Source organism: Pipistrellus kuhlii, unplaced genomic scaffold (genome assembly GCF_014108245.1).
Source record: "Pipistrellus kuhlii isolate mPipKuh1 unplaced genomic scaffold, mPipKuh1.p scaffold_m20_p_10, whole genome shotgun sequence".
Classification (NCBI taxonomy): domain Eukaryota; kingdom Metazoa; phylum Chordata; class Mammalia; order Chiroptera; family Vespertilionidae; genus Pipistrellus; species Pipistrellus kuhlii.
In genome coordinates this window covers 2,787,447-2,859,535 of record NW_023425405.1, presented here as the reverse complement: position 1 = coordinate 2,859,535, position 72,089 = coordinate 2,787,447, and the positions used below count along the sequence as shown (strand labels likewise).

Genomic DNA, 72,089 nt, shown 5'->3' with positions numbered 1-72,089 from the left:
ATTCTTTTGAATTTGGCTCTCCAATTTTTCTAGCACCATTTCTACTACTCACAGCATAGTACTCTGACCAAAATAATAAATGGTATCAAAAAAAGATATAAGCACCCTAGCCAGTTTTGCTCAGTGATTGGAACATTGGCCCATGAACTGAAGGGTCCCTGATTCAATTCTGGTTAAGGGCATGTACCTTGATTGCAGGTTCCTCGGTCCTGGCTGGGGTGCATACAGGAGGCAATCAATAGATGTGTCTCTCTCACGTTGATGTTTCTCTCTGTCTCTCTCTCTCCTTTCCACTGTCTCTAAAAAAATCAATGGAAAAAATATCCTCAGGTGAGGATTGGAAGAAAGGAAGGAAAGAAGGAAGGGAGGGAAGGATGGATGGAGGGAGAGAGGGAGAGAGGGAGGGAGAGAGAGAGAGAGAGTAAGGAAGGGAGGAAGGAAGGAAGGAAGGAAGGAAGGAAGGAAGGAAGGAAGGAAGGAAGGAAGGAAGGGAGGAAGGAAGGAAGGGAGGGAGGGAGAAAGGAAGGGAGAAAGAAAGGAAGAGAGGGAGAAAGAAAAAGATACAGGCATTCAGATCCTAAAGAAAATAGAAATCTGTGATCATATATGGCCTGCTTAAGTCTGAGGAAACAGAATAAAAATGTTATCAAATAATGTGACTCTGCCATCTATGGCAAACAGTGGAAAAATAGTTAATTGATTGTTCACCTATGATTACATGGAATGGCAGCCTTTAGGAACAACCACTGATTGGGAACAGTGGGATATACATGAGAAATACAAAGATTGTGGGTTAGACTGGTTACTTGTAAGGGTACTGGAAAATTTGTAGAAATTAAACAACATGCCCAACATCCAAAATCCTTGTCTTGATGCATTCAAGAGCAGATTATTTCCTTGATCATATAAAACGATCTTTTAAAATGTTTGGTGTGGAAAGTTGTCTTTGAAAATAAAATTGAAACTTTTATCCTGAGACTTACCAAATTACAAATATATTTTAACTTGTAGTCTGTTCTCATGTGAAAGTTAGGGCACTTCTTGGATAAGATGGAGAAGTATGTATTTATGTAGAGCTAAATGAGAGGAATCAGATTATGAGCGTATATAAACTCCCAGGTTCCGCAGACTCTCCTCTGTCAGCAGAAACCCATTTTTCTTCTTTCTGTCGGGCGCTTTCCCGGCGTGCTTGGAGACCTGTAACACTCTTGCCTCAGACAGTGGTCTCGCAAAGGAACCTGCTTTTCTTCAAGTCTGCCTGCACAGCCTCTCCCTGACATCAGTATAACTCAAGTCATATATCAGTATGTTCCAGGGGGCAACTTCCAAATAAAACAGGGATTAGAAAGTTTATGTACCAGATAATTACACATATTTTATGAGACTTCTGGTCAAGAGGGCAAAATAGTAAAACCACATCAGTTTTCCAACTAAACTAGAGAACCATGTGGAGAGGAACTGAAGAGAACTCCTATAAAAAAGTCACTTGAAGACTAGCAGGAGGGGAGGAGGCTAAAATGGGTTAGGCTGGTCCCACACCCACATGGGTGGTTAAGAGTCTAGAGGGATATTTCAGCTGGAGAGGTCACCCTGAAGAGGAAAAGGGTCCCAGCCCCACCCTGGGCTGCCCAACCTTGAGCCTAGGGCCAGGAAGAGGAGTCCCCATAACACCTGCTGTGAAAATCAGCAGGGATTTCAATCCAGTGAGAGAGAGGGCTGCTGTAAACACATGCTCCTTCACAGGCCTGAGCACAGACTCCCTCCCTCACTCACAAGCCCTTTTCCTCAGCTCCTGGGAAGGGACAATGGCTTGAAATGCACTGGGAACATGTTGAGAGGAAGTAAATTAAGTGGCTTCAGGATGCGGCCTGGTGGGGCAGCTCTCTTAAGACATAAGTGCCTGTAGGCACCTCTGTTCCTTTGTTGAGCTCTGACCCCATCTACCATGCAGGCACAGAGCAGGCCCCAAATCTGAGTCTCCACCCATCTGGCTAAGATGCTCTTCTCCCGTGGTGATTCCATGGAACCCTGACCCTACTGACTCAACCACGAGCCCAAACCCTTTTCAGCAGCTGTTCTGCAAAAGTGGCCAGCCTCAGCGGCACTCAGGACTTTCCTAAAATCTCTCCAAGGTCCTCAAACCCCACACAAGCACTGTTGCTGGACTTGGCATGTCCTGTGCCACTTGCTAAGCAGCCCCAAGTCCAACAGTAGGGTCAGGCAGCCTTGGTTTATAACAAAGCATCTCCCAGGAGCCTCCAAGCTCAGAGCAGGCAGCTACCAACTTCAGGTCACTTTGTAGCTCCAACAGGCGGCCCTGGGATAAGCACAGGCGATGGCTGAGCTTAAGGCTTTTACTGGATCCCCTTGAAGGAGGCCCCAGATGCAACAGAGCTGAAAGCTGGCTTCAGACTATACCAGAGTGCCAGCGTTACCTCCACAAAGACATATCAAAAGAGTAAACACAGTGGGCAGCAGAGTCCTGATACAGAGTCCTGCTCTGTTGTGTCAAACCCTGCACAACAGCTCATTTGCTGTGGTCATGTTGTCTTTTTTTTTTTTTTTTTTTTAATTTTATTTCAGAGAGAAGGGAGAGGGAAAGAAAGAGATAGAAACATCAAAGATGAGAGAGAATCATTGACCGACTGCCTCCTGCACACCCCACACTGGGGATCGAGCCCACAACCTGGAGATGTGCCCTTGACTGGGATCAACCCAGGACCCTTCAGTCCACAGGCTGATGCTCTATCCACTGAGCCAAACTAGCTAGGGCCATATCCAGTCTTCATATCCACTGAGTTAGAGGTCAATCCTGCCCACTGTCATACCGACAGCAATCCGGTCTCAACTATAACAGGAGGGCATATACAGCCCACACCAGGGACACTCTTAAACACCTGTTTTAGGTGACATGGGGGATTGCACCACTGGGCCCTGCAGGACACCTTACTGTATAAGGTAATTCTGCCAAGACTGGGAGACATAGCAGATCTATGTCATATATAGAAACAAACACAGGGAAGCAGCAAAAAATGAGAAAACAAAGAAACATGTTATAAATCAAAGAACAGGATAAAACTTCTAAAAAAGAGCTAAGTTAAATGGAGGCAAGCAATTTACCAGATCAGAGTTCAAAATACCGGTTATAAAGATGCTCCATGAGCTAAGGAAAAAAATAGATGGACTCAGTGTGAACTAACCCCAAGAAATAGAAACCATAACAAATTCAGAAATAAAGAATGTAATAACTGAATTAAAGAACACATTAGAGCAATCAACAAGATAAGAGGAAGCAGAAGATCTAATCTGTGATTTGGAATACAAGGTAACAGAAGACACTTAATGAGAATAGCAAAGAAAAAGAAAAAAACTATCCCTCCAAAATGAGAATAGTTTAAAAGGTCTTTAGGACAATATCAAGCATACCAATATTTGCATCATAGGGTTATCAGAAGAAGAGAAAAAGCAAGGAACTAAAAATGTATTTGAAAAAATAATGGAAATCTCCTATAATCTGATGAAGGAAATAGACATGCAAACCAAGAAAGTGCAAAGAATATCAAATAAGGTGAGTCCAGAGAATCTCACACTAAGAAATACCATGTCTAAAATGCCAAAATTAGCCAAGACGGGTTTGGCTCAATGGATAGAGCGTTGGCTTGGGGACTGAAGGGTCCCGGGTTCAATTCCGGTCAAAGGCATGTGCCTTGGTTGCGGGCATATCCCCGGTGGGGGGTGTGCAAGAGGCAGCTGATCGATGACTCTCTCTCATCGATGTTTCTAACTCTCTATCTCTCTCCCTTCCTCTCTGTACAAAACCAATAAAATATATTTTAAATAAATAAATAATAAATAAATAAATAAATAAATAAATAAATAAAATGCCAAAATTAAAGATAAAAAAGATAATCTTAAAAGCGGCAAAAGAAAAGCAGTTAGTTACGTACAAGGGAGTAAGACTTCCAGGAGATTTCTTAACAGAAACTTTGCAGGCCAGAAGAGATTGGCACAAAATATTCAGGAACAAAAGCAAGAACCGACAACCAAGATTACTCTACAGAGTAAATCTATCATTTAGAATCCAAGGAAAGATAAAGAGTTTTCCAGAGAAAAAAAGCTAAAGAAGTTCATCACCACCAAACCAGTACTACAAGAAATATTAAATGGACTTCTTTAAGAAAAAGAAATCTTAAAAACTAAAAACATAAATAATAAAATAATACTTACATATACCTATTAATAATTACTTTATATGTAAGTAGATTAAATACCCTAATCAAAAGACATAACATCAGTGAAAGAATAAGAAAACAAGACTCATACATACGCTACCTAAAAGAGACTCACTTCAGATTGAAAGACGCATACAGACTAAAAGCAAATAAATGGAAAAGGTTATTTCATGTAGGTAAAAAACAAACAACAACAAAAAAGCTGCAGTAGCAATACTTATAACAGACAACATGGACTTTAAAAATTTTTTATATTTAGCCGAAACCAGTTTGGCTCAGTGGATAGAGCGTCGGCCTGCTGACTGAAAGGTCCCAGGTTCGATTCCGGTCAAAGGCATGTATGTACCTTGGTTGCAGGCACATCCCCAGTAGGGGTGTGCAAGAGGCAGCTGATTGATGATTCTCTGTTATCAATGTTTCTGACTCTCTATCCCTCTCCCTCTCTGTGAAAAATCAATAAAATACATATTTTAAAAAATGTTAATTTATATTTATTGTTGAAAGTATTACAAATGTCCACTTTGTTTGTTTGTTTTCCCCATTGACCCCCTCCACCTCATACCCACCCGTCCCAGGCCTTCACCACACTGTGGTCTTTGTCCATGAGCTATGCACAGGTGCATAACGTTCCTGGTTAATCACTCCTGGCCTTCCCCCTGGAATTTGTCAGTCTGTTCCATGCTTCCCTATCTCCAGTTCTACAGTGTTCATTACTTTATTTTGTTCCACATGTGAGTGAGATCATGTGATACTTACCTTTCTCTGCCAGGCTTAGTTCACTTAGCATGATACTCTCCGGGACTTATCATTTGCAACAATATGTATGGACTTAAGAGTGTATTATGCTAAGTGAAATGAGTCAGACAGAGGAAAATACCTTCAATTTCACTTATATGTGGAATATAGAAAATCAAAATAAATGAACAAACAAAACAAGCCTATGCATACAGAAAACAAACTGATGACTGCCAGAGGGGAGGGAGTTGGGGGCTGGGTGAAGAAGTGAAGGGTTTAAGAAGTACAAATCGGTGGTTATAAAATATTCATGGGAAGGTAAAGTACAGCATAGAGAATATAGTCACAACTATGTATGGTGCCCGGGGGATACTAGACTTATCGGAGGGATTACTCTGTAAATTATATAAATGTGTAACTACTGAAATCAACATAATATTGAATGTCAACTGTAATTGAAAAAAATTAAGAAAGAATTTAGTAATTTTTGTTGGCAAAAATTTGGGGTTATATGTGGGAATGAATTCTGAAGGAGGCTGGGAGGGTGGTAGTTTCATGTGTGCTCATTTTGCAAAAATCTATTGTGCTGTTCATTTATCACATATCCCCTTTTATTCATATTTTATCATAATACATTTTTAAACATCAATAAATCTGCATGTTCAATAAAATCAGAATATGATGCTAACCCAACTAACGCTTTGTCTTGCTTTCTGCAAATTGCTCTTCAGTGACTTTTGAGCATACCTTTTATACATCTATGAATCATTTATAACAAGCATTCATTACATTTATTTTCTGTTTTACGTGGCATTTTTAATAATGAAAACAAAACAGTTCTTTCTATGATTTGAGCAGAAAGGGGTTCCAAAAGGGCTCCAGATGCATATGCAGCCTCTGACTCTCACCCTGGTCTTTCTCCCTCATGGGAGTCTGACACATGATGTCACTGTTAAATCCCAACGTTTTTCTTTCTTTTTTTAAAAAATATATTTTTATTGATTTTTTACAGAGAGGAAGGGAGAGAGATAGAGAGCTAGAAACCTCGATGAGAGAGAAACACCGACCAGCTGCCTCCTGCACACCCCCCACCAGGGATGTGCCCGCAACCAAGATACATGCCCCTGACCGAAATCGAACATGGGACCTTTCAGTCCACAGTCCGACGCTCTACCACTGAGCCAAACCGGTTTCGGCACATCCCAACTTTTTACCACCTGGCCCCCGCACACAAATGCCCTCTCAGTTTCCTCTACTTAAAAAAAAAATAAATAAATAAATAAATAAATTAAGATAGACTGATATTTTAAAAGTATTGTAAATTCTAATAAATAGGAATAAAGAAGTACAAATAGAAATCTAAAAATATAAATAAATAAATAAATAAATAAATAAATAAATAAATAAAATTAAGCCTGCATTGAAATAGTTGGTTTTCCAGTAGAGATCTCATCCTGCCATAACTACCCTACTCCCCACTCCATTTCTCCTATTTTCCTACTATTTTATACAGGGAAGGGTAGGTAGGAGCTAACTTTAGTATTTAATCCATAGCTCACAAAATATCCACAGGATCATGATGGAACTAGAGGGGAGATGAATATTTCTGAGGAATCCTAACTTGGAATCAATTGTATAATAGTACCTAATGAGATTTTATTGTCTCATTTACCATAGAGTAAGAGTGCTTTATTTAATAATAGTGGCATAATGTTGGGTAGAAAATAGCATTTTGGAAGTTTAAATAAAGAGGGATAAGTGTTGACTTTGGGCAGCTATGGATAGTTCATGGACATGCCTCATATTAGTGGCTGAACTATATATTTTTTAATAGACTCCTATACTTTAGGAAGCCATAACTGTATTTCCCAGTTTCTTTTGCATTTAAGATTTAGGCATATGATTCAATCACATGCATCCATACAAGTAATTAGGTGAACTAACAGCATCACTTTAAGGCAAAAAATATAAATATGAATCTTTTATTCCCTCATGAAATACACTGGTTCTGATCTGAGAGTGTGGTCTCAACCTGGGATCTTTATAAACCAAAAGATAGGTGTGGTGCTAGCTAGGAGGGAAGGAAGCTAAATTTTATCAATTTCTGAAGCTGCACCAACTCATGAAAACATTTATATAGACATGAATTGTGTTTTATCTATCTCCCCTATAACACTATTTTATAGGTATTAGAGGTTCAGTGAGGATTATATATTAATATATTATTATTTTAAAATCACTCAAGTATATTGGGAGGTACTCCATATAAATGCTAATTTTTTTATTTTATTGATTTTTTACAGAGAGGAAGGGAGAGGGATAGAGAGCCAGAAACATCGATGAGAGAGAGTCATCAACCAGCAGCCTCTTGCACACCCCCACTGGCGATGTGTCTGCAACCAAGGTACATGCCCTTGACTGGAATCGAACCTGGGACCCTTCAGTCCACAGGCTGATGCTCTATCCACTGAGCCAAACTGGTTTCAGCATCAATGCTAATTTAGCAGGATATATGCTACACCAATATGTACTAAGGGATTTAGCAGCATTTGTGGTTTTAATTCCATTATGGTGGGGTCAAGGGAGGGAATGTAGGGGGAAAGAAAACATCCCACCCTGAAGCTGGGAAATATTTTGAATCTGACATCACAATTAATATGAGGGGAAAATGAAAATTTCCTAAAGCGTGAATTCAAAATTCCACAGTTCCTGCCAGGCACGGGGCGGGCCTTGGTCCTGCTACAGTAGTTGTGTTAAAGCCAAACTCTGAGATAGGAGCGATAGGAGCAATACAGGCACCAAACACGCTAGTTAGAGAAAGTGGAGGCTTTTTATTTTTTTAGTGCTCACCCGCAGGCTAATGCTCTATCCACTGAGCTAAACCAGCTAGGGCTGGAATAATTTTTAATATTTTCTAGCATCAGATTTTTTGTTCATTGGGGAAATTATCCAAGATAATTCTATGAAATACCGGTATATATTCATTTAGTATTAAAAATATAAATAAAAGCCTGTACTTAAATTTTCATGGCTTAAATTTTATTTTTTACTCCAAGCACAAAAGGAACAAATGATCTCTGAGTGTCAAGGAAAATCTGACAACTGAAACCATAGAATCTTACTCAAAAGTGTTCTTATTTTCTTAGATTTCATGTGAAAGCTCCCCTCGTCTAAAGATTCCTCATCATGGCCTTCAGCACGACTCCCTGGCTTCCCTCACTTTTAGTTTTCATACGTGCCTTTGGCTCACTGTGGCTTTGTTTCCATTTTGAGGTCTCTATGATCTTGCTGTGAGCGCTTCATTGTTACCTGACACAGGTGAGGCTCAGGGCTGAATGTCTAACATTGCACATTCTGATTGGCCCAGTTTGAGGCACTTTTCCACTCCTGGTATAATCAGTTATTGTCATGATCCATGTGATAATGAAGCTGCAGTCTTTGGGGGCTTGTAATTGGGAGGATTTTTTTTTTTTTCCTAAAAAAAAGGATATGAATGAAAAAGAAATAATTGGTGTTTTTAGCACTATAGCTTTGAAATAGTATGGCTTTGAAAAGCCCAACTTTATTGGAGGGAGCGGTGGCTTGAAGAAAGTTGGAGACAGCTTGTGAGAGTAAATCAGAAGAGCAAGAGATATGGGTAAATAAGAAGAGCAAGGGAAAGTACTGTGAAGAGAGAGAAAACATCACAAGGTAATTTAAATATAATATAAAACTCAAAGGAGAAATACTTTGAGGCAAAAGAGAATAATGTTGTTTTATAGCAAAACGAGGGCAACAGCCACAGAGAATGAAAGTGTAGCATCACTCAGGGTCAGGTGGGAATTCTGCACCAAGTGATAAAACCCAGCTCAGATTTTGGGTAGAACTGAAAATTCAACAAGTTCTTTTGGCCCAAATCCAATTTAATATAATTTTATCTTTTTTAAGTCTTTGAGACCAACTCAGAAATGTGATTTTTAGAGAGTCTTTCGCTTTTTCTTTGTTCACTTCATTCCATTGCTATTTTAAACCTTCTAGGTATCAGGGAGTTTGTCAAGAGAAAGGAATAGATCTATACCACTGGACTGTTGGTAGCTCAAGAAGTGGGTGTTACTTAACTTGGTGTTCTTAGCAACAAGCACAGCAACCTGCATGCTTATGGCTTCTAACAGTTGCTCATAAATATTTGCTAAATGATTCAGACTTGAATCATAACACCACTCCCCACCCCCCAGGTTGCCAGGTGTCTTGTTAGCAGTCACAGGTCAGATGAAGGACAGTGGTGATTGGGCAATTGTAGCAGGCAGTGAGAAAGAATTACAGAATAATAAAATTCAACTGGCCCTAACCGGTTTGGCTCAGTGGATAGAGTGTTGGCCTGCAGACTGAAGGGTCCCAGTTTTGATTCCAGTCAAGGTCATGTACCTTGGTTGCAGGCACATCCCCAGTCGGGGGTGTACAGAGGCAGCTGATCGATGTTTCTTTCTCATCGATGTTTCTGGCTCTCTATCCCTCTCCCTTCCTCTCTATAATATCAATAAAATATATTAAAGAATAAAAATCAACTGCAAACATTTGGCATTGCTGAACACATAATAGCAAGGCCCAAACTGGGACTAGATAGACTACCATGCTTGGGTCTAACCTTAAACAACTAATGGAGCAAAATTGTTTAAACCTTTTTAGAAAAGTCTGAAAATAGAGTTGATGATCACACAGTGCACTCACCATTTAAGCAATTGACTCCCACACACCCATTACTGAGCACCTAAGAAGCATCCTTTGATAGGTGAGGAGCGATGGACAGCAACAGCTTACTTTTTCCAACACTCTTGCCAGATAACTGAATCATAGCTATCCTAAAGAGATTGCATGGGCCACGTAGAGATAATGGAGTTTTTAACCAAATTTCTTGAATCCAATAAAATATACTATTGAACAGAAACCTTGTCTGCCAATTCATATCAACTAGGAGGCAAGTACCACCCTTTGATCTGTGGAAAAGTCTAAATATATGGGGAAGGTAGATTTCTTTTCAGAGACTTTTACTAACTAAACTCATTTAAAATACATGAAAATGTGGGTAAGGGAAGTGAGGAAGTCCCGAAGCCACTCATTCTCAGTCCCCACATTGTTTACTTTCACTTAAATTGATATAATAGTCCCCTTAACGTTATCTCAAACACCACCATTTCCCTCCATCTATGCTGACAAGAGCAAAATTGTTCTTCACAAAAATATTAGAAATGAGTATATATACTTTAAGTCTGATATTCACATATATTTAATTCAAGCATAAAACAATTTAAATGGAAAAGTGTCTAATTTTCTGATTGAGAAATCTTGTTTAGTGGCTTACTAGGAAGGACAAATGCTTTGAATAACTTGTGATCTTTTACTGCACGGAGTCACATGAGACTTCACAATTTATCGAAGTGCCTAATGTCATTCTAATAATGAATATGACTTCTCAGGCACCTCACAGTCTTCCTTAAACAAGCCTCCTTTTGCCCTGGTTGGGTGACTTAATGGGTTGGAGCATCATCCTGTACACCGAAAGGTGGTAGGTTCAGGTTCAATTCCAGTCAGGGCTCATAACTAGGTTGCAGGCTCCATCACTGATGGGGGCACATAAGAGAAGCAACCAATTGATGTTTCTTGCTCACATCATTTTTTTTTTCCTCTCTCTCTCTCCATTCCTCTGGCTCTAAATATCAATAAACATAACCTCATGAAGGGTCCATGGTGAAGGACACATGCCCAGGTTGTGGGCTCAATCCCCAGTAGGGGGCGTGCAGGAAGCAGCTGGTCAATGATTCTCTCTCATCATTGATGTTTTTTATCTCCCTCTCCCTCTCTCATCCTCTCTGAAATCAAAAAACAAAATTTAAAAACAATTTTATTCCAGCTGGTTCTATTTATTTACTAATGTATAAACTGCTTAAGTTGCTCAATGTTTCTAAGCCTCCATTTTCTCATCTGCAGAGTAGGGATAAAAATATTATCTGTATAATAAGACTAGAGGCCCGATGCACAAAATTCTTTCAAGAGTAGGCCTTCCTTCCCCTGGCTGCTGGCACTGGCTTCCCTCTGGGCACCTAGGACTCAGGCTTCATTTAAGGTGAAGCTCCTCCCTTTCCTCAGAGAGGGGCAATTAACCTCACACAGCCTCTCTCTGTAAGAGTCTCTGCATCTCCAGGCAATTCTCCTGAGAAGGGGCCCTTTAAAACTTCCTGGGTCTACTCTCTCCAGGGAACTACTTGGCTCTTGTCACACATCCTTGCCCTACTCCTTGGAAAGTGTAGTTTGTGCCCAATGTTCCCATTTCCTTTTCTGAAGAAAAAGAAGCAACTCCAACCATAGCAATCTCTAAGGGAGCCTCAGACACCATTTCATCCAAAGGATCTACTAACGAATATTCCAATATTACTCTCTCACAGCTGTTCTCACCTGACTGAGAGGGAAGGGGTGGGGGATTGTGGGGACACACCAGGATCTAACAACTTCTCTAGCATCTTTATCCATCAAAGTGGGGTTACTTGGCTTGATGTAAGGGGACACAAATGAGTCTCCTCTTTAGATTTTTCACCTTCATTCTTTAGTCACTGAAGGTGTGTGATCACTAGGGAGCCATCCATCGTGTGTGGGGCCTGAAGTTGATACAGCTTTGTGGGGGTGTTAGCAAATAGAACACAAAAAAAAACAAATGCAAAATTAGGAATGAATGTGAATATTTATTAAGAGGATGAAGAGAAATCAGAACTAATTAAAAAAAATTTAAAGCTTACAAGTACCCTAAATCTCACAAAATTAAAAAATAACAATATTTTTAAAAAATTAACTGATTGATACACCTTTAAAATACCCCTTTCCCTATGTTTTTGGTTGCATATTTTTTGATATCTTCTTCATATACCAGTGATTTAGAAATACCATTTTAATAGATATATTAGGAAAGTATTTTAATTTTGCTCTTGCATGGTTAATTAAATTTTGTTTTTTACTATTAGTTTAAAAGTCTCTTCCACCTTTACCCTCTTTACTGAATCTGCCATGTAAGTTTTTGAAATTCTTGTAAAATTTTGGGAAACCACTAGAAAGTTTCTTTCATATATGAGCTGTAGGAATCAGGGTGCTCCCAAGTTTCTGGTGCAGCAACTAAATCTCCTTTTCATGGAATGGGTGGAGCCTGTGTAAATTAATTTGCTGTTAATCCACTGTGAACTGCTGATATTGAAAAATGTGGTTTTATAATGTATTGGCATATATCCTCGAGGCCAGCAATCTTCAACTCTTTCCATCTTATGGCACACATTAACTAATTACTAAAATTCTGCAGCACACCAAAAAATATATATTTTTGCTTATTGCACACAAATTAATAGGTGAATTTTGATTCATTCACACTGGATGGCTATTGTTGTGTTGGCTGATGTCATTCTTTTTTACTTTGACAATATAAGGGAAAATAGGTCAGTGCCCCTTACTACATAGTCAGGTATTGCATGTTTTAAAAATGTTGTGGCACCCTGGTTAAAAATCGCTGACCTAGTTCATCCAGTCTCTTGACTTGGAACGTGAGGACTCAGCACCTAATCTATTGTTCTTAGCCTTCAGGACTTGGATTGAGATAGACTTTAAATGATATTACATAATAATATATAATATCTGTATGTGAGGATTGTGTTAGTTTTAAAAAACTAAATCAATCTCTCTATCCTATAGACAGAAAATATATACCCCACTTTTCAAGCCATGCAGCTTTTAAGATATTGTTGTAAGGGTTAGTCTTATAAAGGCAGTAAACCTAGAAATTCATTATATAGGGATATTAGAAAAATTCAACTGTTTTAATGGGGTTTGAAGAAAGTATCAAAAGATTCAAGAAAACAAATTTTAAGAATCATATAATTGTATAACGATTATTCTGTTGTTTGTTCTAACCTTTCTAGTTATACTTTGATGTGAATGGTAAGTGATGATTTCTTTAAGTTTACTTCTACCCTGTTCTCAGTTTCTGTTACATAACAGATTATTAGATGATAGTAAGTTTTATAGCTCATCTCATAAAAATCTGCTCATTTTACAGAAAGAAAGAAAAAGAATTAGACATAAAAAGTGGCTTGTACTGGATGCAAACTGGAACATGGATTCTGACCTCCTTGTTGGTTGACTTCCACTCCTACATGCCATACCAACCAGGTCTTCCATTTGCCACTAGTACTCAAGATTTTGTTTTTGTTTTCCTTCTTAAATTAGTTTCTTCATCTGATGATTCCTTAGATCTGGAGTCCTAAATCCCACCCCTTGAGGAGCCAAGTACATTGAATAAAATGATGGCCTTGAACTGATTGGCCAAACCTACTCTTACCCAAAGTCCCAAGATGAGTGGCTTTGTTGGGTTTCAGTCCTACTGTTTTGCAGGAGCTCAGCATCACCTCAGCTATTTCCAAACAAATCTAACGTTTCAATCCAGGGAATGGCTGGGTCTTCTGGGCATGTTTCTGTGTGCACCGATTGTTCTTTGCAAAGACGTCTCCATGAGTTGCTGGAATGTGAAGACTGCTTTCCTCTGAAGAAACCACTGGCCTACATAATTCTATTTTTTTTTTTAACTGTTACAAAGGGCATTGCTGTAACAAGCAAACAACTGTTTTCTAGTTTTCTTTCTGCTTGAGTGAAAATCAAAATAAAAGTTGGATATACTTTCCGATGGGTGGTTTTCCTGGTACAGATTCACCATGAAGCTGTACTTTTCCTACCAAAACTACGGATATTTTTTATAGAAAATAATTTGTCTTTCCGCCACAAATTGCCAGTAACCCTAGTGAGAAGAAACTGCATCCCAATTAGAGGGTGAGTTAAATGCTAACGGCAGCCCAGTGTGGATGCCCTGGAACACTGTGTGCAGAGGGGCTCATGGGACGTGCTGTGATATCGCATCTGCTTCTTCCTGGGGTGATGAGCAAGGCCCCAGTGGCAGAGCCTCCTCAGAGGGCAGCCAGAGGCTGTGTGATCCACACAGCAGGGCGCCCACTCCTGCCGCTCTGCACAGACAGGACGCAGCAGCCAGTGACTCCTGTTCACTTCAGCAACCAGCTCCTCAGTTCCTGCTGCCCATTGTGGACAAGAGCCCTGCTCTACAAATCACCACAGACTTGGTGGCTTAAAAACCATGGGAATGTATTTTCTTGTAATTCAGGAGGCCAAAAGACTGAAATCAAGATGTTAGGACATTGATGACATATGAAAATATTTCCCAGATATCCAGGCATTAGGAATTGCCTGGATAATAACATATATATATATATATATATATATATATATATATGCAACCTTTATGACTGAATGACCAGAACAACCAGATGACTGGCTAGTAGCTATAATAGGCACTAGCCCAGACCTTGCTGCTGGGGCCCTGACAGCCCTGAATCTGTTTCACTCATACCCTGGACCCAGACAAGTGGGATGAGGGAGCCCAATTCCTCATGGAATCTGCCATTGGTTAGCTTGCTGCCGAGGCCAACCTCCCACAGTCCCTTCCCCCAGCAGGCCAGCCCTCCTGATCGGTCACAATCACTGGCCAGGCTGAGGGACCCACCCATGCACAAATTCATGCACTGGGCCTCTAGTAATAACATAAAAGTCAAGATAAGGCTAAGTGGGGGGGGGGAAAGAATGCCACAAAAGAACATACACTGTATAATTCCATTTATGTAAAGTACAGATTCATTTATGGTGTTGGTGGCAGGAGAGTGGTGGCCTTTAGGCGGCTATAGACTAGAAGAGGGTTCTGAGTTACTGGTGATGTTTTCTATCTTGATTGAGGACTGATGGCCCACCTATGACGTGAAAATGCATTGCAATGTTCATTAATGATACTAAACTTTTCTATATGTGTATTTTCTTCAACTCAATTTAACAAAGCATAATTGGCCATTGATGTCCCTCCCTACTGGTCAGGGAGTGGTGCTGAAAGTTCCAACACTCTAATCACATGGCTGGTTCCTCTGGCAAATTCAGGTATGGTTGAAAGGGCCTTATTCTGAATAACTGAAGACACCTCTCTCTCATCACTTAGGAAATCCCAGGGTTGTAGAAGCTCTGTGCCAAACACTCAGGGTAGAATATGTCACTTACAGTCCTGTTAACCACCAGTTCAAATGTTGCCTTCCTCCCTAAAGTCAGCTCTGTTCTCCTCATCTCTACTCCCTCCCTGCACCCTTCCGCTGAAGGCTTACCACGTGTAGGAGAGTCACTGTTTGCCTGTCTTCCTCTCTCCCCACATAGGGAGCTTCTTGAGCCCCTGAGCTCCTGATACATCCCATAAACATCACAACTTTGGGAAACTCTAAGATTGTTGAATAATAGAAAGAACACATGACATTTTCTATATGCTGAGGAGACCATCATCTGGTAAACTTGCTGACATCAGCTATGCCTAGTGACCATATCAGATTACAGTTACTGAAGGGACTTTTGCATCAAGTCTTAATGGTAAGTATTCAAAATAGATCATTTTCCATCACCTTTTCTCACAGCACTGACCTATATTTGGAACTATATTTTATAGGGTATGTGAGATAAGTAACTTGATTTGTTTCTTTGAATATTAATCAAAATTAGTGTCTTAATTTGTTTTGCCAGATAAGTGGATCCAAGATGGCTGCGCCCAGGTGAACACCTAGCCGCAGCCGCACACAACAATTTCAATAAAATACAACTAAAATATAAAACGGACATTGCCCAGAACTACAGGAAGGTTGACTGACTGAAATTCTACAGTGAGAAGCAAGGAGAAAACCAGAAGGAGGAGGGGAGGAGCTGGAAAAGCCCAAGGTACGGAGACGCAGCGCGTGGAGAGGACGGAGCCGGAGAGGAGGGAGGCGGAGTGCCTGGCGGGCGTTCCCTAGCGGAAAGGAGATAAAACTCTGACTGTGCTGGGCCCCCGACTGCTCTGAACCCCAGTTCTAGGCCAGACCCCGGGGACTCAGGCTCAGCCATAGGGAGCCGGGCTGTAAGGCGGAGCCCCGGGGAGCAGTGAAAGGAGGTCCCGGCGGCGCGCACACTGCGCGCAGAGAAGGGACGGTCGGCTGTGCCGCGGGATTGCCCTGACGGGAAGGAGACTGGGGCTCCAGACTGCTCTGAACGCCACCTCCAACTCCACTTCCAACTGAACTGAACCCCAATACCGGGCTCATTGTGGGAGAGCATAGACTGTTTGGCAGCAGGCAAAATCGAGGGCACCTTTCTCTCAGAGGCGCCGGCAGTGAGCACAGAAGGACCCGCATAGGGCGGGGCTGACGGAAGCCAAAGCTGCAGGCTCCACCCTGAAACCCCGTCCCATCTGTAACTGCGAAATGCGACTACAAAATAGATCACAAACGAAAGAAATGGAGGACAAAAAGCATCTGGATATAGAGTTCAAATCTACGCTTATAAGGTTTTTCAAGAATTTCCTAGAAAAGATGGATAAGACCTATGAGGACATGAAAAGAGATCAACTAGAATTAATAAGGAGTCAACAAGAAATAAAGAATATATTGTCTGAAATAAAAAATATTTTACAGAGTCCTAAAAACAGAAGGGAAGATCACAAGAATCAAGTCAAAGATTTGGAACATAAAGAGCCAGAAGACACTCCTCCACAGAAGCTAGAAGGCAAGAGAATCCAGAAAATTGAAGATAATGTAAGAAACCTCTGGGACAACTTCAAGCGAACCAACATCAGAATTATGGGGGTCCCAGAAGATGAGAGAGAGCAAGATATCGAAAACATACTGAAAGAAATAGTGACAGAAAACTTCCCCCACCTGGTCAAAGAATTAGACTTGCAAGTCCAGGAAGTGCACAGAACTCCAAACAAAAGGAATCCAAAGAGGACCACACCGAGACACATCATTATTAAAATTCCAAGAGCAAAAGACAAAGAGAGAATATTAAAAGAAGCAAGAGCAAAGAAGGTAGTAACCTATAAAGGAGCACCTATACGATTGTCAGCTGATTTCTCAACAGAAACCATGCAGGCCAGAAGGGAATGGCAAGAAATATTCAAGGTGATGAATAGCAAGAACCTACAGCCAAAAATAATCTACCCTGCAAAGCTATCACTCAGAATTGAAGGCCAGATAAAGAGCTTCACTAATAAAAAAAAGCTAAAGGAGTTCATCACCACCAAACCAGAATTATATGAATTGCTGAAGGGGGTTCTTTCAGAAGAGAAAGTAAACAAAGATAAAAATTATGAACAACAAATACGTAACTATCAACAAGTGAATCTAAAAAACAAGGAAATTTAAAAAATCTGATGAACAATATTAACTGTTGAATATAATAGAATCAGAGGTATGGAAGGGGAGTGAACTGACGATTCTTGGGGAAAAGGGGAGAGGGGGGCGTGGGAAGAGACTGAACATAAACTGTGCACCTATGGATGAGGACAATGGGGAGAGGGGAAAGGGCAGAGGGTGGGGTGGCAACCTGGTGGAGGAGAGCAATGGTGGGGGGGGGGGAAGGAACATTTGTAATAATATGAACAATAAAAACTTATTAAAAAAATAAAATTAAAAAAAAAAAAAAAAAAAAAAAATTAGTGTCTTAATTTGTTTTGCCAGATAAGTGCCTGTGATTGATAAGAAAGCTTATTTTCTTCCACTTATCCTATCTAATAAAAGAGTAATATGCAAATTAACCATCACTCTGCTACACCCACAAGCCATGTCCACCAGCCAATCAGAGCGAGTATGCAAATTAATTCCAGCCAAGATGGCTGCAGCCACAGAGAGCAGGAGGGAGGCTTGGGTTTCCCTGGCAATGGAAGAAGCCAAGCTTTCCACACACCCTGGCCAGCCAAGGCCTCCACTCAAGGGTACAAAGTTTCAATTATAGAAGGTAAAAATATTCCAACAGAATTGGCAGCAGTGGCAAAGCTGGAAGAGCAGGAGGCTAGGGTTGCCCCAGGTGATGGAGGAAGCCAAGCTTCTGCAGCCCTGGCCAGCTCAGGCCTTCACTCCAGGCTACAAAGTTTCAACTGTAGAAGATAAATAAATTCCAAATACCAGGGCCTCCACACTGGAGGGTGTGGTCAGTCTGCAAATCACCATAGGCCTCTCATCCAGGCCACCCCATACGCCAAGGGAACCCCTACTCTGATCTGGGACACCCTTCAGGGCAAACCAGCTTGTCCCCACCCATGCACCAGGTCTCTATCCTATATAAAAGGATAATATGCAGATTGATCATCACTCCAATACACAAGATGGCTACCCCCATGTGGTCAAAGAATCTGCCCCCATGTGGACACAAGATGGCAACATAAGATGGCCAGCAGAGGAGGGCAGTTGAGAGGGACCAGGCCTGCAAGGGAGGGCAGTTGGGGGCAAATGGGCTGGCAGGGGAGCAGTTAGGCATCAATCAGGCTGGCATAGGAGTGGTTAGGGGATGATCAGGCTGGCAGGTAGAAGTGGTTAGGGGCAATCAAGAAGGCAGGCAGACGAGCAGTTGGGAGCCCGCAGTTCTGGATTGTGAGAGGGTGCAGGCTGGGCTGAGGGACAATCACCCCCACACACACACCCCCCTGTGCACAAATTCAATGCACCAGGCCTCTAGTTGTAAATAAATGAAGAAACATGGTGGGAAACAGTTTTTTCACATCTGTTCTGAATTTTTTTAAATCCTGACCAATGATTTTTTATTTTTTATTTGAGAGAGAGAGAGAGAGAGAGAGAGAGAGAGAGAGAGAGAGAGAGAGAGTCTATTGCCTACTGTATGCATCCTCACCAGGGATCAAACACGCAGCCTAGGTATATTCCCTGACCAGAATCAAACCCACCACCTTTTGCTGCGAGCCACTCAGCCAGGGCTGTTCTGACTTTTACAAACACGTCTGTCTTACATACAATGTTCTTCACAGAATTGTGTATTCTCAACCGCACATAGTTCCACTTCAGCTCACCAAAGTTGGGACTGTTCTTATTTCCCAAACAGAAAAGCTGGGTCCTTTAAAAGGGTCATGAAACAGACTCTTTCCGGAGGCCCAGGAGTCTGGCCTGGGCGACTGACCACACGCACCTTGGCTCCCGCGGCTTCAGAGACCACGTGATGGGAGTCACTTTTCCATCGCAGGAGGGTCACGGTGGTTTTCCTGATTGCACTCCAGTTTCTGGAGAAGGCGCATGAAGTCAGATGTTGAACTAAACTCTAGATTTCTGTCTTCTGTTTCAAGTACATTCCATACGGATGACGGCACCAGTGTAGGTTATACCCCTCGGCCTCCCTGCACACTGTGACTCACACGGAAACCCCTTTTGTCGGCTGCCAACACGTCAAGAGCTTGGGAGAGCGGGGTTGGAGGGCGTGTGCTCAGCGGCCTGGGCTGGGCCCGAACGCGCTGCGCATTCCGCGTGGACAAGAGCGCACCGTTCACCACCGCCAGGCAAGGTGGAGCTGCCGGTGCTGAAAAGGAGTCCAGGAGACTGTCAATACTTAGCCAATGAGGGCAAATCCTTAGGAAATGAGGGGGAAAGGAAAGAAGGTGATCATTCTCTCCTTCTCTCTTTCTCTTTCTTTCGCTCTCTGTCTCGTGACTGTATTTTCAGAGCTGAGACGTTAAGTGTAACTTTTCCAAAGTCCCTCACTCTCTAAGTGACAGGCCAGCCTCAGTTATACTTAGCTCTTTCTGCAGCTCCACGCCACCCATCCCTAAGATCACTAAACTCGTAATGCTGAAGAATGTGCTCCTTTGCATCAGCATTACCATACAAGGCAGCTTTGAATTCCTCCGGTTAACCTTTTCTTCCTCTTTTCAAGTTTCCCAGGCATTGCCAAACATCTTGAACTTTTGCGGGGATGATGATAAAACAGTTGTAAACACACATCTCTGATTCCACTTGGAAACCTGCCAGAGAATGCCAAAACCATCAGTAACAATGTCCACTTCCAATCAAAGCCCTGGGATACCATTGTGTGGGGATCGTTGGGCGATTGACAAATGGGCATTGAAACAGCATTGCTGGTTTTCAAGATTATACAGCCCAGAAACAATGCTTGGCCCGCAAGGCTGGCCTGTGTGTCTGGCTTGTTGGCAAATGCCTCGTATATTTAGAAAGCTGCCCCTTGAAAGCCTCCAAAATATTTGTTAGAGACACTTCATAATGTAAGTATGTTTCCTTTGGCATCTCAGCAGGGCAGTGCTTATTTTCAGCGAAATATGAAAGATTTGGTTGGGGAACAGAACGGGTTTTGTCTTTAACAGGCTGTGCGGAGCTGCTGCTGGTTGCAAGGCCCAGAATCAGTGCGATGGGACCACTCCCTAACAGGGAGGGCCTTTCCTGAGCGCTGACATGACGCTGTTGGGGGCTGCACAGGTGCATGGGAGACTGTCTGTGGGAGACCACACCAGCAAAGGAAAGCTACTTCCATGTGGCTCTGACATGGTTTATACGGAAAGGAAGGGACACATGCACAGTATGGCAGTACAGTGAAATAAATACGAATCCAGACCTTCGGGTCTATTACCACAGTTAAATTATGGTTCTTACGCATCCTCAGTGGCTTTAATCAAATTATATAACTGTCCTCAGTTTCCTTATCTATAAAATGACATAATAAAAGTATTTACCTTCAGCCCTCGCTGGTTTGGTTCAGTGGATGCAGCGTTGGCCTGCAGACTGAAGGGTTCCAGGTTTGATTCCCATTAGGGGCATGTGCCTGGGTTGTGGGCTCCATCCCCAGTGGGGGATATACAGGAGACAGCTGATTGATGAGTCTCTCTCATTGATGTTTCTGTCTCTCCCCCTCCCTTTCTCTTTGAAATCGATGAAAATATATATTTTTTAAAGTATTTACCTTCAGTGTTGCTATGAGGATTGATTGTATATGTATAGAGCATTTAGAACACTGACTAGCTCAGCTCTTCAAAAAGGATATTAGGGCAATTTTTATCAGAAAAGAGTGGCTAAGAATAAATTTTGTTTTTAAAAAAATGTTTCAGCCAAAATTTTCTCTCACATGATAATGCTTGCCCTAACACATACACATACAAGAAAGGTCATTGTAAAGCTATTAACTCTTCCTTGGGTAAAATCCATATTAAGTATTCTGATAAATAAATGTTCTGTGATTATCCCCCAAAGGTCTTCTGGCTGGAGATAAGTAATGGAAATTCCCATGTTCATTTTATAAGTAAAAAAAAAGCAGGAATTATTCTCAGCCTTTGATGGGAATGTTGAGCCCTCCCCCGGGGAGGCACCCCTGGCCGCAGGGCCTCCCCTGCCTCTCGCTCAGTCTCATGCTGCCATAGGCGTGGGCAGAGAGGAGCCCTTAGCAAACATTCCCTGGTGAGCGTGATTTCACAATAGTGCCTTACAGTTAGCTCTTAGATTTTGCAAAACTCTCCAGGGCACTTCTTGAGATCGGAAAACACTGAGTACAGTGCTATTTGGCGGGCAACCAATTCAGAATGAAAGTATTGTAAGCCACCATGGTCCTCTGCTGTCCTCCAGCTTCTCTTCCCCCCGTTTCCAGGCCCATTTCGAGCCCTTTAGCAGAACCTCATTTGGAGCAGGGGAAAGATCATGTGTGTGGATAAAAATCATGTACTATAAGCCTTTGTCAATCAGGGCTGCCAAAGCTCTCATTGCTCCCTTGCTGTTTGCTTTCACATACACTCTTAAGTACTTTGAAGGGTATGGTCCCTAAGTTATATAAATTACAATTCAAAGGAAGTAATTCATTTTTCAATTTCAATTTTTTTTTTTCAAGAAATAGGGTAAATCACTGGTTTGTCGAATGAAACAATTCAAAAATCGAAGACTCTGCATGGAAATACAAGCCTCCTGCTTGCTCTCAGATCATGGACCTATAGCCTGGAATGTACTGTGATGAAATAGTTAACTCACCAGGTTTTCTGAGTCTGGGTTATTATGTGTTTATAAACTCCACAGAACAACACTTAGTAGCATGCAGAATAAATTCACATTTTTTCAGGAATTCTCCTATATGTATTGAATAATTTTGCCCAACAGAGGTAGCAGATAACATGGCTGCATAGCAAATTACCCCAAATTATGTGAAAGAAGGTGACCCTTCCTGTGAGTTTATGGAATCTATGGCTCAGGAATTTGGACAGGACTGAGTGGTTCAACTCGTCTCTGCTGATGTCAGGGCCTTCATTTGAAAGAAGCAAGTCAGGGGAGTGGGATCATTTGAAGAATCATTTAGTCACGTTGATGCTTGGAGCCTCCGTTCCTCTTCGTGTGGACCTCTCCACACGAGATAAGTAATGGAAATTCCCATGTTCATTTTATAAGTTAAAAAAAAGCAGGAATTATTCTCAGCCTTTGATGGGAATGTTGAGCCCTGTCCCGGCTTCCTCACAGGGCGGTAATGGTTTCATCCCTGAGACCGAGCCTGGGGAAGTCCTGCCACTCGGTGTGACCTAGGCTAGGAAGGCGAGCACCCACTTTCTGTACGTCCAGGGAGTCTCAAAGTCCCTCTCAGGCTCAAGGAGAGGGAAGACAGGTGATGAGTGACAAGGCTCTGGAACAGCATGTGGGACCAGAAATATTACTATGACTTTTTTGAAAATGCAAGCTGCCACTTAGGAATTTATATTCCCATTTTATAGATGAGAAATGAAGACAGAGAAATTTCATGGTTGTTCAGAACATGCAATGTCTAGTGACTGTTTATTTCTTCAGAAAAAAAAAGTAAATGTATGGAACTTGGCTTAATTTTACCTGGAGAAAAATAGAGTAACACGAAAAACACTTCAAAACTATCATTGACATATAGTCACATTTGATAAGAAGAATGGGACCCTTTTTGTAAGTTAATATAAGATGTTAACATAACTTTTATCCACTCACTTCTTCATCTTCTTCTCCAACCAGAGGTTTGCTTGTGTGTGTGTGTGTGTGTGTGTGTGTGTGTGTGTGTGTGTGTGTTTGTGTGTGTGTGTTTTCTTTCGATCCAAATTTCAAGTTCCAAACCATAACCCTCCACTTGACTCAAGTTCAACAAATTCCAAAGCAAACTCATCATTTTTTTCTCAAGAGAGAACAATTACCTGTGATTTGAAAATGGGTCAGATCAGAATGAAATGGTGAGGGGAGCAAGCCAAGCATCCTCCAGAACCAGTCCCCTCAGGCACTTCCTCATGTGTCTTGCACTGACTCCATACCACCCCTGGCTAGGTGAGAGACCCCCTGACTAAGGAAGATGTCCCCAAATGAAGCTCATTTCCTCTCTCCAGCCCACAGAAACCCAAGCTTCGGAACTAAACAGCTGCCTGGCAATCCCTTATCTTCCAGCTGAATTCTAAATAATTATATATCATAGTGCTCCCTGTCCTTTGCCAATTCAATAGTCATTTCCCTTCTTCCTAGGTCAGAAAATTATTGTTCTGGGTAGCTCCGTGTCCAGCCCTCAGAGCATGAATTATGATTGGGTAAGTCAACCATGGCTAGTATTTTTCTTTTCCTCTGAGCATGTGACCTGTTTCTAGCACATGAAATGGAACACTAGCTAAGTCTGGTAGGGGCTCCAGAGAAAGGTTTTCCTTCTTGCTAAGAGAGCAAAATACTCCGTTTCCCTCTCTCTGCTTTGTACTTTGGGTGCTATTATGTGCAGGAGTGGTGCTTGAATAAAAAGACAATCCTGAGAACGGAACACATAGAGGATGCATGGCAGAGAGATTAAAAGAAAGCTTCTGAGAAGCCAAATTTGTGCTAGGCTATGCTGGTCTTTAAAGCACTCTTAGTTTTTAGTTACTTATTGCCAAAAGCATTCCTAAGTGATGACTCATCCCTCCCTAGCAAACTGTCAGAACTAACCTTGGTATGCAACTCAGCCTGTTTACGTTAGGCATCTATATTTTTTGGCCTCATTTGGGAACCTGCTATCCATTCTGCTTTGTAAATCCCCTAATCTGGCCCTATCCTTCCTTTACTCCCTAATATGACATCGTAGGGTGTCCGCCTTCTGTGGACTGCAAGCTCACTTGTACTCTCAACCTCTTCATCTCTGCTCCACCTGATGACCAGTCACCCAGCGAAGTCTCTGTCCTTGTGTGGTGCTTCAAGCAGAGACCAGTTATTTTTCTCCATATGGGCATTGCCTAGTGCTTATGAGGTAGGTGTCTTACTTATTTGCCATTGTTATTTCCACAAATTTCTTTTTTTCTTCTTCTTCCAAATAATCAGAGCTCTTTGAAGTAGAGTAAATGACCTCAGACTTAACCACTCATTTCTACCCTTAGTTGACATTTATCAAATTCCAGGACATTCTGTGTTTTTGATAACTTTAGCCTCTAAATCACTCTTCTCCCCACTATTTTCCTTGTTGTTACTCTTGGTGACTTCAACATATTCACAGATTTCCACCCGCATCTGGGCCTGTTATTTCCCAAATTCCTCAAATCTAACAATCTTGTCCTCTATCCTCTATCTTACTTAGCTGTAACTCTGAGGAGAGGAAGAATCAATGGGACTTGGCCAGGTCTCTGAACTCCTAAGCATAGCCCTCCTTTTTTAACTATGCCATATGCCTTCACAATCACTATTTCTGGTGATATCAACTCAAATGTCTCTCTCTGCATTTGATAATGGCTGACTCTGCTGAAGATAACTAGGTATAAAGATTTTATTTTTTGTTTGTTTTTTAATGTGTGTGGATGTGTGTTATTGTCTGAAGGTCAAGATATCCTAGAGAAGCCTGGCCAGCATGGCTCAGTGTTGATCTATGAACCAGGAGATCATGGTTTGATTCCTGATAGGGGCACATGCCCAGATTGTGGGCTTAATCCCCAGTGTAGGGCATGCCGGAGGCAGCCAATCAATGATTCTCTCTCATCATTGATGTTTCTATCTCTCTCTCCCTCTCCCTTCCCCTCTGAAATCAATAAAAAGATAGATTTTTAAAAAAGATATCCTGGGGAAAATTATTATTGAATAAAAATCAATAGTAGCCTTCAAAAATGTGAGCATGAAATGCAATTCAAAACAGGCATGAAAGTTGATATCTTGTTTTGAGTATTTAAAAATACATTATCAGATCAAATAGAAGTTACAATGGCATGTTATTTCCCAGGAAGAGAAAAAAAAATGGCTAAGCTAAATATAATTTTGCTAATGGTACATATATGAAAAATGCACCCATGTACCCAACACAATGATTCCTTTTCACACATGAGAGTATTCAGTATAATCATGAAAGTTGACATTAAACACTTAAACCAGGAGAGGTCAAAGAGGGGCAGAGAGAAGCTAGTAAGAATTCGTGGTAAAGTGCTATTAAATGGAGACAGCATAGGAGTCATAAGTTTTCTGAGAAAGTAAGTGAACTCATAGAAAACAAGTTCAGATCTGCTAGGGCAGATCTTGAGACAAAGGCTTAATACAGATCTTGGGTGGTGGTGTCTACTTCGTAACCATGGTGAAGTTGGGTGAGCTTAAACACAATGTTGGAAATTCCTTAAGAGTGAGTCAATAATACATCGTTTGCCTTTGATGAAATTGGGCTGAAATATTTCAAAGTCAGATTTTGAAATTTATGCTTAAAGACTTCAGAGTCAGAGAAGTTTCGCCTATCTTTGATTAAAGAAAAATAAGTCTTAGCTCCCCATTTCCAAAAAAATAAAAAAATATACCTTACAACAAATATGAAAGCCAGTGAGTCTCTTGAGCAACTGGTATTTCTTAATGGAATTAAATAACCCAATCCACTGATTTCTCAAAACTATAACTGCAATCCAAGTGTTACAAGAAAGATTTCTTCTGCTTAGGGGTGAATAGGATATGTGAATGAGTTCCTGATCTATTATTCTAATGGTATGTTCCAATAAGATAGTAAATGTATTACCTTAATATACTTAAGCAACAATTAATGTGTCAAAATCTTTTTTTGAACTTCCTGGGTCTAAGGAAAGAAATTTCTCTCCTCTTTTTTTCTCATGTAACCCCTCTGTTCTCAAGAACCTACTACTGATTAGGGGATAAGAGAATCAGAATTCCTCATTATGTCTTCTCTAGGATCCAAGATAGTGGCTTCTGCCAAAGAAAAAAGCGTAGCTCTTTTCTTATTCTCTAAAGTACCCTTATCATGGTTCATATTTTGCTATTTTCTCCCTTCCAATCTAATCCCTTTCAGGGTGAGGGTCTCTCTATGCTAACTACACAAATGTGGTTGTTAAATGCCTGCTATATTAAGTGCAAAAAACGATAAGCTATATCTTAGAACTTACATGGCATTTGGATGATAGAAACTTTCATTTATTGACCAATAGGAAATAAGTAGAACAAAAGATTATTCACTATCTACCTTGGGAAAAAAAAGAAAAGAAAAAAAAAAGCATGAATCTAGATAAAACTTTTATTACTTCCTTATTTTTTCCTCACTGCAAGAGGATTTAACTAATCTGTTAACTAACTTGTTCTTTTGTGAAGTGTTCTGTAGGACAGTGTATTTGAAACAATTCCTTTTTACCTGGTTAACACTTTAAAGTGGCAGGAAACTTTAAAACCTCTCATATAGAGAGTTCATTCTCTTCTAAGGCCAAACTAAAAACATAAATCAGGACAAAGAATCAAATCTAGTGATTCTGTATCTCCCAGGCAAAGTAGTTTATTGCTCTAGAAAATTCCTAATATGAATGCAGTTACCATCTTTTGTAGTGAATTGTGGCTTTGGTCAAATTTCTTGGGTCTTTACATCCCACAACCAGTCTGTTTTTACCTCAAACTCAAAAGAGTGGAGGCTAGGCAGGCAGCCATATGGAGAATGGTTATGTTAATATGCAGGAAAATTGTTTCAATTTATTCCCATTTAGCCATGTCTTGGGGGAATGAGGGGGGGTTAATTTAAGGAGAAGCAATATCAATCAAACAAACAGAAACTGAAAAAAATCAAATTATTCTGGGTTTTTGCCAGAGTAAGCTGCTATTCCCACTTTACAGAAATACTTCACACCGAGGAAAGAAACATTCATGATTTGCTAATCTGAAGAAGAATGATTCTACTACTATTCCACATTTGTTTCCTTTTCACAATAGGTCGCCATGAAAAAATTCTTAGAAAACCAAATAGAGCTGCAATTTGAGCATCAGAGTAATCCTTGTTAGACTTTCCTCAAGATAAGAGAATTTTTCCCTTTTCCTAAAAAAAAAAAAAAAAAAAAAAAAAAAAACCCACAAAAAACTCCTACATGAATTGAAAACTAACAACTTAAATGCCTTGATTTATTTTATTTTAACGTTTCATAAAACTTATTCCTTTATTATAATGAAAAGTCTAAGTTTCTGTTTTGTCAGAAACAGCCCTCAGGTCATGTTTAATCCTTGGAGACAGCTCCCCCTGCTGTGATTAGTGCTTAATTGCAGAAGGATATTTTTATTTACTTGTTTATTTTTTTGCTTTCCAATGAAAAGGAGCAAAGATTGATGCACTCTAACAGGAGGCTGAGTGCCCTTGTTCCACAGACTGAATTTACAGCTAAAATTCTGCACAGCCTGCTTGAGAAAACAAGGGAAGTCTAGCTGTTTGGACTATATTTTCTCTAAGGAGCACTGAAGAAACAAGTAGAGACTGGTAAACGAGGGGGAGTTGCAGAAAGGGGGAGCTTCCCGCCCCCCCCCCCCCCCCCCATAGTGCTCAACTGAGAGGCCCGACGGATAGTAGCTGCAAAGCTCCCTTGCTTTGGGAGTGTGGACTAGCATCCAACGCAAGGCGCTGAGCGACAGAGATGGAAGGAGCCCGCGAAGCGTTGGGCAGAGGATCCCCGGGGAACAGTCCGCCTGGGAAGCAGGGTCTGTGCCTTCCCAGGGAAAGAGCATACGGTACCTAATGTCAGCAGGAGAGCAGGAGAGATTCAGCAGGGTGTGTGGCTCCAGAATAGAGAGCAGCCTGTGGGTTGCAACCAGCAGTGACCTAAAGGGACCCTCTGCTTTCCTGAAAGGCATGGCACAGAGCCCCAGCAAGCATCTAGAATCAGGCGTCTTCAAACTACGGCCCGCGGGCCACATGCGGCCCGCAGAGGAGTCTGATCCGGCCCGCCAGGTTTTTTGGGCAGTGAGCGCAGCCGAGGTGTTACAGTAGGAATTAGTAGTTCATATAGTCCGGCCCTCCAGCTCTCTGAGGGACCGTGATCTGGCCCCCACTTTAAAAAGTTTGAGGACGCCTGAATTGTGTGGCAGGGAGAAGGGAAAGAGGGGCCTCCCACCTCCAGAGGGAGACTGAGCTGCAACTGCAGCTGCCAGCAGGGCAAAGCAGGGATTTAAAACTTTATGTATTTTTACTGATTTCAGAGATGGAGAGAGAGGGAGGGAAACATCAGTGATGAAAGAGAATCATTGATTGGCTGCCTCCTGCACACCCCACACTGGGGACGGAGCCCTCCACCTGGGCATGTCCCCCCACGGGGAATTGAACCATGGCCTCCTGGTTCATAGGTTGACACTCAACCACTAAGCTATGCAGGTTGGGCAGAGAACAGAGATACTTGACCCACACTATAGAAAGCTGGGGATTTCGGCCTCAGCTTTACTGAGATCAAGAACCTGCATGGGGCTGACTTTGTAACCCCTTTTCCTTGATGGGAGTGCAAGGACGATTGAGTCCTTGCAAAGCAGGTTTTCTGCTTGCTTGTGTGTGTGTGTGTGTGTGTGTGTGTGTGTGTTGTATGGCACCCCATGACATTTACTGGAAAGTCTTCTATTGAGGAGAAGGACCAACAAGAGCCAGGCTTCTGTCTGCATGGTGGTAAGGCTGACCCAAACGCCCTGAGTTCAGCCAGAGGTTGCTGGGAAAGGCGGGTGGAGTACATCTACCTCTCCCATAGGCTAGGAGCACCTCCCCCAAGAGGAAAGGGGCTGGATTAGCTCTCTGAAGCCCCAGATACTCCCACTGGGCAAAGTTTGCTGGGGAAAGGGAGACCAGCTCAGAGGACATTCCAAGTGTAAGACTCTCATGGGCTATTGTTTGGGACCGGGAGGAAAAGCTCAGCACCCCTCTGGGGCTGGGAAGGCAATGTGCTCACTGGAGACTCTCTTGATCAATCCTACTGAGCCCAGGACTGCTGGAACTGCCAGTGCAGAAAAGGCAGAAGGCTGATCCAAACAGCACCCGCATCAGGCCATTTTAGGGGAAACTAAGGTTAGAGCACAGGGTACAGACTGGATAGTTGGCTTCAAAGCACAGACTAATCTCCCCTCGGTGAGTGCCTGATGGCGAAACCTCTCAGGAATGGGCTCTCTAGCCCTAGTTATGAAGCCTGCCTCCACCCTGAAGACTCCTCGAGAGACACCGGAGAAAGACCAGGCAGCTACAGGGGGGAAGCGGAGTAGCTGGCAGATGGAGGTAGTCCTCAGCCTCCAACTGACCAGCTACAAATGGCCACCAAGAGCCACACTTGGACAGCCTCTCCACTGGCTGACAGAAAGGCCCTCTCAGGCCTGGAATCAGCATACAAAACAGTGAGCAATGCAAGACAAACTTCACTTGGCTTACTCAAAAAAAGTTTTGTTTTGTGTTTTTGTTCTATTTTAAATATTTTCTGCTTTATTGCTTTGGTGTTATTATAAATTTTTGCTTTTCTCTCTTTTATTTCATATTTCTTATTGGCTTCCTTACTTCCTTTTTCTTTTCCACCTTCTTTTGCTTTATATCTCTTACCTTTGCATAAAATTATTTTTTCTTTCTCATCTTTTTTACTGTTTTCATTTTCCTCTCAACTCTTTTTTGCTTTCTTTCGAATCTTTTTTTCTGCCCAGTAACCTCTTTTACTTATTTATTTACTATTAGCAATATCCTTTTCAGTCTTTTTTTATTGTCTTAGTATTTGTCTTCTCTTTTCTCTTTCCTAATTATCTTTGGTTGGTTTAATCATGGTTATAGGGATATTTTGTATGTCCTGTTGGTATTGTTTTGCCCTGTCATCACCTGTACAACAGTTCACAGTGTGGTTGTGGCTGAGCCCCACAGTTAGCCAGCCTGAGAGGACAGCTCTCTGACAAATAGGACAACAACAATCTAGACCCAATCACAACATGAGGACCCAAATAACACACAAAAGGGACACACATACAGGTAAGTAGTACAAGGAAAACACACCACTGATCCTACAGGACATTTACTACAAAAGCCCACCCCACAAGACTGGGAGTCATAACGAATATATATTAAAGCATGCAACCGACTGATGTACTTCAATGGGAAGAGATTAACCAAAGTACTTATAAGCTTATGTGTATAGCCAATGGTCAAACAATAGTGAGGGGAAGGTCTGGGGAGGGGGCCGGAGAGGGTGGAGGGATCAACAGTGGAATAAATGGGGGTATTTATATTTTTAATAAAATTTTTGAAAAAAGAATATGAAGAATAAAGATACAATTTATTAAAGTAAAAGAAATTTTATTTTGAATAATATACATATCATTGATTTTATTTTTCATAGTGCATAGTATATATAAGTATGCAAGGAAAAATAAACATTAGGGATGCCCACGAATGAAGTATGTGGGTGAAGACTTTCGATATATGGCTTAGCATCACAGGACAGTATCCATTAGAAAAAAATAAAAACCATGCAAAAATATATTCAAATCATGGTAAGTGCTGTCAGTACAAATTATAGTTTCTTGGGTATAAAAAGTATATATGTTCTTTGGATTGAAAAAATAATATATAAATATGTGGCATGGATTTTAAGTTCAAGCTGAATATCATCTAAAGTAAAAAGTGTGGATGCCACATGTGACAATAAAATATTAAAGGCCACATATGGAGGTCACCAGCTTAACAAAGAGGTAGAGAAAAAATTTTTAATAAGAAATGCAATGAAACTACCTCTGCCTAAATTAGAAAACTGAATGCACTGGCATTAAAATGATCCCAGCTTCCCATACTATGCTGCATCTCTTCCTCTGTCAGGAAAATTCACTGGGTATCACTACAAAGCTAGTGAATATGATGAGGTAATAAATGTAGAGCTTTGGCATTAGGGGAAGTTTAATATTTTTCATTTTACACTAGAGGAAAACAAGAATATAGAACTATATAGAAATGCTCACCTCTCCATTCGGCACACTACCTTGTAAGTATTTCAGATTTACTGTTTGGCACAAGGAGAACAGAGATATAAAGATATAAACCCAACCTTCCAAATCAAAGGTTTTACATCTAGAAAGCTAAAGAAAGATAACATCCTTTACCGTTTTAAAACTATATGCTCAAAGTAGGTTTTAAGTGTTGAGATGATAAAAAAGGTGAGAGAAAAACAGCAAAGAGAGATACTTAAAATCTTCTGGTTTCCTTTACAGTTTCTTTTTTGTTCCATTTATTTTTCTAAATTGCATTTTACAGTAGGAATGCAGACCACTTTGGATAGCTGTGGCTCAATACTGCTTGATGCTCTCCTCTTAATGCATCATCTTCTTACACTCCACGGAACAGAAAACCATCCCCTCCACCGGCATGAACTTCTGCCCAATGAGACACTTGCTGCAGCAGGAGCACAGGAAGCACTCCGTGGACGCATGCCAGCTGAAATTGTTGTAGGTCACTCGCTGCACTTCGGGATCAATGGCATTGTGGCATCCCTGACACACCTGTTAAGTTAATGATACAAAAAAAAAAAAAGAAGAGATGAGATTGACCTTTCAATTAATCTTTCTAGCCAACAACTGCTAATGGGGTTTATATGCTGAGCACCGTGAGAAGTAACAGGTGAAGGCCAAGCAGGTGATTTGGTGCTTGCAAAATATCTCCATGGTATTCAAGGCAGAAAGTCTTGATGAGAAGTTACAAAGCTTTGCATCTGGTTCAAGGGCATTCCATTATAGCTGCACATTAGTAATTACAAAAAGGTTTATGATTTTCCTACAACACCAAATTCGAGGGAGGGCGGGGAGCAGCAGGAACTCTGTCATTGCTGGTGAAGTGCAAAATAAGGCCACCAGGCAGTTTCTCAACTACACATACTTTTATCACACAATCCAATAATCGTGTTCTTTGGTATTTACCCAGAGAAGTTAATAACTTATGTCTACTCAAAATCCTGCACCTGGAGGCTGCCCTACTCATCACTGCCAAAACTTAGAAGCCATCAAGATTTCCTTTATTAGGTGAATGGATAAATGGTGGTATATCCAGACAATGAAATATTATTCAGTGGTAAAAGGAAATGAGCTATCAAGTCAGATGCAAATTATAAAGGGAAAGAAGCTCATCTGAAAAGGCTACATAGTGTATGATTCCAACTATGATATTCTACAATAGCAAAGGCAAAATTATGGATACAATAAAAAGATGAGTGGTTGTCAGAAGTGGAATGTGTGGTAGGGAGTTGGGAGAGACAAAGAAATAGAGCACAGAAAATACTCTTTATGACAATATAATGATGTGTGTAGGTATATATATATATGTATTTTTTAAATATAAATATGTAAATATCCTGTATAATAAAGAGGTAATATGTAAATTGATCGTCACACCCTCACAAGATGGCTGCCTACGCTCAGGACAGCAGGGGGGTTAGTGAGGGACGACCAAATGACTGAACAAGCAGGCTGTGTGGGGCAACCAGGCCAGTGGGGGAGCCATGAGGGGTGACCAAGCTGGCAGGTGGGGGAGCATTTGGGGGTGACCAGGCCAGCAAGAGGCAATTAGGCTGGCAGGAGGGGGGAAGGGCAGTTAGGGGCAACCAGGCTGGTGGGGGTACAGTTGGGGGCAACCAAGCCGGCAAAGGGGGAAGTTGAGGGCAACTAGGCAGGTGGTGGGGCAGTTGGGGGCAACCAGGCCAGCAGAGAAGGGGGCAGTTAGTGGTGACCAGGTCATCAGGGTGGGGCATTAAGGGGTGACTAGGCGGGGGGGGGGGGGCCCTGTTAGGAACGACCAGGCTGGCAGGGAGGGGACAGTTGGAGATGACCTGGCAGCCAGCAGGGGGCAGTTAAGGGCAATCAGGCCGGTACACAGAGGCAGTGAGGGCAATCAGGCCAGCAGGGAGGGGCAGAGACCAGGCAGGCAGGCAGGTGAGCGATTAGGAGCCAGTAGTCGAGGATTGTGAGAGGAGGGATGTCCCAAGGATCAGGTCTAAACCAGCAGTCAGACATCACCTGAGGGGTCCCGGATAGGAGAGGGTGCAGGCTGGACTGAGAGGATCCCCCCTCCCGCACCCACCCCCCTGGCCCCATCGTGCACCAGGCCTCTAGTCTATATATTTAAAAGCCCAGCGACCAGAAAGGCGGAACAATCAGAATGACCAGTGGCTATGACATGCACTGAAGCAGCAAACCAGCCTGATCTGGGCCCTGATGGATTCCCCCCTCCCATCAAAAGCCCAGCGACCAGAAAGGCAAAACAATCAGAATGATCAGTGGCTATGACATGCACTGCAGCAGCAAACCAGCCTGATCTGGGCCTTGATGGACTCCCCCCTCCCATCAAAAGCCCAGCGACCAGAAAGGCAAAACAATCAGAATGATCAGTGGCTATGACATGCACTGCAGCAGCAAACCAGCCTGATCTGGGCCTTGATGGACTCCCCCCTCCCATCGGTCCTGCCACATTGGCCTTCAACATTCCAATTGGGGGCGGGGCCACCTGGCTCATTCCCGCTCATTAATGTTTCTATCTCTCTATGTCTCTCCCTTCCTCCTCTCTCTCTAAAAAATAAATAAATAAAAACATATTTTAAATAAATAAATAAACAATAGCACTGTACAGGGTCCAAACAGCAAAAACAAAGCTCTGGTGGATGGTCCAGTAACATGAACAGAAACCACAGATACTAAAACAAATCTAAAGAATATGAACAGCCCCCCAGAAATCTTAATTTAAATGGAATCTGATCTGCATGATCAAAATCAATCAATTAATCTCATTCTCATTAAGAAAGTGTGCACAGGTAGAAATCCTGAGGAGGCCCACAGTGAACACACGGATTGCTTTTGCATTGTCCGGATTTTAACACCCGAGGCAGGAATTACGGTTCGTATTTGGAAGTAGTACTTTCTAGTTCTCACCTCTAGGAGGCTTAACGAAAGGCAGAAATGAAGGGACAGAGCAGGCGCCCCGGAGTGCTTACCACGGCATGGTTCTTCACGTAGCAAGGCTTGCACACCGGCTTGTCGCAGACCATCACGTAGATTTCCCCGGCGAGGATGCTGTCACAGTCAAAGCAGCAGAAGTGTTTCAGGTGCCAATTTTGGTTTTCTGCCTGGGTGTACTCATTGCTGAATATCAGCTGGGAAGAGGGTAAAAATACGATGAATCGTGTATTTTTGCCACAAATAACAAAGCTAGGCTCTTTAGACAATAAGGGATTTAGATCCACAAGTACATCAACTTACTTTCTTGTCTGAAAATAACCTAAAATTTGAACTTAGGTCATTAGTTTAGTCCAAATCAATTTTTTACGTTTCTGGACAATCTTTCCTTAGTCAACCAATTAACACAGCACACAGGATGATTGAAATTAAAGCTTTTCATTCCATTTCTTTGGATGTCAATAAAGCAGCTGATGCCTGGCTAACTTATGTTGCTTTCTCACTAAGGCAACTGGTGGTCCGAAAGGGTGGTGACCACTGCACTAAGGGGAGCCTTAGGAGGGTAAGGGGACCATCGGGGGTACAAAGTGAGCCTGCATGTGAGTGACCCCAGAGAACTCACCTCATCACAGCCAGCACATCGGGGTTTCTCACTGTCACAGTAATGTCTGCCACAGTATAGCTTCCCATTCTTCCAGAAATAAATCATGTCGACCAGGAGTTCGTGGCAGGTACTGCAGACAAAGCAAGCGGGGTGCCACAGCTTATCGTAGCCAGCCCTTTCAGCGTAGATGGCGGGGTCACCTTCCTTCATGCCCAGCTTGCAGCAGTAGCAGGACTGAAAAGGAAGCCATCCAAAACAATCTATTCATACAACTGGCATTTCTCATCATCAGCTTCAGTAAAAATCCAGAGACACCACTTTTAAGAGAAATACCATATTTTTCGGACCATAAGACGCTCCGGACCATAAGACGCACCAGTTTTTAGAGAAGGGAAATGAAGAAAAAAAGATTCTGAAACAAATAGTGTCCTAAAATATTTTATGTGCATTAAAACCCAACATCACAGTCATAAACACATGTAATCAACCCTGTAAAGTAAACAGCAGCATTTAGAACCATTTTAGAGCCGGGCAAGCACACAGAGACCACACAGAGCCGGGCAAGTAAAAAAACTTTTTTTTTTAAGTATATGTGTAGGCTATATTTGGACCATAAGACGCAGGGACTTTTTCCCCCCACTTCTGGGGGGGAAAAAGTGCGTCTTATGGTCCGAAAAATACGGTAGTTTGTATTGAAATTATAGTGCGTTCAGGTAGACAATAAGGTGAAACAATCCTTGACTTTCTCAAGGCTCTTCAAATTTAATTCTTGCACCCTGTGTGTGAGTATTATTTCCTGAATTAAAGCACTTATGGAAAAAGGCTAATAGTAATTTTCACCTAAATTTATTTCATTTTTCCATCACCATTTATCCCTTCTGTGCCCTCTTTCATCTCCTCCCGTGCCCTCCACCCTGCAGGGGGCTGTTGGGAATGGGAGAAATGAGCAAAAACGAACATTTTCATCTAAATTCTGAGTGGGTCTTTAAAAAATTACCTTAGAGCTTATTAGAATTTTTTAAAAAGAATTTTTAAAATAAAACTAAGTCTTATTTGTTGAGGTGCTAATGGAATCTATGAGAAATATATTTAAGTTTAGTTCTCAGATGGACCTAAAGAGCAAAATAAGCCAGTCATAAGTATGACATGATCTCACGCATTTGTGGAGTATAATGAACAACATAAAACGATGAACAAAAATAGATCCAGAGACAAAGAAACATTGAACAGACCGTCAAACCTCAGCGGGAAGGCAGGGGAGGGGAGGAGAAGGGTGCAGGCCACCAGGGAGATCAACCAAAGGACCTGTATGCATGCATAAGCAATGGGCATATGAGCATAACCAATGGACACAAGACAGTACGGGGGCGAGGGCATGTGCTGGGGGGTGGGAGCAGCCAGGGAGAAGTCAATGGGGGGAAAAAGAAGACATATGTAATACTTTCAACAACAATTAATTTAAATTAAAAAAACCGTTTTTTGTACATCTATATCACAATTTTCAAGCCAAAAAAAAAAAGACTTCAATTTCCCTCTTTAGGAGAGATTTTAAAAACTGATTGAATATATATCCTCATAAATTTAAGTTTCAATTTTAGGTGCAATGTACAATAGCAAGCACAACTTAATATAATTATATATAACTCTTATTTATGGGAATAGGTAAATAATTAACACCAAAATTATGTTTAGAAATAGATTCTAGATTAGTATGCTGTATTCCAGATTGATACCAATGATCACGACTGTGTTTACCTAAAATTCGCAATAATTCTTGGCAACAAGTAGTCAGAAAACTTGGCTCTAGACCAGTGGTTCCCAATGTGGGGCACCCGCCCAACAGGGGGTCAACTTGATTTTTAAGGGGAGCAATTTGAGAATGAAATATTAACAGTGATTTTTTTTTGCATTTTTTATGGTTCTAGGGACCTCATATAAAGTACATAAATATATACTGTGAGATATTTATGCATTTCAGGTCTCTATTATATGTTTTGAAACTTTGCTATTTTTTCACATCACAATATTATATTTTTTAACAATTTCTTACTGCTTTCTTCCTCAGTATTTCAACTGTCCTTTCGCTCTTATATTTTTCTTTCATGGATGCCATGCTCTTTGAAGCTTGTTTAGACCAGGTTAGTGGCCTTTTAGGCTTCCTCCACATGAACAGGAGTTCACTTTCTGAATAGTAAGAATTGTATGTCACGAGGATTGAGGGGGCATCAGGATTTTAGAGATGCTTAGGTGGGGCATGGCACAAAAAGGTTGGGAACCACTGGTCTAGGCACAGGTTTCAAACATGATTCTTTAAAATCAACATAAACTAAATTTTAATTCAATTTATTTCCCTCACCTACTCCCTTTTGGAAACAGAGGAGTGGTCTCCAAAAAGATTCAAAGAAAAGGAAGGAACCTGTAAAATACACCAACGGGACCAATGACGTGACCGCTGTACTCACATACTGAGTCCTGTGCTCTGCCGCCTTGTCCTCTATGGTGCCCACCGATGCCACGGTGCTTCTGCCTCCGCCAGGGATGTACATTCTGTTGGAGTCCTGAGCACCCATTTCACGGGGAAGTTTGACATCGCCTACTCCCAGAGCCTCGCTCTTGTATTTCTTCACAAACTGCTCCATCTCCTTCACCTCTTTGGGAGACAACTCATGGCACTTGGAAGGGTCCTGGTCATGCGCAGGGAGCTGCTTCGCCAGCTGCTTCTTCCGGTACTGCGCCCCCTCCGAGCCCGCCACTGGCTGCTTCTCCTTGGGCAGCATCTGCATGTACTGCCTGGCCTGAACCACAGGGAGACCAGTGTTAACTAGGAGATAATTTGGCCATTAGGGCGGCAATATTACTTTATAGACACACCAGAAGCAAGTTACTTAACGAAGAAGTTGGTTTTCTCTATTACCAACAAATTATCTTGTTGGTAATAGAGATATATCCTGAGGTATTAGCATATTGAAAACTGATATACTGAATAGATTTAATTCAATAAAAATTAATACATTTTTCTTCAAAAAAATTAAATTTTTGCCCTAGCTGGTTTGGCTCAGTGGATAGAGCATCTGCCTGTGGAAGGGTCCCAGGTTCGATTCTGGTGAAGGGCACATGCTCAGGCTGCAGGCTCAATCCCCAGTGGGGGGCAGTGCAGGAGGCAGCCAATCAATGATTCTTTCTCATCATTGATGTTAATATATATCTCTTTCTAACTCTCTCTTCCTTTCTGAAATCATAAAAAATATATTTTAAAAAAAATTAATATTTTTTCTTCAATTTATAAAAAGATTTGGGTTACTAATGTTTACTTGTACAAAACATACAAATGTACAATTGTAAGAGAACACAGATTTTTAGGCAGCATCTATAAAATGGCCTATGAATCAGCAGCATTTTCATTATAAAAAATATCATTATAAGATTCACTCTAATAATTTAACTCATGTTTTTAGAAGACTTCTATGTGGCTCATCTGGTTAGAACTGGAGCATTATACAAAATAAATTTTGTTTTTGTCTTACATAGTAAAATATAGTGTTTGAATATCTTTGGAGTTCTAAATAATGACAAATTTTATTCCTATGATATTATTTACCATCATAAGAGAAATATTCTCAAGAGCAAGCTAGAAGAGTCACTAAATTTGAAAAGTATCTGTTTTTTCATCTAAACTATTTTGTCAGACCATTCCCTCAAAGAGGTTAACATATTTGATAGAAAAATGCTATGAGGTATCTAATCCTATTTTCAAAAGACTACAATAAGAGTTGAAAGTCAAAGTAATGGGACCCCAGAAAGATAACAGACCTGATGTTGATTAGGTCCTGAAGGAACTGCTCTAAATAAGTAGTTGGGGAAGCTTAATTAAGAGACTCTCAACACCCCACCCCCCCCCCCCCCCCCCAGCGCTTACTTACCAATGCCTGATTCTGAACAGGAGGAGCCCATTCATAGGTGACTGTATTGATGGAGACATTCTTCTTGGCAGCAACTGGATTGGTCAGAATCATAACATTGCGTTTGTACATGGGAATTCCATCTGATTTCAGCTTTGCAATCAGGGTGGTATACTTGGTGTCTTCAAAAAGTTTCCCCACTTTTCGATCCTCTTCATTGCTCAATAGGACATCATGCTCCTCTTCACCACACTTGCAGTTACGACATATTTTTCTATGATTTTGGAGAAAAGTAGGCAATGACTAATTCTACAAAATCAATTATAATTATGTGCATATACTTATAATCATTAAAATACTTTTACATATATTCCATTTTATAGTACTCAAGGGAAAACCTTTTTTTTTTTGTCAGAGAAATACTAAGTAGCTATCCATAAATTTAAATAAGGAAATATAAAAATGTACCGTCACTTTACAAGATCTTTAAAAAATTAGTTTTTAATTTTAAAATACATGCCCAAGGGGCCATTCTGAGAGTAATGCCACCTGGTATTCTTCATTCTCATAAATAAATAAATAGATAAGTTAATACATAAATAAGTCCAACAGAAAAGTATCACAGCAAGAAGTTTCTTTTTTTTAAGCAATCACATTTCATAGCCATTACTCAAGTTTTTTTTGTTTTTGTTTTTGTTTTTAAAGGAGAAATAGAGATTGATATAAACTTTTTTCATCAAGGACTATAACTCTAGATTTAGGTTTATCTTTTCTGACCAATTTCCTTTCCCATTTTCCATTTCTTTCCTCCTTTCTCTGCCCTCTTATTTCTTCAAACACTTAGTGATCACCTACTGTGTGCCCCAATATGTATATAAAAAAATAAATGAAACTTTCTGCTCTTCTTACACTGCCAGCTCCCCCAATCTGGTCTAGTACATAATTACTCATTCATTCATGCAACATATATGAGTGTCTATATATGTTATATTACCAAGCAATGTACTTGATACTAGGACATAACGGTGAGGTGGCCATGAGATTATGCAGGGCCTTGTAGGACATCTTTAGGAATCTGGCCTTCATTGCAAGAGCATTCAGGAGGCACTATAGGCTCTTAGGCAACAGAATTACATGTTTGGATCTATCATTTTAAAAAACTGTAATACCTATAATACCTGCCTTGTGGAGAGATGAGGGATACATATAATTGAAAGTAGGCAGACCAATTAGCACGTCAATGATTTTAAAAAACAAATCAAAGAACAAGTTTAAGATCTCCTTGAATGTAAATCTGACCACACACTGTGGCTGATTTGGATGTATTGATGGTGAAAGGAAGGCCCGCTTACCAAAAAGGATGAGGTCATGAAATGAATACAGGTTTCTGGAATGAGTAAGTAGATAGAACAAATGTAATTTATTACAAATAGATCTGAGGTATGGGGAGAAAAGGTTGATGAGAGGACTCCACAAGTGAATTACTGTTAATTTTGAAATGTCTATGAGAATGGTAAAGATCTCAAGTACATTGTAGGATATATAGATCTAGTGTTAAAACTGTGGCCTGTTAAAATATATAAACTCAAGAGCCAGGGAATGATGAATATGCATCATGGGTTGAATCCGGGGGAGACGTGGAGGAAAAAGGTGAAGACTCAGGAAAGATTCTGGCAGAAGAACAGATCTGGAAAATGTGACAAAGGAAACTGGAAATAGACTGTGGTGTTACAAACAAACCAAAATCCAAGGCAATGATAGCAGGTAAATCAGGGGGCATATGAGAGTTTTAAGAAACATTCTAATATCCTTACATTGTCAGGAAAATATTAAAGTTATAAATTAACATTAGTTGTTAAGTATGCATGTTAAAAATATGCAAATAGACCAAATGGCGGAACAACTGAACAACAGCGTTATGACGTGCGCTGACTACCAGGGGGCACGCGCAGAACATGCCAGGCACCGGCAGCAGGCAGCAGAGTGTGGAACATGGCGGGCTTCGACTGGCAGGATGGTGGAGCAGGTGAATGGGAGCGCCAGACCAAGGTGGGGCACTGGTTGCTATCATCAGGGCAAACCTCTGGTAGTTACTGAAAATTCTTTGCTCCTGCATACCGCAGTCCCACCCAGTGCTCACTGCTGGTGCCAGCCCCACTTGTACCGACTGCTCGTGCCTGGTGCTGGTCCTGATCACTTGGCGCCATCAGCGGGTGCCAGCAGCGGCTCCCGGGCCCCAATCACCCTGAGGGCTTCTCCTCGAGGAGATCGGGGTAACAGCCACCACTTGCACCCACTGCTGTAGCCAGCCCCAATCACTCTGCCCCATCAGCGGTTGTGAGCAGGGCCGCTGGCAGACAGGAGTCCATGGGGCCATAGTGGGAGGAGCCGGGCAGGGGTGTGGAGGATGGGCAGAGACCCGCCCCTGTGTCCACCACAGCCCATAGTTCCTTTCAAGGTGCACAAATTCGTGCACTGAGCCCCTAGTGAAAATATAAAATGCAATTAGTCAAACAGAAGGCAACAAGAAAAAAGAAACAGGAGATTAGGACATGTAGGAAGCAATAATTAAAATGGTTGATATAATCCAAATATATCAAAAGTCACAATAAATAGACTCAATTCTACAATGAAAAGTCAATGGCTTTCATTGGATAATGCAACAAAACCCAACTATATGCTATTATAAAAGATAGTAGTTAAAAGTTAAGGACAGAGTTATCAAAAAGAAAGAAACTATTGTTATTCATAAATGCTGTGACTAATCATATAAAATGCAATGCATTAGCATCAATAAGAATTTAAAAATAAACAACATAAACTGATGAACAAAAATGAATTCAGAGACAGAGAAGCATTGATCAGGCCGTCAAACCTCAGAGGGAAGGTAGGGGAGGGTGGGGGTAAAAGGGAGAGATCAACCAAAGGACTTGTGTGCAGGCATATAGGCCTAACCAATGGACACAGACACCAGAGAAGTGAGGGTATGGGGGGGGGGGGGAGGGGACGACGACAATAAGGGGATAAGGACACATATGTAATCCTTAATTAATGAAGAAAAAAATGTTTTAAAGAATTTAATAAGTTTTTTTGGATTTAAAGTTAATATAAATAATTGGACTTCTCTACATCAGAAAATTGGAAGAAACCAACAAAAGCTCTTAAATGATTTTGTTTTTGCCAAATAAAGTATTAAATAATTACAGATTTTTATGTTCTGAGTTTTCTTGAGGTGAGTTTTATAAACTGAAGATATTAGATCTGACCTGTACAGGTCCAGAAAGTGAAAAACAGAAGCAGAGGAAGACAAAGACAGCAATGGAGAAGTATAAAGGGCGGGGAGGCAAATCACTATCCCTGAACACACACTAGTCAGAAATGTTTATTTGGCAAGAATCTGCTGGAATTTGCATATTCTGATTAAACACTCTTACATCTGGTTATCTCATACTCCCATCTAGTGGAAAGGAACATACTATTCTACTATAGGATATTGTCTTCATTCTTGTTCTTTGGTTAACAAAAACAATATAATTAAGCATAAAACTGTAAGATTGCTTTTTGATCAAGTGTAAAATCACACCTTTCTGAGGGGAAGGAGGAGGATGGGAATTTAGTTCTGAATATAGATAGAGAGTTCCATATATGGCTGTGAATTATGGCATACATCCTAATAATTAGCAAGTGATTGACTAAAGTAATAATGTCACAAGGATATGTGATGAAAACTATAGACTTTTAGAGCTATAAAACATGTGCACCACAAAACAAGGGGAGTTAGGTTTTTAGAAACTGCAAGATAAATTGTACAAGAGTAAGTAAAATAAAGCCTCCTGACTTCTAAAGCATGAACTATAACATGGATAAATAAATTATATTTACTATGAAAGTGTTATATATATAAAGGCATATTAACCAATGATATCAGAGCCACCTGTATACTTTTTCTTACTTTCTGTCTTGACTATTATTGGAAGATTCACATTTAAAAAAAATACTGTTTTCTCACTGGCCCCTTACCCCACCCAATATACCTTTAGTAAACAAGTAAAAATCAGGTTAAAACAGTATACCAATAGCAGCAAGAATGAGGGAAAAGTAGCAGCTAAAAAAGTCATAATGTGCTCAATTATCAGTTTTCTGAGTGGGGAAAAAACCTATCATTGATTAATTAGATTTTTAAGGTCACAAATATATAACAAGGCTCATGTGCATCCTTGCTCCAATAGGTGCGAGGTGACCTGCACTAACAGAGCACTTGGCAGGATTGTGACTTAAGAAGATGGAAAGGCTCTTTCAGCAGGAGTTGCCGTCACTGATACAGTTGGAATGACTACATACCTTCCAAACACACTGAGTTTCATTTATGCAATAAAAAGGGATAGCTACAGAACATCATGCAAAAGGAAACCTATAAAATGTGGGCCAGGGCCTAAGAGCTATTCATTGTGGAAACCTGTGCTCTTTACTAAACTAGCTTTTAAAAATTGTTATAAATACTTTGTAGCAGTGCTTTGTATTTTAACCTCCCATATTTAAATTAGGAAATTTTATTTTTAGAAATATGTTTTAAAAACTTTTAAAGTCATTTGGAAGATATCTGAAAAACTTCCTATATAATAAAAGGCTAATATGCAAATCAACCAAACAGCAGTCGCTATGACGCGCACTGACCACCAGGGAGCAGATCCTTAACACAGGAGCTGTCCCCTGATGGTCAGTGCACTCTCACAGAGAGCTGGGCTCACGGCTGGCAAGCATGGAGGTGGTGGGAGCCTCTCCTGCCACTATGGCAGTGCTAAGGATGTCCGACTGCCGGCTTAGGAGAGTGGATGTAAGCTGTCAGTAGGACATACCCTGAGGGACTCTGGACTGCAAGAGGGCACAGACCAGGCTGAGGTACTTCCCCCCAAGTGCATGAATTTCATGCACTGAGTCTCTAGTTTTAAAAGGAAAACCTTACTGAGGAATTGGGGAAGAAAAGGATACAGGTATTTTGGTATCCAAAAGAAGGCATAAGAATGAGTGGAGCATTTATCTCATTTAATTTCAGTCTGTAAACCGGATTCCATCCTTCTTAAGAAAACGAAGGTCTTTTAAAAAATGGTTTTATACAAAATGAAAACAAAAACAGGACATGGGTTAGCACAGTATCTATGTGGTAGGGGCCATGTTTGTAAGTTAGTATAGTTTCTTTCCTCAAATGAGTCCTAAATAAGTTTTGGTGAAATATGTACATTTAGAATACTTTGTGCTTATTATATTCCAGTTATACTAATTGCTAGCAATTATTTCAGGAGCATATAAATTCCCATACTCAAGTGCAATTGCCAAATCTCTACATCTTCTAAACTGTCCTGTAGAGGAATTCTCCCCAAACTCTCTATAGGATGGTAATTATATGGGACGGAAAAGGGGGTGAGGAGTGACAGAATTTAGTTTAAAACAGCCATTTTTTATGACTTAAAAAATGCAAAGGAAGAGTGGTAGACTGGGAAACTAAGGTGTTGAGAGAGGAAGACTATTTGTACAAAGAAGCTCATTATACAAAAAAAGTTTAGTGCATTAACAAATACACATGCAAATATTTACTATGTATGACAAATCAAAACTTCATACTCACAATTTTACATTACAACTTCAGAGTTCTTTTAATAAATCTTAGTACCACAATTTACCAAAAGCATTGCTTCAAACACACACACATAGATTTCCAGTTTCAAGCTGAAGGCATTCAAACTATCCCTCATCCTCTGAAAAGAGAAATATTTTTATGTCCCTATTTGTAAAAATTATTTTCCCAACGCAAGTAGTAGCAACCGGAGTGCTCTAGCAAGTTGCCAGCATTCACAGTGATTTAGAGGCATGGCCAAGGCTCCGCCACCAACCCTCACTTTAAAAGGGCTGGAAGATGCCCTTTTATAACGGGTTACCCAAATATGGACTTAAGTGTGGGCCTCTGTTACAGGATTCGGCACAGGCACGAGTCCGTTTATGGTGGGAAATTTTTGGTCTCAGCCAGCTCTACACCAATCAGACCGTCCCTCAACTCATCTGTGGCTCCCATGGTATTGCTATACTTTCAATATGAAATAATTGGCTATATACTTCTTAAAATCTTGGGTTTATGTCTTACATTTCATAAATATTTGTTATCTCTAAATATTACTTGAAAGAGTAATAGTTAAATGTTACTCAGTAAGTGTCAGGCATCCTTAATCTTTTATGCTCCTCCAGTCCTGTAATCATTGGTGCACTGAAGAAGACTGGCGAAGGGCAGAACTCGTAGGTAAAGAGCCCCCTTGTTCACTAAGATGTCTGTATCCAAAAATACCACCCTTTAGAGAAGACAGCCTGGTGCTGTTTGATGTTCACTGGTCACAGCAGTGTAAGCCTGCGCTCCAGTTTCCGCTCTGCCATGTAGAAAGGTGGTGGTGATAAGGAAGGTTTTGGCAAGCTTTGGATCCAAACTCCAGCCATCTTTAAACCATGTCATTGGTAGGTTATTTGACTTTCCTAAGTCTATGATTTCTCATATATAAAACTAGAGGCCCAGTGCATGAAAATTCATGCACTGGAGGGGGAAGGGGGGCGGGAATCCCTCAGCCAGGCCTGCCCCCTCTCACAATCCAGGAGCCCTCAGGGATGAGAGGTGACCCTGCGATCAGGGTAAGGCGATGCCCCTTCAGAACTCTGCTGCTGCCTCTATCGGAAATGCAAGTCTCGGCGGGCCCTGGTTACCTGAGCCTCAGGCGGCCATTCGAGACTTGCCTGCGCCTTGGGCCGGCCCTGGGCAGCTGGGGGCTTGAGGGGATTGGGGGACTCTGGAGGCAGGCGCATGGCAGGAGTGGGCCCAGCCTGGCTGTGCGCCACCATATTTGAGGGTGGGGCAATCAATTAGCATATTCCCTTACTGGCTGTGGGTGCTGCCATCTTTGTGATGGCGTGAGGGTCAATTAGCCTTTTCCTTCTTTATTAGATAGGATGGGAAAACTATCACTTATCTCAAAGGTACAGCCAGGTACATAAAATGTTGTGATAAGCAGAATTTTAAAATGGTTCCTAGCACCTTTACTCAAAGGTATTACTTTCACGATCATGTAACTTTACATGGCAGAAGGGAAATTATCCAAATTTTCCTAATCTAATCACATGAACCCTTAACAAGCGATGAGTTTTCTCTGGCTGAGAACAGAAGAGGAAGGAGGAGAGATATGAGGTGCAGAAAGGATTCTAAGCACTGTTGTCGGCTTTGAAGATGGAGGTGGCTCTGTGTGAATAGGAGCAGCTTCTGGAAGCTGAGAGCAGCCCCTGGCTGACAGCCAGCAATAAAACAGGGATGTGGCCTATGACTTCAAGGAAATGAATCCTATCAACATCAGAAATGAGTCTGGAAGCAGGTTGTTTCCCCAGAGCCTCCAAATAAGAGCCCAAGATGGCCAAGATTTCACCCTTTTGAGGCCCTAAGCAGGGAATCCAGATAAGCCTGCCAGACTTCTGATGTAATGCATAAATGGATATTGTATCAATTAAATCTTATGTTGAAGCCCTAACCCCCAATGTGAATATATTTGGAGATAGAGCTTTCAAGAGATAAAGTTATAAGAGGCCATAAGAGTGGGGCTTTAACCTAATAGGATGGTGGCCTTATAACAAGAGCAAGAGAGAGATGGGGAGGGGGGGAGGGAAGGAAGGGAGGGGCGGGGAAAGAGAGATCTTTCCATGTAAACACCCTGAGAAGGAAAGGCCATGTAGGCCATGTAAAGACACAGCAAGATGGTGGCCATCTACAGACCAGAAAGAGGCTTCTCACTAAAACCAACCATGCTGGCATCCTGATCTTGGACTGCTAGCCTCCAGAATTATAAGGAAATAAGTTTCTGTTGTTGAAGGCACACAGCCTATTGTACTTTGTTACTGAAGCCTGGCAGACTGATACTGGAGGCAAGGGGGGCTTGTCAGAGGTAGTGCTTGAGCCGAAGCATGAAGACTGGGAAGGACTTTGTGTTTCCTGGTGGTGAGATCCATGGTCTTTCCCGCAACAAGGCACAGAAATGTTAGGCAGCAGCCTCCATCCAAGCTGTGTGGTGCTTGGAAGGGGAGTGGAGAGAAGGCTAGAAAAGCAAGCTGAGGCCAGACACTGAGGTTTAACATCAAAGGACAAAGACTTAACCCAAAGGATCAAGTTCAGTGGGATAGCACCAAAGGTTCTTACGTATTGGGAAGTATATGACAGTATCCATTTTCAAAGGAACACTCTTGTGGCTGTAGAAGGACAGACTGGTATAAAGTGGAGAATAATTTAGCTCTGACGCTCACATTGTGCCTCACAAAACCCCTGGGTCCTAGAAGTCAAAGGTCAACATAAAAATGGAGGAGGCTAAGTGGGCAGGTCCCTGGGACCCCATCCCCACTTTAATCACAGCAGTTCTGTGGCCCTAGACTCGACCTGAAATTTTTGTTACACTCAGGATAACCAGCCTATAATATTTTACTTCAAAGGCTACTGAAGAAAATGGGTCATCTGTAGGTCAAGGGCACTACCCTCAAAGCCTTCCAGTTGTGGTTAAAAAAAAAAAAAAAAAAAAAAAAGTCAGAGAATTATCAAGAATTCTCACAAAAATATATCTGGACTCCTGACAGGAAGAAGACAGAACTAGTACCATGTGGATGGGGCCAAGCTAGATGGGGGGAACATACGAAAGCCCTAGTTTGTTATGGCTCTTAACATTGTCTACAACTACCCCTAGACAAGTAAATGATTCTGTTTCAAAGGGAAAAAAAAAATTGTAATTTTCATGCCACAAAAATCTGCTCTTACCTGATATATTTTTACCTCAAAATATCAGATTATGACCTGAAATAGGAAAATAATACAAAGAAAACAAAATTACATTAAACTAATCTTCTGGCTTATAGAAAAGATGTTGTCATTTAGAAATGAGCTTTAAAAATCTCATAGCAATTTTTGGCAACTGTATAGCAGAACTACAATAGAGTATTTTAAGATTTTAAAGTAAGAACTTTATGCCCAGCAGAGGGCAGTGTAGCTCTCCACAAAGCCTATGGGCACAATAGAGAATGGTGAGCATATAAGGGGCTGAAATATTATAATCCACTAAAACTATTGTGTGTCTGTCTAGTGACTTTACTTTTCTAAAACATGTCAGACGTATTGCTTAACAGTCATCTTTGAAAAGGTAGCACAAAGATGAGCTAGGAAAGTCTTACAGTAATTAAAAAACTTCCTGGAAAAATGTATCTCCCTACAAATAAAAAAACAATATGATCATTTCTGGGAGGGCTGAGGTTTGTGTTGTCTTCACTATTTAAAACAACAGCCTTTTTGTTTCCGAAAACTTAAAAAGGTAGCTTTTTTTTTTTTTTTTCTTTTAGAGAGAGAGGAAGAGAGAAAGAGAAGTATCGATCAGTTGCCTCCTGTATGTACCAACCTAGGTTTGTGTCAGGACTAGGACTAGATTCAACAATCTTTCAGTGAACAGGACGATGCTCTAACCAACTGAGCCACACTGACCAGGGCTAAATAAATTTGCCTTTAAAAGTACCTAATATCCCATCATTTATTTTTTACTTTTTACATTCTTTTTTAACTTATGCTGTACACAGCCTTTTACTATGAACTTCCTATGAAAACAGGAAGTTCAGAAGAGGTTCTCAAGTGAGGGTCATTCTAACAGGCAGCTGACATCCTAATGATGTGTTCTGATTATTTTTTTCCTTCTAACAGTAATGTGTTGATTCTAGCTTTGAACAGATTTAGAAACTACCATTATGGTCTTGACAACCATTGATGAACACCATTCATGTTCTTCCTAAGAAGAGATTTTAAATATAATTTTAGCTTTATATGACATACACTATTACTTTTAAAACATGAAGTTAAGATCTATACAAAATTCACATTTTTCACCTACTAATATTTGTCCTCCATAATATAGGCATTTGATTCAAATCAAGACACTGGCAATGAATGATCATTTAGTTGTTATTCTCATAAATTCAATTGCTTCAAAGTTTCTCAGCAATAAATTTATAGCTGAAAATTTTGAAGAAATCCAGTTTTAAATTTCCTAACAATCTGGACCAGAATACATCATTCAAACTTACTGTTTATTGCAAATATACAGACAAAGATGTGCAAAGTTATCAATAATTATAAAAGACTAATCATTAAATTAATAAACAAGTCCAGGAGATTACCACAAACCATAAAGAGACACACTCAATATTCTAGATCCACAAGAAATGTGAAGGACAGTAAACAAATCAAACAATTCTAAATATAGTTAGTATGGCCCAATTAGCTCAAACTTGACAGGAAGACAGGCTAGCTTTATTTTTTATTTATTTCTTATAAAAGAAAGTAACAGATCTCCAACTTAGCAACCAACCAAGAGAACTTGTGAGAGATGTGCACTGTCTGAGAAAGCATTGCCAAACAGCAGAAATTCCTGATGTGGTTGTAGTTCTCCAAATAGTATTACCTCCAAAAGTGCAGTTCAAATCCTTCACATTTTTCTTTGCATCTTAAGCAGGGGGCTCCAAATCCTTGCTCATGACCTAAGCCCATCTGTTAAAAAGAAAACAATGTAGATTTATTATTACATATTTTAGAAATCTAAAAAATTCAATAAATTGCACTTTTAATTCCACTTACCACTCCTGTTTATAAAACTTTCAAACACATATTTTATGAGTATTATACTGTTTAGTCAATGATGACACTCAAGCATGTATATGGTGACTCCAAGTACATACATAACATCCTTGAATTCTTATTGTTTTTTTCATGAAAAGAAAAGCATCAGAATGAAACTATATAGAAAACTACAAATATTGCAATTTGCAAAAAGTCATAAATTGATATCTTTGGCCACTACATGCCCTGTATATAATATGTACAGGGAGTTTAGAAAGCCGACCCCAAGTGACCTACTTATTTATTAATAGTACAAAGTATTATTTATATTATGATAAATATAATAATAGCAACAACATATATTGAATGCCATGGAATTGAGATAAATATGTATATCCTCATAAAATGCTTATAAAGTAGACAACATTTTCAATTTTAGAGATGAACAACTGAAATTCAGAGAATTATGGAACTTTAAACAGATCAAAGTGTTAATAAGTCCAGGTCTGGCTAACTCTGAGGCATGTGCTCTTTACCCAAACACTGATAGTATAGTAAAAAAGATCAACTGGCTTTGTATCAGCACATTGGCCAAAAAAATTAGCTTATTTTGTGTTTTAAATACCACATTAGTGACTACTGAAAAAATCATTATCTGCTACTGCCTGGAGAAATATTTCAAGACAGACAAGTAACAGATTTTTTTTCAATGGCACCTTTTTGTAACGTTACCGAATTGTGTTTGTCACTAAGTATTAAAAATCACATTATAACTTGTTTCTTGAAAGATCAGCCTGGCCATGCCCTAAAGTTTAATAATTTTATTTTATTTTATTTTTTAACATAAAGAGAACCCTTCCTTTTTTTCTGAAGAAAAACACCACATCATCCTCTTACCACAACTAAGGGCATATTCAAACCCAGCTGGGCCACCCAGCTGCTTGGGCGAACCCAGGTTATTTTAAGTAAGACCATCAAGCACTCTTTCCAATGGTGAAAAAAAGCTGTCCAACATTAACTAAACTTCGTCACCTTTGCCATGGCTACATTACCAATTTTCAAAAGAATAATCCTCCAAATTGTATATTTATCTTTAGCACTAGAATACACTATTTTTTCTTTTGAGGAATCAAATCATTTCCTTATCACAGATGACTCTAGTTTGCAGTACAGAAATAGAAGGGGCTAAGCTAAAGCCAGAGATGACTAAATCAAATTTTCTGGTCTTTTATAAATGCACTAGAGAGGTTCAGTGCACAAAATGTGTGCACTCGATGGGGGGTTCCTCAACCCTGCCTATGCCCTCTTGCAAGGTGGGTGCCTTGGGGGATGTCCAACTGCCGGCATAGGCCCATTCCCTCACAGAGAGCGGGCCGAAGCTATCTGTCGGACATCTCGGCGCTGCTGCGGAGTCAAGGGAGGCTCCCGCCACCACCCTTGCATTTGCCCACAGTGAGCCCGGCTTCTGGGTGAGCAGGCTTCCCCTGTAGGTGCGCACTGACCACCAGGGCACAGCGCCTGTACTGAGCGTCTTCACCCTGGTGGTCAGAGCGCGTCATAACGATCAGTTGTTCTGCTGTTCAGTCAATTTGCATATTAGCCTTTTATTACATAGGATAATTAGAGCATTTTCTCCATCGCAATACTCATAGTAAAACAAACAGCTCATCTACAAAGGTGTATTCTTTTTTCAAGCCCTTTCTAGTTTTCCATTAAGGAAAGTTAACAATCCTGAATTCATCTGGTGTGTGGAATTGCTTCCTCTGCGTTCCATGCATCACCTGTTAAACTCTGATCTTAAATGAAAAATTAAGATTACATTATTAAGCTTAATCACATAACTCATCTTAAATCAACTACTTTTAAATTCTCTGATGTATAATTCACAGTAAGAAATATGTTATCTCATGACACAGAACTTACATACAGACATACAAGCTCACCTGTGTATAAGTATGTGTAAATCCTGAAACAAATAACCGAGACTAAGTGTTCTTCTGCCTCTAACTGAAATGGGCACCTAAACAAATTCCTGCCTGTTTTAAAATCTGAATCCCTGGTCGGAGCAGCTCCGTGCTTAATAAAATACTACAAATATACTGAAAAAATACCATTACATTTTTTATTTCTGAATGAAACTTGGGAGGTCAACTAGTACCACTAATAGAACCTCAAATAGCAGACATTTTACACTAAGTAGCTCACTGTTGACCTACAAAATCAGGCTTGGAAAAGAACAAGTTGTTTCTTTCCTAACTGCTTTTTATCTTCTTAAAATAGTTATCAAATGTTTATTGGAATTATTAAAACTGGTAGTATTCCATGAATAGCTGCTCTTTTAAAATGTCCCACACATTTTTAGTGCTGAACAGGCCTCGGCTTTCCCCAATATAAGAGATCAGGAAGATAAGATCCAGAGGAGGTGACCTGCTCGTGGTCACACAGTCAGTCAACAGCAGGTTAACCTAAAACTGGATGCCTGGCTCATGCTCCACTGAGCTGAGGGGGAGACCTCTGCAGAGCGTCCAAGAGGAGCCCTTCAGCCTTCCGAAGAGACGTCCTGGCTCACGCTGGTTTCAAGGGAAAGGACTCCAAGCCTCCAAAGCCTCCTGCAACGCGTCCAAGGAAGAAGGCTTTCAGAGAGCTTAGGAAAGGGAGATGTGAGTCTGTCAGGAAGTAGGGAAAGCTCTTTTGAACAAGTGATGCTTAAATTGTGATTTTTTTAATGGGCAGAATCTAAGTCGGCAAAGAGGAGAAAAAAGTTCACTCACGGCAGAGGGGACACCATATGGGAAGGCCTGTGGCAGAAGGAGGCATGGTAGAAGCCAAAGACATCTTCGAACCCGAGAGGTGACAGGGCTAGCCTTGTAGTGGGCAGAGTGGGTGTTTCCTCCCTCTTCTTTTCCTTTTGCCGACGAAGTAATAAATGCTCTCCAGTAGTTGGTACCAAGTCTTGGGCTACCAGGTGTATCAGTGAAAAAGGTATTCCCAGGCAGGGTGGGACTGTAGGGAGAAGTGCTACAAAAACCAGGCATCGGGGCTGAGTATGGGAGGACAAGAGCTACCCAAACCTCAGAGGCCACCCTCAGCAAAGGAGGAGACCTGAGTGAGAAAAGCAGTGATTTGGGGAAATGGCTCAATTGCCTGCCCTGGAAAGCTTAGAAAGCCCTGTTCTTCCATCCCTGTTCGCCTGACTGGAAGGCCAAACTCATCTCCACCTAGGCTCCTTCCAGCATGGTTATGACCACCTAAGAAAAGTACTGCCTCCCTACAATTCATTTTCTTCAAATGCTCAAACACAAGGAGTGAGGAGGTTCTGAAAATACACCAGAAAGAGAACAAGTGCATGAAAGAGAGTGGAATGAGGTCGTGGCAATATGATACACTCTCTCCTACAACCCAACGGAAACAGTTCTAATTTAAAATCAACACCCAAACAAAAGCATCGAGAGAGAGTTTCAGACTGGAAATGCACTTAGTTTCCATTGGGAGTTTCATTTAGAGAAATTACTTTATAGATATAAACTTATAGCTATGAAACTTAAATCTAATTGGCACTCAGCACTGAAGATCTCTAACTAATGCCACATTACTAGGTGGGAATTTTTTCCATATCCTTACCCTCTTTACCAAGCTGTGAGGTTAAAAAAAACCACAATGCCACTCAAACAACAAAGATAAGCGGTTCAAAGCTGGTGTTTTCTCTGTTTAATAGACTGCATGTTCCAGGCTGAATAGCATTGCACAGGAGAAGACATATATCTACCAGGCAAATTTCTTCTGCTTCTGTTCCCACCCCAATTTGGGCATCCGTATTCTCCCCTTCACAAATCAAGCACATATCAGATGAAGGAAATGTACTGGTACTAACTCTACTCTATTAAAAAAATGTGCTTCAGAGCCAGAGCTGCCCAGGCACAGTTTCTCAAGGCTGAATCCCATACCTTTCGGGGTGAAAGAATTCCCTAACTCTTTCTAGTCTCAGTTCAAGATCTGAAACCTCACCTACCCCAAGAGTTTAGCTCATTTCTCTCCCTTCTTCATGCTGTGTTCAGGATTCCCTCAGTCCAAGACCCAGAATTCTTCTCACTATACCTCCCCCTCCCTTCTCTTTACCCTCAACAACCACACCCTCCGAGCAGGGTCCTTCTTCTTTCCTCAAGAGCCGTAACTGTTCCTCTTGGACACCTAGATTACGTAGGTTAGTTTCTGCCCAGGTGTCTGGGTTTGAGAATTTTTGGTGAGGGGTAAGAACAGAAAAGGATTGTGGGAGGGGTTGGTGGAGAGCCCAGAAAGCTCCTCAGGCTGGTTGGCTGCCACAGTGCGCATCATAGCCACCAGTCATTCTGGTCATTCTGCCTTTCCAGTCACTGGGCTTATATATATATATATAGATGTACTTTTACCTTTAACAGACACATCCCCTCACCGGAATTAGTCCTTTATATCGAGGACTAATTAAACATAGTGGCTTGTTATAAGTGTTTGTTCTGTAGTTTCTGATCATGATATTCCACTCATGCTTCTGCATTTTAGCACCCTGGGCTGAGTTCAGCTGGACTCACTGCATCTGCAGGCACGTCGGGACAGATGGTCCAGAGGAGCCTCAGCTGAGATGTTCCATCTGTTCCAGGGGGTCTGCCATCCTCCAGCAGGCTCAGCTGGGCTGCTTCAAATGGTAGCAGCAGCGTTCCAAATAGTTCAAAGCAAAAAGGTCTCCTGAGGTCCAAGTTTAGAGTTCACCTAACACTACTTCCATCAGTCCATTGGCAGCCCAAATTCACTACGTAGGGAAAATAGACTTTACTTCTAAATAGGAAGTGTTGTAAAATAAAATTGTGGCCATATTTGCAATTTACCACAAAAACTCTTTAGAAGATTCTGTTTAGGAAAACATATCTGTTCGCTATACTAGACCAGGATACCTGGTCATGTTAAATCAAATGCCCCCTCTCTAGAGAACCTAATTAATATAGCTTTGGTAAGTACTCAAACAAGTATGGAAAATGATTACTTACAAATGATAACTTTTATCATAGAAATTGAAATCAAAGTAATTTTCAAATTATAAAAGAAAAAAATTAAATCTAATAAAGTAATATATGAAAATACTAAACTTGAAATTTACATTTCTTTGTGCCCAACAAAGCGCCAAGTATCAATAGTTTACCAGAAAACATGTCATAAAATGCTTGATAATATAGTCAGGTACCAATTGAATGGTTTCAAGATCTATGAAGGATTTTCCTCTCTGAACAATGGATTTCTCAATAATGATTATGATACATCTGTTAACTGTCTATGTGCAGACACTATACTTTGTGCTTTAAAATAGCGGTCACCAACTTTTCTCACCTCACGGACCAACGGTTGGCGACCGCTGCTCTAAAATATTCATCTCCATCATCCTTACGTCCTGGTAAGATAGGTGGCTGTAACCCATTTTCAGATAAGGATCCTGAAGTTTAGATGGTTAAGTAATTTTGCCAAATTCACACAGTAAGGTCCAGGGCTAAGAATTGAACCCAGGATTCTAAGGCTGATAATCAGTCTTGCTGCAATGCCCTCCTGTACGCCAACCTTTTGCTTAAAGGTATCCAATGATCTAAGGATGAGGAAAGATTTGTGGAGTAAACAGGGTCCCGACTCAAAAGGGGAGCCTACATCAGCTAAAACTCAGTGTGACATTTCCTTCTCTACCTCAAGAGTTGACACAACGTATTAAAAAAGAATCAAAGGTAGGATAGAGGTATATATACATCCTTAAGTGCAGGCTTGGCTCCTATGCTAGCTCAGCAACACACTTGCTTAATTCAAACCCTTGACCTGGAAAAATGAGTAATTACTGCTGACCATATACCTTGGCTTTACTAGAAGAATCAGAACTGAAAAGGTAACAGTAGGAATAGCAAGAGTTTACCGACTTTTCACAGCCATGCTAAGTTCTTTAGGTTCAATCTATGTTAATTTTTCCTATGAATGTTGTTTCTGCCATAAAATACTCCCAATCCACATAATTACAGTTATTTACTTCTGCTTCTGAGACTTCATAATAGTGGTCTATATTCCTATTATTGCAGCGCTACAAAAAGTGTGGCAGTCCATGAGACACATATGCAAACTGAGAGTAAGCAATTAGCAAAGAATAAGCAATTTAATGCACATAATAATTTTCTGATTGGCTTTGCCTTTGTCTTATTTTAGTAATTCATTTTTATTAATGGTTTAGAACCACGGATACTTTGAGAAATATCACATTATAGCATGTATTCATTTTATCTAGCATCGTAGTTAATTCACACACCTATCTTGTCCACTAGCTAGCTTGCCAGCCTGCATTTTTTTTAATCTGCCCAAGCTGATACCACATTGGGGGACATGAGCTCAAAAGGTAATACTGTTAGAAACAGAGTTGAGATTTTTCTGTAGTTTTACATTTAAACTGTTCTCTCTCTTTTATATATATTTTATTGACTTTTTTACAGAGAGGAAGAGAGAGGGATAGAGGGTTAGAAACATCGATGAGAGAGAATCATCAATCAGCTGCCTCTTGCACACCCCCTACTGGGGATGTGCCCACCATCAGGGTACATGCCCTTGACCGGAATCGAACCTGGGACCTTTCAATCCACAGGCCGATGCTCTATCCACTGAGCCAAACCGGTTTCGGCTAAACTGCTCTCTTAATGATCTCTATGAAACACAAAAGGTAACTTTCTTTTGTTTAGCCCTGACTGTTTTTATTGTAGGCCAATAGCAGTACAGAAAGGCAAAGTTTCTTTATCTTCACTTTGGGACTCATTCTATCACGGCTTTCATGATGCCACTCAGAGAAACAAAATATCCACATATCTGCATGATCATTTTTCAGCGAGGCATGATATCTTCAAAGAAATCAAGGACAAGTTCACTGTGGCTACAGACTTATTAATACTCATCACCAAGGCATTCAATCTTTTTTGCTGGTCAGATAAAAAGCTGTGCAACTGACACACAGAATCCCTTTTGCAATACTGCATGGTGAATGTCATTATAATAAACACAAGATGAATCATTCATGATTTGAGGATGGTTCAGCATTTCAGAAATTAAACATATCCTATATAATAAAAGCCTAATATGCTAAGTGTCTGGTTGGCCGTTCAACCAATCAAAGCATAATAAGCTAAGGCCACTCAACCGCTCACTATGAAGTGCACTGACCACCAGGGGTCAGATGCTCTGACCAGTAGGTTAGCTTGCTGCTAGGGACTGGCTGGTCACGCTTTGGGGCCCTCCTGTGGTCCCTCCCTGACTAGCCAACCTCCTGCATCCCTCCCTGGCCCCCGATCATGCTCTGGTATGGTCCCTCAGTCTGGCCTGCATCCTCTCACAATCTTGTACCTCTGGGGTAGGGGTGTCGAACTCAATCAGAGAAGGGGCCAAAATCTAAAACCCAGCCTAAATCGCAGGCCGAATTCTTTACTGAACAGTCATAAACTGTCATTGTGATGGAAACGCAGCGGAGTGCAGTGATGACAGCGCGGTGCGGGCCACATTGCAAGGCCTGGCAGGACGGATTTGGCCCGCGGGCCTTGTGTTTGACACATGTGCTCTGGGGGGATGTCGCAGAGATGCTTTCAGCTTGACAGCAGAACAACCGGTCATTATGATGTACACTGACCACCAGGGGGAAGATGCTCAACACAGGAGCTGACCCCTGGTCGTCACTGTGCTCGGACAGGGGGAGTGCTGCTTAGCCAGAAGCTGGGCTCACGGCTGGAGAGTACAGCAGTGATGGTGGGAGCCTCCCCCACCTCCATGGCAGCGCTACGGAGCAGGCCTAAGTCAGCAGTCAGACATCCTCTGAGGGCTCCTGGACTGTGAGAAGAGGCAGGCCGGGCTGAGGGGCCCCTGAGTGCATGAATTTCATGCACCGGGCCTCTAGTATATACAAAAGTAGTCTTAATGTCACTTAGCAAATGAGATCCCAGCAATTTTCATTGCTGGCTTCTCATACAGCTCTTCCCTTTAAACTTTGCTCAAACCTGAGCAGCCCCCAATTCTTTTCTTGCTTGTTTATTTTTACTAGAAATTTGTGCACAGGTGGAGAGGGGGGTGTCCCTCAGCCCAGCCTGCATTCTCTCCAATCTGGGACATCCCTCTCACAATCCAGGACTTCTGGCTCCCAACTGCTTGCCTGTCTGCCTTCCTGATTGCCCCTAACTGCTTCTTCCTGCCAGTCTGATCACCCCCCTAACTACTACCCTGCCAGTCTGATTGATGCCTAACTGTTCCCCTGCCAGCCTGTTTGCCCCCCAACATCCCTCCTTTGCCGGCCTGGTCACCCCTAACTGCCCTCCCCTGTAGGACTGATCGCCTCCAACTGCCTTCCCTTGCAAGGCTGGTCCCTCTCAACTGCCCTCCCTTGCAGGCCTGGTGCCTCCCAATTGCCCTCCCCTCCTGGCTGTGGCCATGTTGTGTCCAAATGGGGGCAGGATCTTTGACCACATGGGGGCAGCCATCTTGTGTGTTGGAGTGATGGTCAATCTGCATATTAATCTTTTATTAGATAGGATAGAGGCCTGGTGCATGGGTGGGGGCCGGATGTTTTGCCCTGAAGGGTGTCTTGGATCAGGGTAGGGATTCCCTTGGGGTGTGGGCTGGCCTGAGGGAGGAACCTATGGTGGTTTGGAGGCTGGCCATGCCCCCTGGTGACCCTAACGAAATCCCTGGTATCTGGAATTTATTTACCTTCTGCAATTGAAACTTTGTAGCCTGGAGCGGAGCCAAGCCTCCTGCCCACTCAGTGGCTGGCAGCCATTTCTGTTGAGGTTCATGTGTCTTCTATAATTGAAAGTTTGTAGCCTGGAGTGGAGGCCTGGGCTGGCCAGGGTGTATGGAAAGCTTTGCTTCTTCCATTGCTGGGAGAAACCCTAGTCTCCCGCTCTTTCCAGCTCCGTGGCTGCCACCATTTCTGTTTGGATTTGTCTGTAATTGAAACTTTGTATCCTTGAGTAGAGGCTTAGGCTGGCAAGGGCAGGCAGAAGCTTGGCTTCCTCCGTTGCCTAGGAAACCCAAGCTTCCCTCCTCTCTGTGGCCGTAGCCTTCTTGGTTGGGTTTATTTGCATACTCGCTCTGATTGGCTGGTGAGCATGGCTGGTGGTGTAGCGGAGTGATGGTTAATTTGCATATTACTCTTTTATTAGATAGCCTTGATTTCAGAGAAGGAGAGGAAGAGATAGAAACATCAACTATGAGAGAAATATTTCCTGCACACCCCCTGCTGGGGATAAAGCCTGCAACCCAGGTATATACCTTTGACTGGAATAGAACCTGGGACCCTTCAGTCCACAGGTTGACACTCTATCAACTGAGCAAAACCAGCTAGGGCAGCCTTCAATTCTTAGCAAACTACCTAAGGATCAGAGAAATTAGTTCCTTAAATTATGCTCTTATCCCTTTTTAATATCCTATATAATAAAGCTGTGATATGCAAATTGACCATCACACCCTCGTATAAGATGGCTGCCCCCATGTGGTCAAAGATGGTCACCATAAGATGGCTGGCAGGGGAGGACAGTTGTGGGCGATCAGACCAGCAGGAGAGGGCAGTTGGGGGTGACCAGGCCTGCAAGGGAGGGCAGTTGGGTCAACCAGGCCTGAAGGGGAGGGCAGTTTGGGGTGATCTGGCCAGCAGAGGAGCAGTTTAGTGTCCAACAGGCTGGTGGGGGAGTAGATAGGGGGTGATCAGGCTGGCAGATAGAGTAGGTAGGGGTAATCAGGCAGGCAATCAGGTGAGCGGTTGGGAGCCAGTAGTCCTGGACTGTAAAACAGCAGTCCTGGATTGTGAGAGGGATTGGGCCTAAACCAGCAGTCAGACATCCCCCTGAGGGGTCCCAGATTGGAAAGGGTGCAGGCTGGGCACCAGGCCTCTATTATCTAAAATAAAGGTAATAATACCTGGATTCAACCAATTTTTATAGATATATACTGAGTATGACAGAAACATGAAATACTTCCACAGCACTGCTTCCAAAGGTAGTGAGTTTTTGTAGATTTTTACTTCACTTTACTTTTACTTCACTTCCTATTGTGCTAGTTCTCAAAGACAGAGTAAATGCCTCAAGGCAAAGCCCTGGAAGTACCTGGCCCTGCCCTCCATTCTCCCTCGCCTTGCCAATGATTCTTGCAGTAAGACAGGCTTCAAGCAGAAACCCAACTACAGATTTGATTATAAAGTCACTATTGTATTTACTTGCATTTTCCATTTCAATCAGGAGCCACCTAAAAGAAAATACTCATTCTAATTTCTAACAGAAATAATATCTGTGGCTCAATACTTTTTCCAATTGGTTTCACTGTGAGTTTGTTTTGATTTTTTTTGTTGTTGTTGTTGTTTGTTTTTAATAACAAAAGCTTTTAAAACAAGTTTGGATGCTAAGAAAGGGGATTTTTAGTGACCTACAATCTTTAAAATGCATCTCATCTTTTTTTTTAAATCCTCACCAATAATACGTTGTCTTTTAAAATTAATTTTAGGGAGAAAGTGAGAGGGAGAACAAGGGAAAAATATTGATGTGAGAGAGAAATATTGATCAGTTGCCTCCCAATATGGCCAACCAGGATAGAACATGTCACCTCAGTATGTGCCCTGATCGGGAATCAAACCCACCTTTCTAACCAGATGAGCCATCTGGCCAGGATGCATCTCATCTTTTTAAAATAAAATAAAATAAAATAAAATAAAATAAAAAAATAAAATAAAATAAACAAAGAAGAGTATTAGAAAGAAATACAAGAACAGAAGTTCAAAGGCAGAATAAATAAGGTACAAAATTAAAATCCTTGCAGCAATTTCAGACACCATATGGGAATTACTGGAGTTCTGTTTCCGTTTAGCATGGTTCTCTTTCTCTCTGATATGTTTTTAAAGAAAAGAAAAAAGTGATTTTCATGGGAGAGTAACAGACAGGAAAGAGGAAAAGAGCTGGCTGTGGGCCATGCTTTACCATTCACCCCAAAATGAGACTGTCCTGCTTTCCAAAGCCATTGTTTTTCTCCAAGTACACACAGGCTCTACTTATACAAAGCCAGTTATAATGAAGAGACTGAGACATAAGGAGGAAATATAAATGTACAAATCAGAAGATAGTGCAGAGATGTAAAGGTCAAATTCTTCTCTAAAATATTAAAACAAAAACTCTTGCATAACCAAACTAGCTCCCACATCCTAGCAACAACTCAATTACTTCAAACAAAACAAAACATAGTAAAATCTAATTGTGAAAACCCCTTGTCTTTGTGATGGGGGGTTTTACCTTGTAATTAACCCTAATGTGTGCAAATGATAAATGGAAGCCAACTTCTCCTTTTATAAACCAAGAATCCTAAAAATAGGAGCATTCACTTCATTTGTGGTGGAATAAAGATAACCCTCTTTAATTCTTATACAAAATGTTAATGGGAAAAAATAACATCTTTCATCTACCTGGGGGAAATTCCTTATGAAAAAATCATATAAGGGTTTTAGAAGGGGGAAATGCCACATATCTTAAAACAGAAGTCAAATTTAGTTTTATTTAAATAGTTGGTTGTGTCTTTGCTCCAACCTCTGACCTGGCTTTTTAAAAGTTACAGGCAAACTGTTACTGTTCTTGTTTACCCAAGTGAAAAAGGGACCTGAACACTACCTAGGTACCAAAATAGGGTGAGAGGGCTTTGCCAGTAGATCAGAGATAATCTTGTAATGAGTCCTTCTTCTGATGTGTTAGAGTTAAAAAACAATTTATAAAGGGAATGAAAGGGCTTTTTTTTTTTTATTTGTTTTTAGAGTATGACTAAGACTATAAAGTCTATTCCTGGAATGTCTAACCTTTGGACTGGGAAACTTTTTGTGGAACCCACAGAACATCAGTTCTTTCAAGAGTCCTACAAAGCCACAGAGGCGGTATAGTTAGCAGTCTAATTGGACATGTTTGGGATCTTTTAATAGTTTCCAATTGACTGATTGAGGACAAGGTAGTGAAAAAAGGACTTGTTATTGTCATGAAATTATTTATAAAAGTTTTACATTTATGATCCTTTTTCTTAGGGAAGGAAAGGAGGAAAATTAGAGAGACTTTGGTTGAAAAGATAACCTTTTAAAAAGTAAAGGGACGATGAAGGAAAATAATTACACCATATCTCAAGGGCATTATTCATCATAACCCACATTTTAAAACTAAGGAAATGGTTGATAAATAATGTCAGCCTTTTTCTCTTGCAAGCATAAAGTTAATTCTTAACTTTGAATTTTCTTCCTTGAAAATATTTCTTCTTTGTCTCAAGTACTTTTTTTTTCTTTTTAAAAATTGATTTTATTGGGATGACATTGGTTAATAAAATTATATAGGTTTCACGTGTATATTTCTATATTACATCATCTGTATACTGTATTGTGTGCCCACCAGTCAAAGTCAAATCTTCTTTCATCACCATATTCAAATATCTTCCAAATCATTTTAGATGTTGACTGTCTTTTTTTTTTTTTTTTTAAATACATTCCTACTGATTTTTCAGAGAGGAAGAGAGAGTGATAGAGTTAGAAACATCAATGAGAGAGAATCATGGATCAGCTGCCTCCTGCACACCCCCCACTGGGGACGTGCCCGCAACCAAGGTACATGCCCTTAACAGGAATCGAACCTGGGACCTTCCAGTCCGCAGGCCGATGCTCTATCCATTGAGCCAAACCGGTTTTGGCATGCCTGTCTTTTCTTAAGTAGACTTTATTTTTCAGAGCAGTGTTAGGTTCACAGCAAAACTGAGCAGAAAACAGAGTTCCCATACATCTGTCTCACACACAACTTCCTCCAGTACCAACACCCCACCACAGTGGTGTATTTGTCACAAACGAACCTACCTGGACGCATCATTATCCCCCAAAGTCCAGTTTTTATCAGTGTTCATTGTTGGCGTTTTTCATTCTATGGGTCTTGACAAATATATAATGACATGTAGCCACCATTACAGTAACGAACAAAACAACTTCACTGGCCTAATAAAAAACCTCTCTTTGCTAGTCAGCCCTCCCTCGCCAAAGAATATGGACTTCTAAAAGTAGTTTTGAATCAATATTTATAAGCATTAAAGACCCCTCCAAACTTTAGACAAATAGTCAATTAAGTAACTGGTACCCATTTAAAAAACAATGTCCCTCAGCACAAGGTTAACTAAGCAGCAACCAAAATGCTTTCTTAGTGGCAAGCAATATCAACGACAACAAAACATGAGTGTCATTTAAAAGCAAATAAGAGAACTAAGAAACCAAGTGGGAAAAGATTGGAAGGCAATCGCACTACTCGCATAATTTACATTTTCTTTTCCAGTCCTTGGGGTGCCTTGGAATGCTGGTTCCCATAAGGGACGCACTGTTTTACCACTGCCAAGATTTTCACAGGCTTCCTTCCTAACCTAATATCTGAACTTTCATACCTTTTCAAAAATCCAATTTGGTGGCATGAACAGAATTCACGCTCAGGTCAGGACTGTGTCTTTAGAAGATACAGTAATAGCTAGCAGAGTGGGCAGGAGAAGACCATTAGGTCCTGTTCTCTCTCTGCAAAACTTCCTTCCCTATTTGATAAGGGGCAGCTGGCTTCACTTTATGGCAACGTACACATGAGCAATTCCTTGGAACCTGACCTGACACACAGGGATCATGCCACCGGAATGTGACATCAGCTTTCCCTTATGAGTCACAGCCTGGACCCCATCCTCTTCTCCCAGGAGACAGAGGCGAGGCTCCCGCAAAAGGGGTGGTGCCTGGGGTCCCTGCGGGCATCCTCTCTGGGCGCCGAGAGCACCGTGACCACCGCCTTTGGGGCTCGCTGCCCAGAGGGAGGACGTGTTCTTTTTAACAGATAACTTCCCAGGAGGGAGGCAGAGCTTCGGGAGTCAAGAAATGAATGACCATACATACACACACACACATACACACACACACACACACCCCACAATAATCGCTTTTCGGGGTGTCACCCCCTCGGTGGGAAGCCAGCGCCTTGAATCCGCACTCACTCCGGGGAGCCCCCCGCAGCCTCGCTGGGCGGGGCGGGCTGGCGGTCCAGGCACCCCGATATCTAAGCCGCAGAGGCCACCTGAACTTCCCGAGGCCGGAAGAAGGGGTGTCGGGGTGTCTCCGGACGAGCCCCTCCGCTCCCCCATTTCTCTCTGGCGGCGCAGCTGACACCGCTCAGGAAAGTTTCAAATACTTCCAGCCACGGCCGCCACGCCGTCAGACCGGGGGGAGGGGGGGGGGGAGGGTAGGGAGGGGCGGGGGAGCCGCGATTTCAGGGGCGGCCGGGCATCCCCTGTACCCCGGGGCAGGTACCTGGGCCCCAGGCCCGGGCCCCACCCCGCCCGCGGCCAGGTGTGGGGCGCCCGCCCCCCGCCCTACCTTCTTCACTTTGGCCTCCAGCTCCATGTCGGGGTTCGGGGTCCTGCGCCCGCCCAGGCGCTCAGCACGGGTCCGCCCGGCCGCCGGCCGCGGGGAGGAGGTCGGGGGGACTGCGGGGACGCGGCACCGTCCAACTTCCGCACCGCCGCCTCCCGCGGAGCCGGGAACAAAGAGGCGCGGGCAGCCAATGGCAGCGGGGCGGCGCCGGGCCGCGGCCAATCAGCGAGCGCCGCAGGCACCTAGAGCGGCGGAATGCGGCGCCGCCAAGGTGAGGGGGCGGGGCCGCCAAGGTGAGGGGGCGGGGCCACGGCCGGCGGCGCCGGGAACGCCCCGGGCGGCCGGGCTGGGACCCCGGCTGCGCAGGGCCGGGTCACTGCGGACCCGGTAACGCCCGGGCCCGGGCCTCCGGGTTCACAGGAGCCAGAGCCCGTCCCGTCCTGGCAGCTGGGACCCGGCCTGCTGTCCACCTGTGTGCCCAGGAGCGCTATCCGGCCACGGGCTTCTGGGACTGCGATCAGGGCTGGGGGAGGCAGAGATGCTGGAGGATGCGCATGGCACCCACGTCTCACTGTGGAATGTGCAGGTAGCCTTTGCGCAAAATGCGTTCTGCACAGTCCCAGCACTGACAGAGGATATAGGATAGGATGGAACACCTGACACCTAATTTTATTAACCAATGTCACCCCAGTAAACTCAATACCTAAGTAAACGTAGGGACTTAGGGTTTGATCCTAGGGCGGAGGGAGAGAGACTTGGGGTTCTAAGTGGGAACCCTGGGAGCATGGTTTAAAAAAAGGGGGGGTGGGGTGAGCATCATCTCATAGTCTCAGCATCAGTGAAGATTGTTATGTATGTTTTCTGAGCATTTGATTGTTCCAAAGTGGGAATGGTGTGGGAATGGTGTGGGGGTGGTGTGGGGATGGTGTGGGGATGGTGTAAGGCACCTGTGTCAAACACAAGGCCCGTGGGCCAAATCCGTCCCGCCAGGCCTTGCAATGTGGCCCGCACCGCGCTGTCATCACTGCACTCCGCTGCGTTTCCATCACAGTGACAGTTTATGACTGTTCAGTAAACCATTCGGCCCGCGATTTAGGCTGGATTTTAGATTTTGGCCCCTTCTCTGATTGAATTCGACACCCCTAGTGTAAGGGATGGTGTAGGAATGGTGTGGGGGTGGTGTAGGGATGGTGTAGGAATGGTGCGGGGATGGTGTGGGGATGGTGTAGGGATGGTGTAGGAATGGTGTGGGGGTGGTGTAGGGATGGTGTAGGAATGGTGTGGGGGGGGTGTAGGGATGATGTGGGGATGGTGTAGAGATGGTGTAGGAATGGTGTGGGGGTGGTGTGGGGATGGTGTGGGGGTGGTGTAGGGATGGTGTGGGGGTGGTGTAGGAATGGTGTGGGGGTGGTGTAGGGATGGTGTGGGGGTGGTGTGGGGATGGTGCGGGAATGGTGTGGGGATGGTGCAGGAATGGTGCGGGGATGGTGTGGGGGTGGTGGGGTGGTGTGGGGATGGTGTGGGAATGGTGTGGGGATGGTGAGACAGGTGGTGTCTTTCCTTCGGAAGTGGGGGCTTCCTGACCCTGCTGTGGGGAGTGTGTGAGGCTGCTCAGGTGTCTCCTGCTTGGGGAAGCAGTCTCACAGCTCTAGCAAGCCGGCTGGAGCACCAGCATGGATCCGTGTCATGGCCTCATTTGGGGACAATTGAAATAAACAGCCTCAGGTTGGAGGATCTGGAAGGGATCCTAGAGGGTGTTGAGTCTGGCTTTCTAATTTTACAGGAAGCTGCGATACCAGAGATGCAAAGACCTGCTCAATTGCTGAGTCTCTTGGGACAGTTAGTGTTCATAAGTATTTAAGCAATATATCCAGCATGTTTGAGAATGCAAACAGCATTTTCACTAAGTAAGAGAGAAAAGTCCAGGTTTTGTTTGATGTTATAAATATATATATGCTGGACAGCAGATGACTTCCTAATCTGCAACCTTTTATTTTTTTTAAGGAAAAAGTCTCTAATGGGAGAAAGGGAGGATCTATGTATACTTTCAACAAAAAAAAGGTTTGCAAAATAAAATGAGAGTCTCACCCAGCTGGGTGGCTCAGTTGGTTGAGCTTCCTCCCATGCACCAAAAAGGTTACGGGTTCGATTCCCTATCAAGGCACACACCTGGGTTGTGAGCTCCATGCCTGGTCAGGGCACATATGGAAGACAACTGATGCTTCTCTCTTTATCTCTGTCCCTTCTTCTCTCTCTAAGTCCAGTAAAAATATCCTCTGGTGAAGATTAAATAAGTAAATAAATAATAAAAGAAAGAAAAGAAATGAAAACAATCCCAAATAAAGTAGATGTTTGGGTCCAGATGTCTTTCCCCTTTGCCTCCAAAAATTTGGTAACTGAAAACATTCAAAATTTATTTTAAGCCAACACTTCAACCCTTTGCCTATTTAGCTATTTGTTAGCATTATTCAATACAACATTGATTTATAATGTTTCCTTATCCTATTAATAAACTAAAAGTGGAATGACCAAAATGGATTATTCCTCAGTTGGAGCAAATCTTTCCCATCCTGTTTTCTCAGAGCATCCTAAAACCTTGGTCCCCTACAATGTTTATCCAGTGTAAAATCCATTGACATGAGTTTATGACAAGGCAATTCAGTCTCTTTCGGGGAGATTAACAGATGGAAAATATCCAGTAAAACCGTTTAAATAAGGGATCAAACAAATGTAATAAAAAATTTTGGCTTGGTTGGTGGGATTTCAGAGATGACACTAAGGAATCTATAACCTTTAAAAATTGATTTTAACTATTACCTTCTGCCCTTCCTCTCCTCCCTGCCCACCTCCAGCATCATTTTTGTATGTGTATCATTGGCAAGGATGGAAGTTGAAATTCAGTGATTTCTATCCAGACTCATTACTGTACAAATTATACAGAAAATAAAATTGAGGTGAATAAGTGCTAAGTTAGGAGGCTTAGATTGTGAGTCCCTATTCAGCTATTAAAGTGTAAGCTAGATATTAATGTGCTAGAACTGCCCTATGTGGTGACTAGATTGTTGATAGAGAATGAATAGCAGATGGTACATATGTTTCTGGCTTGATCACCTTTGTAGATAATTCAGGAAAAAAGAAAATATAGAATGAGGGGCAGGATTTTGTTTAGTTTTGCTTTATTTGGGGGATGGTGGAGCTAAAGAGCACTGTTTTAAATATATTGGATTTTAGGTTGGGATATTGAAGTAGCTACCTAAATACAAGATGAGATATGGACTGGAATAGTGATTTAGGAGTAAACATCCTAAAATAAAGAAAACATGCACATTATAAATCAATGTTGTATTAAATAATGCTAACAAATAGCTAAGTAGGCAAAGGATTGAAGTGTCGGCTTAAAATAAATTTTGAGCCGAAACCGGTTTGGCTCAATGGATAGAGCGTTGGCTTGGGGACAGAAGGGACCCGGGTTCGATTCCGGTCAAGGGCATGTACCTTGGTTGCGGGCATATCCCCGGTAGGGGGTGTGCAAGAGGCAGCTGATCGATGATTCTCTCTCATTGATGTTTCTCTCTATCTCTCTCCCTTCCTCTCTGTACAAAATAAATAAAATATATTAAAAAAAATTTTTTTTGAATGTTTTCAGTTACCAAATAATTGAAAACTACAGTGGCTTAAGATTAGCATGGGAAGTTGCAAAATAAGAGAATATCAGTGACTATAATTGAGCAAAACTGACCAAGAAAAGCACAGAAAGGAAATGAGGGTGAGAAAAACAAAACAAAACAAAACACTATTATAGTGGAGTCCCAATGACCAAGAGAGAAAATTCAAGAAAAAATTAGTCAACAATATCAAATTGTAGAGGAGGATCAAATACCCATTGGATTTAACAAAAAGAAAATCATTAGTAAATTTGGGAAATGCCAGCTGTTAGACATGAACAGAGCAAGGACGATGGGCTAAGTACAGAAACTCACCAGGGCAGAAAGTTCCAGATGCCTAGCAAAGGGCAAAACTGGGAAAACAAGAACCTCACCTTCAGGGTAATCTATTTTCCCCTAGCACAGTGGTGAGTAAACTGCGGCTCACAAGCTGCGGTTTGCTGCTCTGTTGACTAATGAGTTTGCCAACCACTGCTAAGACATTACCCTTACCCAGAAGTTTTGACTTCAGGTTAAAGACATTAGTACATTATTAAAATGTTTTTTAAATATTTTTCCCTAAGGCTGTGGTTGGCAAACTCATTAGTTAACAGAGCGGCAAACCATGGTTCGCAAGCCGCAGTTTGCTGACCACTGCCCTAGCATATACTGGTCACGTAGTTTGGACTCCTGATCTTTCATATCACCAGTCAGATGGTTTAGACCCCTGACCTTTTCCTCCCTAAAGATAACATGTAGGCCTCCATTGTATTTCAGCTCCAGGCCCAGAAAAGCAGCAAAACCAGACAAGTGATGTCGTTGCTGCCTCAGGACCCCCTGTCCTGGCATTGACCAATCAGTGGAGACCACAACCCTAAAAGAGAATATCTAAAAAGCTGATCAATATTCTATTGAGACAATCTCCTGAAACCTCCTCTAAGATTTCCACTTGCAAGAAAGAGACAAATAGCTCTAACCGGTTTGGCTTAGTGGATAGAGCATCAGTCTGCAGACTCAAGGTCCCAAATTTGCTTTTGGTCAAGGGCATGTGCCTTAGTTGTGGGCATATACCCAGTAGGGAGTGTGCAGGAGGCACACTCTCATCGATGTTTCTAACTCTCTATCCCTCTCTCTCTCTGTAAAAAAATCAATAAAATATACTGAAAGGAAGGAAGGAAGGGAGGGAGGGAGGGAGGGAGGGAGGGAGAGAGAGAGAGAGAGGGAGGGAGGGAGGGAGGGAGGGAGGGAGGGAGAGAGAGAGAGAGAGAGAGAGAGAGAGAGAGAGAGAGAGAGAGAGAAAGAAAGAAAGAAAGAAAGAAAGAAAGAAAGAAAGAAAGAAAGAAAGAAAGAAAGAAAGAAAGGACATAGGACTCAGTGCACCCTCCCCCACCAAAGAGCTTGCCAGTGCCATTGCCCCACAGGCACGTACCCCCCAACCTCTAAGGGACCCCATGAAACTTACAAGGGAACAATGGCCAGCAGCTAACCCCTGAACCTGTCTTTCTCCAAGGCCCCCTTTCCTCTGACTTCTCAATGAGCCAGAGCAGCCCAACCTAGACTTTCCCTGTTGCTTCTGTATGCCCTTCCTTGTGTCACTGTCCCAAGTATATTTTTGCTGCCACCATGGGCCCAATACCCTTTGGCCCAATGCTGTATAGCCCTTTCCTTTGGATATTCCCATCCTGTAAGGTCCCAGCTGAGAGGTTTTCGATGCAGAAGCAAGACACAGAATCCAGGCCATTAAAAGGGGGAGGGGGGAAGATTTTAATCTGCGCTCCTGGGCGAAGCTCACTGGTCCGAGGGTGGGCCAGGGAAGTTCGCACCAAAAGGTATGCATAAGTACTTCTTTTATACAGCTGTTTAGGGAGGGGAGGGTGGAGGGCATGAGAGGTGTGGAATTCCTGCCTAGGGCCAGGGGTCTAGGAAGGCCCTAGGAAGGTGCCAGCTAGCCAGCTATCTTTGTCACCATCCACCTTGCAGATGCTTGTATCGGCTCTGGGCTTCCCCCCAGCCTCAACCTAACACATCCTTCATCTCCTTTTCCTTAAATAAATTTGATTTTCTTTAACTACCATCTGAGATGGATATTTAGCCTGCCTGTGTACCACCACCTTTAACCTTTCACCAGCTATAACCCACCTGAAATAGGATAATGGCCAAAATAAGTAATAGAACTGGGTATGGAAAGTTGGAAGAAGTAATAGCGGTATTAGAGAGATAGAAAATATTAGAATTGCTTGATTGGTTTAAGGGGAGGAAAGACAATAAGTCTACAATGACTTTTTTGGCATCTATGCTGGGTGACTGAATATGGTGGATGTATCTCACTCCTTAATGTAAAAAACAGAAAAGAAGGAAGATTGAGAAAGATTAGTGGGTTTAGGGTTGTATGCATTGATTTTTGCAAGGACAATTGGATCTGAGTCTGGTGGTCAAAAGAAAGACCTGGGCTAGAGATACAGATGATTGATTATAAATACACAGGCACATACATACACACAAATACATATGTGCATATAAACACAGACACAGTAAACATACTAAAAGCACTGGGCAGAGGAAACACCAATAGAAAATTTTGTTAAAAATTTGAAAAGAAATGAAGAGAGAAGTATAAAGTATTATAGATAAAGAAACAAACATTGAAAATAGGATAAGACTCATGCAAGGAGTCAGAGACTAGACCAGAGTCCTAACTGGGATCTGACAAGATGGCCAGGCAGCTACGCAGGATTACCAAGGAGACCAGAGTGTTTGCAGGCAGAACTCACTGCCAGCATGAAAACAGAACTAGAGGAGAGCAATTTCTATTATTTCCATGTGGCCCCAGGAATCCCCTTTGAGAGAGGGCCTTTTAAACTTGAACTATTCCTTCCAGAAGAATAACTGATGGCAGCACCTAAAGTATATTTCATGACCAAAATTTCTCACCTTAATGTAGACCAGTTGGGAAGAATATGTTTAGATATTCTGATCGAGAAGTGGTCCCCAGCACTGGAGATTCAGACAGCTCTGCTCTTGATCCAGGCTGTGATCAATGCTCCCCAGCTAGATAATCAATTAGCAAATGATGTAGTGATTTCTATCTGGACTCATTACTCAAGACCAAGGAAGCCCAAGCCATAGAAACAAGTAGACATGGACTAGGCTATGTGCCATGAAGACTTCTAGAATTTAAATTGATCTGATCATCAAGTGTGCATCACTGCTCCTCTCTGCCAAGACTCCTTCCTTTGTTGTTTGCATTTAGTGAGCACAGTCTTAGAAGCATTACAGAACAAAAGTCCACACATCTCCAGTCCTTTGGTGATTAAATGCGCATTAGCAAACCTGTGTCTTGTCCTGATTCACTGTTATAAGGCATGAGCAGAGGCTAGAAATATCTGGAAACATTTAAAAGCAGTGGGCTCTCTCTACTTTTATTCATTTCCCCCATCATGATTTAAGTATAAAACACTGTGAATGAAGTTAATTGTCAAGGTGAGCTGCCAGGGGCATGAATGTTTTTCTTTGTTTTATTATTTGTTTTGAAGGGGGAGGTAGCTTTATGGGCTCTTTTCCTTCCTCTTTTTTTGTGGTGATAAAAGCAGCTAACCCATTCTTTAGAATATGCTCTCTGGCCAAGTCTAGCTTTATGTAGACACAGTAGAAGGACAAGCTTGACTGTTTGAACCAAGATGGGAACATAAAACAAACACCATGGCCCTCACTAATAACACTAGGACTTTGCTGTCAAGTGCAGAATCCTCCCTTCAGGGAAAAGCTTGTGATCATTTTGTATGGCTTGTCTGAAAACTTCTGCAAACCTTATGTTTTAGTAAAATGTTTTTTGTTATTCTTGTTAACATAAAAAAGCCATTGAAACCTGTAAATAATTTTTGTGAGTTTATTTGAGCCAAACTGTCGACATATGCCGGGAAGCAGAACCTTAATGAATTGAGATAATGCTCCGGAGAATGGAGGGTTACATCTGTGTTTATACATTGCGATCAATGGAAAGAGATGTAGGGGAGTTTACATGAAATTTATTGGTGATAGATTAAGGAGGTGGAATAAAGCAAAGCGGGGAAACCTCTGGGATAAGGTAAAAAGTGAAATGATAGATCTGTGCTTCTTTTACAGAGATGGATACAGGATACTTTAACATAATTAACAGTTGACAATTAACTTGATAACAATAACAATGAGGGAATGTCCCAGTGCCATTTGTTATGTCCGGGGTAAAAAGGAAGTTACAAGTTACCCAGACATCTCACAGATATGTTATCTTAGAGACAAAAAGGCAAATGGGTTCAGTGAAGATATAAGTTGATCTTTGTCAGGGAAAATATTGGCCTAGGACATGACTACCCACTATTATCTGCTTGTAGTTAAATATTTAATTTTCAGACCATCTTTTGTGGTTATTTTAGGTCTCTGAGTTTGCAAGACTGCCATGTAGGCCTCCCCTGAGCTTGTCAGGTTAGCATGTATCTCCTTTTGTCCACATTCTAAAGGGTGAAAAATATGATATGAAACTACATATTAAAAGAACTTACTGCATACCTAAAAATATTGACTCAAAATAACCAATATAAGACATATTTTGGTAAAATTACTGGACTTTGAAAAATAGGGGGGGGAAATGTTGGGTATCCCTCTAGATTCAGGGATGGATATGACTGAGAAGCGGAAGAAAAATACATTAGATACTTTCCCAACAATAATCCTTTAGATTATAATAGAGGAGTAACATATTAAAGATATTCAAGAAAGCTAGCACAAGCCAGGATTTTATATGAGATGACTTTCACAAAGAAAGGGCACAGAAAGGTTTTATCAAGGTAGAACTCAGGAAAACAGTTCTCATGCCCCTTCCTGAGGAGTCACACACACACACAC

General features: G+C 41.8%; 1 protein-coding gene across 1 annotated transcript; it reads right to left on the bottom strand.

Annotated features, from left to right (window-relative positions):
* Positions 1 to 30,763: 30,763 nt before the first annotated feature.
* TES (testin LIM domain protein) lies at positions 30,764 to 63,713 on the bottom strand. The gene is made up of 7 exons (XM_036424853.2): positions 63,568 to 63,713; positions 48,994 to 49,079; positions 38,510 to 38,762; positions 37,052 to 37,384; positions 34,608 to 34,823; positions 34,024 to 34,182; positions 30,764 to 31,546 (listed from the first exon to the last, which is right to left on the bottom strand). The coding sequence occupies exons 1-7, from the start codon at positions 63,592 to 63,594 to the stop codon at positions 31,358 to 31,360; spliced, it is 1,263 nt and encodes a 420-aa protein (XP_036280746.1). The 5' UTR covers positions 63,595 to 63,713; the 3' UTR covers positions 30,764 to 31,357.
* Positions 63,714 to 72,089: the final 8,376 nt, after the last annotated feature.

Coding starts and splice junctions, on each gene's coding strand:
- TES (XM_036424853.2), bottom strand. CDS start 63,594: ATGGAGCTGGAGGCCAAAGTGAAGAAG. Junction 34,183..34,607: donor GATGTGCTGGCTGTGATGAG/GTGAGTTCTCTG, acceptor CCCTCTTCCCAG/CTGATATTCAGCAATGAGTA. Junction 31,547..34,023: donor ACGTGAAGAACCATGCCGTG/GTAAGCACTCCG, acceptor TTAACTTAACAG/GTGTGTCAGGGATGCCACAA.